At 35.4% G+C, this 68,528-nt stretch overlaps 2 protein-coding genes across 2 annotated transcripts; both read right to left on the reverse strand.

Moving 5' to 3' along the window:
* Positions 1-5,832: 5,832 nt before the first annotated feature.
* On the reverse strand, positions 5,833-22,606 carry LOC107863361. The gene is made up of 8 exons (XM_016709245.2): positions 21,981-22,606; positions 21,828-21,859; positions 21,023-21,120; positions 20,855-20,937; positions 14,134-14,211; positions 13,953-14,051; positions 12,166-12,476; positions 5,833-6,039 (listed from the first exon to the last, which is right to left on the reverse strand). The coding sequence occupies exons 1-7, from the start codon at positions 22,092-22,094 to the stop codon at positions 12,192-12,194; spliced, it is 789 nt and encodes a 262-aa protein (XP_016564731.2). The 5' UTR covers positions 22,095-22,606; the 3' UTR covers positions 5,833-6,039; positions 12,166-12,191.
* Positions 22,607-25,133: 2,527 nt separating this feature from the next.
* LOC107863362 (probable fructokinase-7) lies at positions 25,134-34,503 on the reverse strand. Its single transcript, XM_016709246.2, has 7 exons — positions 34,140-34,503; positions 28,718-28,935; positions 27,526-27,738; positions 27,235-27,432; positions 27,017-27,157; positions 26,566-26,682; positions 25,134-25,819 (listed from the first exon to the last, which is right to left on the reverse strand). Exons 1-7 carry the CDS (start codon positions 34,159-34,161, stop codon positions 25,685-25,687), a joined length of 1,044 nt encoding a protein of 347 aa, XP_016564732.1. The 5' UTR covers positions 34,162-34,503; the 3' UTR covers positions 25,134-25,684.
* Between the last annotated feature and the right edge of the window lie 34,025 nt (positions 34,504-68,528).

Genomic DNA, 68,528 nt, shown 5'->3' on the forward strand with positions numbered 1-68,528 from the left:
CTTTCTTCAAATCCCTTTTGACTTTTTGGGACCGGGACCATTGAAGTAACATCTCCAACCTTCATATACTTCATCGGAGCATATGGTCCATCACATATTACATCCCATAATTTGCTATCTTCAGCATAATAAAGTCGTGCATCGAGTCTTCCACCGCCCGTAATATTTTTCATTGAATCGGGGTGGTCTTGTAGTGGATTGACCTTCTTTTAGATTAGGTGGTGCAACTATTTGGGATGACCCTTCCTAGGTATTAACCGTTTAGGAAGCACCCGTTCTGCTACCAATTATTTAACTGTAACAATTGCCAACCAAAATAGAGACCGGGTCCTCAAACACCTTTTACAGAAAATAGCGTTAAGCAAAAATTAACAAGTCCAGAAAGTAAATAGCATAAGATGTTTACGTGAAAACCTCTTTACTTAAGGAAGTAAAATCATGACCTACCTCATAGTATTTCTTAACCACTTCACTATTTTCAAGCAATGTTGAATACAAACTTCATAGTTACAAAGATTAAACTCTTAATCACATCTTGCAACAACTTTATTACGAGACACTATCAACAATAGCTCTATTGCCATAAGCTAAAATGACTACTCTAGCCGACTCAATCCACACACCAACTCTATTCTTTAGAATTTCAACTAATTCTAGCTAACATCTCCATCAAGCATAAGAAAGAAAATTACAAAATACCAACAACAACTTTACTAGAAAGAGCAGGTTTACTTTTTTAAGAATAAGTTACAAAGAATCATACAACAAGGACTGAACACAAAACAAGTTGATCGAGTAGGTCCACGTTACCGATGAGACTTTGAATGTGAACAAACAACTACTTTTTGCTAGGAGAGATCGATGTTTTTTCAATGTAAAAACTAGTTTTTCATTTTTCATTTTTCATTCTTTTGCATATATATGATACATAAAAACCTAAACCATTCTCATTGGTCAAGGTAAAAAGGCTGCAACGCCTATGTCGTCGTGCCCCACCAACTTTCTGCAAAGTAGAAAATACTGTTGTAATGCTGTCTGCCAAGAAATGCACAAAATGAACCCGAAATCTAATCCCTGAAAAGGTTTGTACTCATCATAAATTCTATGTTGCATCTCCGTAGGGATCAGGTCCCTATGATAGGTTGTCCATTATCAATATCGAGAACTTAATAATGAGAATTACCCAAGACTTATAAGGTATTCGGTGATTTCATCTCTCCCGGTATTTCTTTTCAACAACCCCCCACGCCTAAATTGTCTTTTTAAATTGGAGTATGTCCATTCATGTATCGAGGATATTTTCATCCCTCTCAATTAATTAGGAGGTCAATATCAGATGAATTGACTCTAATACCATGTCAAATTAGCTTTAAGCCTAGAAAACCTAAAAGCTAACTCAAATGAAGGAGATTGCTCAAACCTTAAATATAGTTCAGGGATCTCATCTTTCACAGACCCCCTCTTCACGCACCAGATCGGACAGTGGAGTCCCAAACAAAGAATGTACAAATCTAAGCATGGGGATGAATGAAATGAATCCTATATCGATGAGGGATGAGATCTTTCGAACTCCTTAAAAGGCTTGAAAAATTATTCTCCCTATGAGCTAATTTTTGGAGTGTGAATTAGGCCAAAAACCTATTTGAAATATACAATTAGACCAAACTACTAACAGAGCACAAATATAGTGATTTTAGCATATTTAAGTAGCATTTTTTACCAATTCTATTTTTAAAAGACATAGTTGATAACACTCACAAACCAAGTATGTCCTTTAAAAAAATTGAGAACATGCATTTTATCTTTCAATAAAATTTCCCTAGAAAACTTTTTCGAAAAAATGTATAAACACCCTAGCAAAATTTAAGGTACTTAAATAGAGACAGATAGTAGCAAACAATGAAACAGCAAAATCTTTCACTAATTATGTCCTGAAGACCTGCTATTTTGACCCACACACATGACACACCGTCCTAGTCTAACCAAAAGGGAAAAAAAAAAGAAAAGAAAAAGCCTTTTGTTTTCCTCAACTATCTCTATCAAAAGTTTCTCTTTTTCATTTTGCTAATTCTGTCAAAAGTTTAAAAAAGAGTTTCTCATCACTCTTCAAGAAAATTTCTTGCTGAAACAGGTCCAATTCGGCAGTACACGCTTCTTTCTTTCAAAAAGAAATTTCCCTATACACCACTCGAAGCCAATTCTATAGATGGGGTATTCTTCAACAACCCACACCCCACATCAAATTCCCAGACCCTTTTCCGGACTGTGGACCGCGGTATTTCCACCACCTTAAATTGGTTTGTGGTCCACATGGACTTGACTTTAATACCCTGTCAAATTAGCTTTGGATTTAACTCACATTTCAAAAGTTAAGGAAGAAGATTCCCAAGTCTTATATGGAATTCATGGACTTAATGTGGGATTCATTCCATTCATCATAATCCACCTCCCCCTTCACTCACCAAATCGGAGAGTTAAACTTTGAATAAAGAATGTTCGCATTTGAGCGTGGGAGGCAGGGGTGATGAATCTCATATGGGTGAGAGGAGATTCTTGGACAATTCCACTCTGTATGAACTAATTTTTGAGATGTAAGTTAGTCCAAAATCTAATTTGACAGACATAATTAAGCCAAACAATTATCAAAGGACATACTTTAATAATATTTTTGATCAATTTACGATTTTTAATCGAGATACTTGGGAACACTCACAAACCAAGTAATATAGTCTTAAAAAAATTGAGAACATGCATTTTTCTTTCAATAAAATTTGCCCCGAAAACTTTTTCTAAAAAAGTACGAACACCCTAAGCAAACTTTAGGTTATACTTAAATAGAAATGCTAGCAAACAATGAAACAAAAGACTTTCCCAAATTGTCCTGAAAGACCTGCTACTTGGCCCCCACACATCGTCCTAGCCCTACTGAAAAGGAAAAAAGAAGAAGAAAAAAACTTTCTTTTCCTCAACTACTATCTCTGTCAAATTTTTAATTTTTTTTGGAGCTAATTCTGTCAAAAGATAAAAAGGAAGTTTCCCATCATAATCTACAAATTTCTTCCTGAATTAGGTCCAATTCAACAGTACACTCTTCTTTCTTTCGAAACGAAATTCCTCAATCAACCACTAGAAGCCAATTCCATATACCATCCTAGCTCGTACTCTACCTCTTCTGTCCTTATTCTAAAAGTTCCATCTTTCCTCTATTTATTATTTTAATTTCAGATAACTCTGTGTTTCCAGACTAAAACAGATAAAAATAATTCAACTAATTTTTTTCCTTCCCCTAAAATTTGAACCTTAAACTCATGATTTTCAAATACTTTATTGACTGCTAGGTCATACCTTAGATGCTAACTACTACGTCTTATTTTTTGCGGTTACTAATTTCATTTTCCATGCACAATTATATATAATTATCTTTAATTGACATGACATGAAATGTAAAATATTCTTTTAAGGGTAAAATTTCATTTTCCACCAAGATAAATGAAGCTCCCCCTCCCCCCTCCCCCCTCCCCCCTTCCACCCAACCCCACCTCACATTGATATAGAACCAACATGAAATTAGTTTGAACCTGCTATCATGAATAAGGACAGAACCGCCACGTTCATTGGACATTTTCGAGTTTTAATTTTGGTGAAGACTCCAAAGAGAGAATTTGAGCATTAAATTTGAGTTATCTATGGCCAATTTTTCCCGGTTTCAAATGAAGACAAATTCGAAGAGGGAATATGCATTTAGCATAAATGCGTAACTACAGCCAATCTAACTACATGTTTTAAAATTGTTATTTATGAAATGAGTACAACTGCACTAACCAGGTGTCAGTATGATGAAGGAGCTGATACAATATTAAATATTCATGTAAACAGTTTAGTCTAGCACCTCAACCTTTTAACACAAAACCAAATTTTAAATTTCTTAATTTTGAATCACAATTATTGAATGTAGAATTTATTATTTATACATATAAGTGAATTTTCTTAACACAAAGTTAGAGTTTGGTCGAACTAATTGAGTTGTACCAAACACGTAGCTTCAATCGATCTCATATGTATATTTACAATTTGAATGATAAAAAAGGAATGTTTACAAGGATCTCATATGTTTATTTTACAAATTATATAATCATAATAACATTTTATAGTGAATTATAAAGCCAGCTTTCATTAGACTTTAAAAACGCATGGTATCATTAAGATATCTTGCTTCCCACCTTACGTCTCCCTCTTTCTATAATTTAACAAAATGTTTCATCCAACCTGTACGCACTTCGAAGAAATAAATTAAGGATTCTGGAAAATTCATATACAATCAGATGAGGTAAGGTTACGATTCTAATCTGTTTGGCCAAACTTGTGTACTACCCTGGTAGTGACGTAGGTAAACTTCGTTTGCTCACGGGCCACTAGATCCTCAGTCAAATCAACAAATCTCTAATTCACAAAGCAATTAAAATGTCCGCTGTATTTGATCCTAATTCATTCTGATTGCTATTTTTTTAATTAAGGAGGTTTAGTCAAATAGTGGGATACATAAATCTCTGGGGTTGCAACCCTGTCAGTCAACAGAAGACACCTCTCTAAGTGAACGTTAGAGCACTTATGATTCCTCATTAAACAATTATTAATCAAATTTTGGATGGAGACGTTGGAGATTAGAGAAACCTTAAACAAATGTGCACTAAGCGTCTAATTAAATGCAAAATGCAGATGGCAGCAGAAGTGGCAGTGGGATGAAACCTCATTGAATTGGAGGCACATGGCAAATAACGATGGTTAATGGAGTAGGAGTACTCCCTCCCTCCATCTTCTCCTTCTTTTACTTGTCCGATATTGACTTGACACACACCTTAAGTTAAATTTGTCATTCTTTGAATATATATATAAATTTAATGCTTTATAAAATATGTTAGACAATGAATAATATTTAATAACAATGACAAAATAGATACAATTAAAGATAGACGGCAGGGAGTAACACAATAATGTACTGGTTCGAAACAGATACCCAAGGAGATGGATTGGTTGGCCAACACTCAAATTTAATGATAAGCTGGGGATTTGTGCGAGAGAAAAAGACTGTTATCCACAAGAAAGCCAAGTGTTGTCAATTCTTTTTCATGCCTATATCTATGGCTTTAGGGTGAATTTAATAACGTTGTTGGAATAGTAGTGGAGAAACATACGCAGTTGTAAGTTCCAGTAATGATGTTGAAACATTTGCAGTTGTAAGTTCCAGTAATGATGTTGAAATATTTGCAGAGCACCCAGGCACTACTGTTAGGGAGGCAAGAAAAGGTGAGTTGCGGGAGATTGGCAGCCACCATTATAATCGATCGGCAGGCAGCAGCAGAAGCTAAGATTGCAGGTGACAAGGACGATGTTATTTAAGTCTCCCAGTGCTACTTCCATACGAAAACTCTGATTTGATAGATCCTTATAAATGTGATTGGTAGATGCATTTGAATTTTGAAGGACCATCAGTGAAATTTTTATTAGTGAAAAATGGGTTGTTGTAACTGAATTTGATCGTGTCAAAATACAACAACAACAACAAACCCTTTGTATTCCCACGAAGTTGGGTCTGGAGGGTCAAAATACACCGAATTAATAAATAAGCAAGTCAATAATCAGCTCAAACTTGGACGGATTATGATTTCATGGGTAATTTTATCACTCTACGCGTAAACCCAAGCGACCTAGATCACCAAAATTATTTACTCATTAAGAAAGACATTAGTAAATAAGTAGTTATCTAAATTATCATTTATCTTTCTCTTTCACGTCTCACTAAATTAACAACTAATCGGAGTAGTAAACAGCATATATGAAAAAGGTAATTCCTTTTTAAAGAAACGTCAAATATTTTGGAACAAATACTGTTACAAAATGGAGGTAATACTTGACAGTTAACAAACAGTAAAAGATTTTTTCTTCCAAGCAGCCTTCTTCTCGCAAGTTCATTATTTGGAAGCTTAATCCTAATTTACCCTGCTAGTGAGAAATCCTAGTAGCCACCTGATGTGATACCGCCTTGCGACAAAGATCAACAAATATCAGCAAAAGCAATTCTCTCGCATTTTGCATTTCATCAAACTTATACTGATCTAATAGAATAAGTTCTACGTAAATTAATTGACGCGATCAAGTTCTAAACTGAAACTTGACATCAATTCATAAGAAATGAACCCTACTGTGTACCGTCACTGCAAGAAACTTGAAACAACTCTTCCAAATGCAACTTCAAACACACACCAAAATCAGAAGGTGATTTCATTCAGTTCAAACATTTAGTCGTACCATGGGCGGAGCTACAGCCAACCGAGGGTGTACAAGAGAATACCCTTTGTCAAAAAATTATACCATATGAATAGATCAAAATTTATAAAATATCTTTATATATTTTTGTTTGCACAACCATGTCATTGCTGGAGCCTTTGGCTCAGTGGTCCAAGGTTGTGCAAAAAGACGGCAAGCCCTCCACCCCCTTGCCTCACACCCCATGCCCCACACACACCAGACCCTTGAGTGTATTTGATTTTTTCAATACTTCCCTTTTTATTCTTCCAAGCTTTCTTTTTACCCATCTCCCTGCCCCCTGCCCCCTTCCAACCCATCGTCCACCCACACCAGACCCTCAATCAAAATCAAAGTATATAAATTATCTCCTCCTTAACCATTTATATGGTTTTAAAATATTTAATTATTTATAAATCATGTTATTTAAATTAAAAGAATAATTTTAAAGTTAAACTACTTTCGACTTCGAATAACATTTTTTCGAGATATGTTAAAAAAAAAGTGTCACATAAATTAAAATAGAATGAAAAATTATTAATAAATATTAAATTAAATTGAAACATTAATTTGGATATTTATTTGTATTAAATACTCCCTCTGTTCCAAAATAATCGAATTGTTAAAGTATCTTTTATTGTTCAAAATAATTGAATTGCTCATTATTCAAGATAGATGTTGAAGAAAAAAAAATCAATTTTACCCTTTATTAATTAAACTTTTTCAGGTTGAGTTCCGATGATCATTACTAATGTTTTGGAGTTTAAAAAGGGCAAAAATGAAAAAACACGACTAATTTATGTCTGTCTTTTTTTCTTAACATGGGTACCATATTCCAACAATTCAATTAATTTGAAACGGAGGAAGTATAAAATAACATTTCAAACACGTTTTTAATAACACGCTAATTTTTTTCATAGTTTTATAGGTGAATCAGGAAAACTAACTAAGATTTGAAAATATTTGTTATTCTTTTTACTTATTCTCTAGAAAAACACAAGAAATTTTAAATATTAAAATTAAGAAGTAGCAAAATCAAAGATAAAAAATAACTCTAAATTTTAAGTAAAATCAACAAATGAGTATTATGTTTTCTTGAATGTGTGATATGTATTAAGTAAAATTTTTGATCCATCTATTATAAAACTATGATTTTAGTTTATACTACTTATCGTGTATTTTTAATTTATAACTAAAAGCAATTCAAACTAAAGAAAAATTTAGACGATTTATATTTGGTGGAAAATAAATTTTTGACATTGTTCATAATAAAGCTCCTAGGTTGAGCAAGATGAATGTGAATCCACTCATTAAAATTTTTTGTTAGTTACTTCTTTAAATTTTGCACACCCTTTGTAAAATATCTGGCTCCGCCACTGAGTCGTACCACACGGATTTAGTAGTTTAGGTACTTACGCCAGCACCATGTAGATGAACAAACCAACCCAAATAAGACAAACTTTACTGTCACATCTGACTGGGATCACTAAATTGCTGACTGGAGAACTGCCTGAAACGTCATTAAGCATTACCGTGCAGTCTCCACTCTACATGAGTCATAACTAAGGCAAACCACTTGGATACCAGAAATCAGTGGGCTTGACTACAAGTTAACTAGAAAAAGCAATCAGTTTACTGAAGTTATGAGCTTCCACGATAACCAAGATTCATATTTAGCAATTATCTTGAAAATGCAACTCTTTACTAGGGTTCACCTACAGTCAGGTTACTGACTAGGAAGATAAAAGTTTGCTTACCAAGTCTTTTCCACCATGTCTGCATTTTTGGATGGAATACCAAACTAGGAATTCAATAACAAGCATACAGAAATAGCAACTAAATTGACGAGATTCTTCCTCACAAATTGCAGAACAGAAACCAAAATAATGCAATGTACTTGCATGTGACCACTATAATAAATGGGAAATGGACAGCGGCAAGAGAAGGTAGCAACAGACAGATCCTCGTCATGCAATGATATTCTTAAACTAAGAACAACACTATACTGTAATATTATAGTACCTCGTTTACACAACAACAAACCCAGTATAGTACCTCGTTTACCTAAGAACGAAAAAGAATCGATAGACCAAAATCAGCAGAAAACAAGAAGAGATTTGTTATGCCTTGAGAAAAAGCATATCTTATGACTTATCAATTATCATCTACTAACTGCATATTATAGTCTTTACTAGCACTCTTATTTGACACCTTCACATAACACAGCATCTATTAGCACAAACTAAGAAGTTCTAGCAGCTAATTTGATGTATGGGACCACATGATTTTTTTGAAAGTACAAGTGTATCCATAGATAATGAGCTATGAACAAGAGTCACGTCTAGAAGGCTATCTTATTCATCTTGAGAACCATATTCAACAAGGAAGACGTTCTGTACCACTTGACTCAACTGGTTTATTCCTTAAACAAACCGAACTCGAAATCACAATCTAGCTCTTAAACTAGTCCAATCGGCAAAGCTAGACTAGGCTCATTTAGTCACAATATGGCCTTCAATATTTTCTCGTTGCAACTTTGCAAGTATAAAAAGTGTCATGCACTCTCTACCAAATGTTTCCAATTCTCAATCCTTAAGGACCCATTTTTTCCTACAAGACTAAAGCATTTAAATTCTGGAATCAAGTATTTTCGTTTTGAAAACAAAAGCAGATTGTGTTGTGACAGTTTCTGGAAGCCAAAACATTGATTTCTTGAGACAAATGAAAATAGCCAAGGATCTTTTCTAAAGAAAATAAATAGTGGCAATATTGCTTGTGAGTAGAAGCGGATTCAAGATTTGAAAGTTCACTATTTATAAATTCAATACCTACCATTAGCCACAAAGACAGTAGAAAGGATGGGCATGGGCCAGTTAATTTAGGATCAATTTGATTAGGTCTTCTATTCGTACATAGACAGGTAAGTTTCGCTTGGTTTAGCTTTTATTTACACCTGATTTAAACATTTAAATTCTAATGTAGAAGAAAATTGCAAAAACCAATAAGGTAGATCCACCCCTGCCTGTGTCGGTTGGATATTCCAATTTGGCCCTCTTTTACTGCACTTCTCTTTTTTATTTTTCTTCAACTGATTATTTTTCTATTAATCAAAAGTACATTTTATTTCAAATGGCAAAATGATCTTCTAGATCTCTGTACTATATCGATTTTGTAAGTTGAACACTTTTATTAATATATTTGTCATTTGAATACTTGAACTCATTAAAAAGCAGCATTTTGCACCTTTTGACCATTAACCTTACCTATGTGGTATTGAAATGATAGGACAAAGAGAGTGTAGCCACTCGCCTGGGGTGCGAGTGGGGATCAATTTTTGACCAATTTTACATTAAAATAATAATAATAAAAAAAAATAAAAATAATATTAAAATTAAAAAAAGATCTTTTTTCCATCCATCTTTTTTAATTTAAAAATTTTTTAAAAATTAAAAAAAAATAAAAATATTTTTTTTCCTCCCCACCCCAGCTCGTCCCCACTCCCACACTCCACAGCCCCATCCCACCCAACCCCCAACCCCCCAGCCCCCCCACCCCACTCCAACACCCGTCCAACCCTTCCCTATCCCCACTCTACCCAGCCCCACCCCCAGCCCCTCCACCCCACCCTAGCCCCATCCCCACCCCCCACCTTACCAGCCCCTTCCTTTCCCACCCTCAGCCCCGCCCCACCCCCACCCCCAGCCCCTTCCAGCCCCCACCCCAACACTTTCCTTCCAGCCCCGCCCCCCCCCGCACCACCTTCACTTTTTAGTTTTTATTTTAATTTTTCCTCAATTCAATTCTTTTCATCTTTTTTTTTGAATAAAAATTTAAATTTGAAAACTTTTTTTTGGGGATTAAAATTTAAATTTGAATTGAAAGTGAGTGATAGTGAATATTGAAAAAAATTAAAGAATTTCGCTTGAAAAAAATTAAACTTTTTGTGAATTTTTTAATGATATTCAAATTTAAAAATCGAAAATTTATCATGTTTGTATATATGAATTTATAGTTAAAAAATTTAAATTAGTTGGAAAAGAATTTTAATTATTTGGAATGAATTTGACATTTAATTTGTAAGCAAAAATAAAAACATGATTATTCATATTTTTCTACAGTTATAAATTTTCTTATTTAATTAAATTAATTTTAATATTTAATTTGCTATTTAGCATTTAAAAATGACTTGAAATTTAATGTAATACTTTTTTTAATTTTTTTTTTATTTTTTTATTTTTTAAATGACGTGGCAGATGAGGTTGACGTGGCAACTGCGTGGGGAGAGTGTATTACACTCACCAAAAAAGGGTTAAAAATATTGTTTTTTAGTGAATTCAGGGGTTCAGATGACAAACCTGTAAGTAAAAGTATTCAACTTACAAAATCGATATAATACAAGGGCAGCTTCTTGTCAGTTTTGCCTTTTTAATTTTGAAGTTCCTAAAATTTTCGAGGAATATAGTGATCTTATCACACAACTGTTAGAAAAAAGCTTTGTTTCTAAAAACCAAATCCTTTAGTTATAGGTTCTAAACAACAAATCCGAATAAGCACATATGTTTGTTCTAAGGAAAACTCAACACCAAAACTATTCTGCAATCCAAACACCACCTCAATTATTTAATAGGAAAATTATTAGTTGTAGTTGCATCATTTATATTGAAAAGACTGGATTTAAAAGTGGAGCTTAAACAAATTCAAGAACAAGTTCATATATGAGCTCGATATTAACAGGCCTCATGCATGCTCTCAAACTCAATCGTCTTCGTACTAATTTATTTACCCGATTAGAATTAAACTCCTGCCTCGTGTAACAAATACCAATGTTTGTACCTCTAGAGCTCAGCTCATCTTGGCTCGATATTCAGCTCTAACTGTTTTCCAACTTTACTTGACCAGAAGATGCAATTATAAGTTGCATATATGATATCAGGGACGGCACGTAGTAATGATACAAATTAATAAAAAGAAAAAGGAGGAGATAAAAGTGACGAGCACACTCGTTAAAATAAAATAACTATCCATATACATTACTGCTTCTATGCTTTTGCACGCCATATAGGTGCATATGTCCTAATAACAGGACTTATTCACACATGTTATAAATATCCATGCGAGATATGTTTAACCAAAATGTATGCAATTATCAGACATATTTTACCATAATTTACTCAGATAGTCATGTCATGAATTTCTAGATGTGTTGTTTGCATACCTGCACAAATGTATTTGCTACATGATTATTACTTTATAAAATCATCTGCTTCTTTCATCTCTAAGTACACTTCAAATGGTGTTCTGTGGTGTATACTGCCTAACAATAATTGAGTACATTAAAAGCCTGAAGTATCAGCGACTAAGAGCTATATCCAGCAGTTAACTCTTTTCAAACCCAATATTAATGACATTTATCACCCATACCATGTGTGATCCTACTCTAGTAATCTAGATGGGGGAGTCAAGTTCTGTCACGTACACACTAACGAAGCAAAAGTAATCCCCCGAATGAGATTAAGTTGCAAAATTCTTCAAATCATTACCTCCTCTTCCTCTCCCGGCCTACTGTCGTGACTTACTATCCTAATCTTCTCTTTCTCTTTCCTATCCCCAAAGTTAGAGTTCCAAAATGGCTGAACGAGGTAGACAACAAACTAGAGAAGCCCCAAAACAAAAGGGATTTAGTCGTTACCTTTTCAGAAAGGGAGGGGGGAGATTCAAAGCATTAGCCATGAGATGTTGAGAAATGTTTCAGAATTAAATGTGTAACATCTTTTGACAAACAGTGGATAATAGAAGGGAGTAAAGATACTTTAATTCAAAGCTTGGACTTGAGACTATATCAATTAAGATCAGCAAGTGTACCTTTTTTTATCGAAGCACAACTGTGATCAACTTCTACCATCCACATCAAACCCAGCCCCTGTCCAATCAGGTGGTGCTGAGCCTCTACTTTTAGGTATTATGCCAATTCCCTTCCCTCTTCCTTGGGCATTAATTTTCTTCTTCGCTCTTGCTTCAGGTTTTTCGTTTTGTCCATTTTCTGCTGCAGCATTTCTAGCATTTTCTTCTTTCAATGTAGTTTCAGATGATCCATTTGATGGTTCTTGTGTACCTTGAACTGAGCAAACATCTCGAGTCGTACTACTCGGTGCAGGTCCCACGGAATTCAGATCCTAATAACATTCTGGGCCATCAGTTTTATGAAGCTTTGGTTAGGAAGCATTATTAAGCAGATGGCGCGAGAAGCATTATATCATATCAGATTCTCAGTGCCATTTTTAGTCTTGTAGCTCCAAAAACAAGATTATGGAATGAGCAAAAAAAAAAGCACAAGGAACTCCGCTAGTCTTATCTTGAAGGATAAAGGTTTCAATCAAACATTGGGGATCATTCAGCGTCTAGTTTTGGCTACATGTAGTAGTATGTTATCTGGCCTACATTGTGCTCATTCTCCCTCAACATTGCCGTCCCTCTCGCAAGGGAGCGTTGTGAAGGTTACTCACACTTACACATATTTTAAGTATCAAACAAAATCCTACATTTGACAAACAAGGGGATATTAGAGCTTTCTGTTAAAATGGCTTAAAGTAGGGAGCGTTCTTTATTTGTGTTGGAAGTTTCTTGTTAGTGGTGTTGAGTGATGTCTATGATTTCGGATAGATAGATTTTACTATTATCTTGTGGCTGTAGTATTATTTTGTGGATAGCGGTGTTAGTTTATTTTGCATACTGTACTAGTCTATACACATTTATGTTTTGTGATTGCTATACTGTTATCGGTCCTAAGCCGGGGGTCTATCGGAAACAACATCTCTACTTCACCTGAGGTAGTGGTATGGTCTGCGTACACTCTACCCTCCCCAAACCCCACTATGTGGGAGTACACTGGGTATGTTGTTGTTGTTAAAATGGCCTAAAGCATTGGCCAAATTGGGACATTCTGGGAACTTTATTTCTAGGCACAAGATCATCCAATCTTATCGTCCATCCAGTTTGGCCAGCTAGGAAATCTGTCCTTCAAGCCCAAATAAGTTGGGCTTGGTTCAATCTTCAGTGCTGCCAAATAGCTTTCTTCAGGTTTAAAAAATATTGCTTTCACAGAGTAACAACCTATGACAAGGTTCATCAAGCAACAAAGAAGTAGCAGAAGGTTTAACAAAAAACAAGAAGAAACAAACCACAATTCTCCACATTCAGTTGAAAGCACATCAGTATTAATAAGCAACAAGAAAATCAAGTACGAGAATTTGGCTCCAGCTCAAAACTTACTCAAGTTTTATGTGTTCAGTCTGAGATTACCAAATTGTTTAAAGAGAGAACCAAGTACCAAATGTTTCAAGAACTCCTCTTCCACCATTTTCATGTAGGAAATCTTATATTGGTTTAGCAGGTTGGCTACTGCATATACTACTTGTTTTTGCTTGTTACTGGACTCTAGAATTAGTCGAAGACTTGAGTACTAAGAGGATCATAGAAGGTCAAGACATCATCAACTCCTCAATTCACACACATCCAAAAGGAGACAAAATATAATAGCATAAAAAGAGACGTCACACAGCTAACAGGTCTAGTAGCCATCTAGGAAACAAGCAGAAAACATACAGAGCTAGTGAACATCTCATAAATATTCCCCAAAAGTCTTTTCTTACCAAGGCAGAGGATGTGGATGCTCTGCTCGGATTTAAAGCTTCCAGCTTCCTTTTCAGTTCCTCCAATCTAGCTAGCTGACAGTTACTACTTTCACGAACCTATAAGAGGTAATGACACTTGAAATGATTCACACAATCTGACACCATAAATGAAAACAAGAAATATACAAAAGCAAAATACCAGATTATTCAAGTCCTCACAAAGCTTTTGCTTGAAATCCACCTCATCCTTAACAGCTTTTGATGCTGCTTCCCATGCCTAGGTATATTTTCCGATGAGACGAAGCAAATCACATATCAAATTTTGAAGTCTGTTACAATTTTCTTTAAGTAACAAATCTAATGCTTTTCTTCCATGTCATCCTTTAATGTTTTTTCCTTTTTTATGTGTTGTTTGGTTTTTTTCCTTTTCTTTTTTTCTTTTTGATTGGTGAACATCACATTCAGGAGAAAGACTGCTCCTATGGAAGAAGAACCATTAGAAGAGATATGAAACAAACGTTCTCGTTAAGACTCACTGTACGCAGAAATGCAGGAAACTGAGAAAAGGATAACGCCTTCTCTAGGTCATTAAGACAGGAAAGTAAGTACAGGATACAAAGTAACCTGAGAATAGACTTAAGAAGAACCATTAGAAGAGATATGAAACAAACGTTCTCGTTAAGACTCACTGTACGCAGAAATGCAGGAAACTGAGAGAAGGATAACGCCTTCTCTAGGTCATTAAGACAGGAAAGTAAGTACAGGATACCAAGTAACCTGAGAATAGACTTCACTCACTATCCTACATCTAATTTTCTTGGGAATGAACAACTAGCTATTTATAGAAGTAGTTTCTTCCTCGGCAAACCCTCACGCAGTTCAAGGAAGGAACCAAGATTTGAGAAGGAACAAAAAGAAACAACATAATAGTGGTTGCCACCCTGACCTTGCAGACTGACCATAGATTTATATATGCACGAATTGGTAAAACAAAAACTATGCTAAACCAACAAAAAGTGGTACTTTATCTTAATGTTATTCCAAAATAATTGGCAAACCCATAGTCAACGGGTGATCAGCGATGGATGGAAGGATTTGGTAGTTGGTTAGGTGGTCACTGAAGGCTCTACCAAGCACGTTCTCTGAGGAGATAGGGAATGATGAGATAGGGAGCGAGGGATGTTGAAAGCTAAGTTGTTCGGAGTCTCCAAAAATGTTACCGTACCCGTGTCGGATCCTTCAAAAGTACACTATTTTTGGAGGATCCAACACACACACGTCGATATTTTTGAAGAGTCCAAGCAACATAGCTTGGAGGTGCAAAGTATGTGATCATCCCCAGAGTGGAAGTCAGGACAAAGAAGTAGAATCCCCAGTCATCATCATGGCACTTATTTAGAATATTAGATATGGAACTTTTTTATTATATTATTGCAATGAGTTCTAAGATGAAATCAAATGGAGCGCCATGGTCAATGAGAATTCATATAGTCGACCCCAACTTGCTTGAAATTGAGGAGAAGATGTTACTGTAGTATTCTTTCAAGGAGTTGGTGACTGGTCACCAAATTAACAGTGTTGGTGAGAGGTTCTTCTAAGATATGCAGTGAACAAGACGAAAAGCAGATCGATGGTATCATTATTTTTTTCTTTAATTTGAGTAAATATCTTGCAAAACATGAGCTCATTCCCATGAGGTCGGCATCATGCATAAATAGTACATCAATACTATATATGGTGGAGTTCATGTGGCAAGGGCTATCAACAAATTTTATTGCAAAAACTTCACTAGAAAGGAATGCATCTAGAAGAAGGCAAAGGATTACATAAGCAAGCTCCTATTAAGAACTTTAGGAGCAGTGTTATCAAAAGCGTAAAAAAGCTCTAAAGTCTGTTGTGGCTTAAAGGCAGATACAAGTGTGCGCTTCAATAGAAAAAGACACAAAGAGAGAAAAAATAAATATTTATGTTTAGTCCAAGACTAATAACTATAAGCATGAATGAAATATACATGAATAAAGAAACTGAAAAACAATAAAGATAAAGTGAATATCAACTGTTTAGTGTCGCCTCTTCAAAAGAGACTCGGTGGCAACGAAAAGTATGCCTTAGAAACATGATAACAACAATGACACGCACATAAAGTGAAGCGAAGCACTCAACACATTTTGAGCCGTGCTTCATAGCTTAAGTGCGCCTTTGATAACACTGCTAAGGAGTTGGTGGAATCAAAAAGTTCAACTAGATCATTACAGCTTTGAGATTACGCCGAAAAATAGATTCATCAATCATCTGGCCTTTAAGGAGGGAACATGTGTGATGACTCCAAAAAACGCATATGTGCTATTGGTAAGATTACGCAGATCTCTTAAGAAGAAGCATAGATCTTGCATGAATGTTACCAAAAAGAAACAAAGAAAGAAGAGGACAACTGACAACCTGCTCAAATCCTGTCATTTTACTATTTTTCCATCCAATGCAACAAGAATTGTAGGGTTTGAATTATGAGAGTCAAAACCATTTGGTTTCATGGTCTCAAATTGAACATTAATCCTTTTTAAAAAATATACACATTTAGAAACTCAGTATAAGTCATTACGAACTTTTCATAATTAAGGATATGTAAAGAAATGCATTAGAAAATTCGAGTCAGAAAGGGCTGTTTGCTTCCCCAATGATAATAGTATCATATAAAATGAAAAAAGGAGATAGTAGTTTATATTTCAAAGCTCGGGTGCCAAGTAAATTTCATCTATAGTCACTTAACTTTGTATCTATTACGCAAAAGTCACTTTTCTTTTATTCATTTCATCCATAGTCATTTAACTTTGTGTCTATTACACAAAAGTCACTTTTCTTTTATCCATTACACAAAAGTCACTTTACTTTACTCCGACCATCACAAAAGTCACTATGGCCGGATTTTATAATAATCCCACCGAAAAAATGATGTGGCAACCTTAATTAGCTCTTAATTTTTTTAAAAGAATATAATATATTACACATACCTTGATCTTTTTTATATGTGCCCAACCTGATTTTCCTTACGAATTATATAACGAAGATATCAATTTCTCAATAGATTAGGCTACCTAGTGAAGACTATTTTCATAAAAAAAATTGATTGATATTTTTATGAAATAAAATTATACTTATATATTCTTAAAATCCTCTAAAGTTGAGACATGTGTTGGTAAATTATTTTTTTCCTCTAATATTATGGCATGTAGTTGATAAAATTATTTCTCTCTCTAAAATTGTGACATGTAGTTAATAAAATTATTTTTTTCATACATTCTTTTCCTTGCCACTTGGGTCTTTGCATTCGGTAATATCATAATAATATGATAAACTACTCTATTTATTGAGTTTGTCTTTGCATTTTTAATTGTTTGACTAATCAATTAATTCTCTTAAAATTTTTTATTATAATATTCAATTTCTGATAAATGACATTGTTTAATTAATTTAATTGATAAATATAAAAATTAGATATCTAGAATTTCTTTATCTATTAAAGTACTTATATTTTATAACTTTTATTTACAAAACTGTTAATATAACATTATTTGTACAAATTTTGATAATACTTATTCAATGAAACAATTAAAAAGATTTTATTTTAAAACTATCTTTAGCATGTTGATTTATCTTCAAAGAATTAAAATAATTTTTTTAAAAAAATAATATCATACATGTATTTCTATTTTATGTGTTTTGAAAAATTTATCTTGTTTATCACTCTTTTTGGATGCACTTTTTTGGCAGATTAATGCAATATTATGAAATGTTTCATAAAAATATCAACCAAATTTTTTTTTTTATAAAAATAGTCTTCATTAGGTAATCTAATCTATAAAGAAATTGATATTCTTTCATTAAATAATTCATAAGAAAAATTGGGTCGTGCACATATAAAAAGGGTCAAGATATGAGTAATATATTATATATTCACTTAAATTATGATTTAAAACTAATTAAGGTTACCACATCATTTTTCCGATGAAATTATTATAAAATCCGGTTATAGTGACTTTGTGATGGTCGGAATAAAATTAAATGACTTTTGTGTAATGAATGAAAGAAAAGTGACTTTTGCGTAATAGATACAAAGTTAAGTGACCACGGATGAAATGAATGAAAGAAAAGTGACTTTTGCGTAATAGATACAAAGTTAAATGACCATGGATGAAAATTACCCCTCGGGTGCCTTACAATTTAACAAAAGATTTAAAAGCCATTATTAGAGAAACAATGTTTCTTTCACCTTCTCATTTCATGCTTTCAACAATCAAAAAACAGCTTGTTAAACAACTAAATATTTTCCCCTGTTGCACTGTTCACATCTGAGATAATAAGTAGAAGTGACTAATTAACCTCAATGGCCCTTCTTCGTTAGCACTCAAGCCACCAAGCAGATGTTCAAAGCTATGTACTATGCTTTAAAGCCCAACAACCTGCCTAAGCAAGGCTATTGGCAAAATCTTTATATTTAAGGAAATGAATTTTTTGAAGAAATCAACTCGGTTCTTAGTCAAAGGCCTTTTGGTCTCTTACTAGCAATCTATTAGAAACTTTAGTTAGTATAGTACTATAGCCTGTTTTAGAAGTTATCATTTCATTAAGTATTGCCAGAATGTGGAAGGAAGCACTCAAGGCAATGTCAGGTCTTGCAAGTTTATAAAGGAAAAGAGCGAAGGTGGAGATCATTAGCATGTGAATGCACCATCTTGCTCCCTCCCGGACCTTTTAGGAAAACGAATAGAAGAATCCAGCACTAATAAAGCTTCTAGAAACCAAAAGTCACTTTTGACTAAAATGCAAGCTTGAAAAGGAAAGGACTAAAATGCAAGTAATTTAAACATTTCAAGGAACCATTCTTTTGCTTCTTCCCATACTTCTCGTGAAAGGAACACGAAATTTCCACACTAGTAACGCTTTTCAAAATCAAAAAACACCTTTGATATAATCCAACATCGCACGTTTGGCAAAGTGTTCGGAATAGTAGTAATTTATGTTTTGCTAAAGCATTTAAGGAACACTTCTTTTAGTATTAGAGAAACAATTTGTGTTTGGTTAATATAGAAGAGGTTAGACAGGCAGTCCGCAGGATGCGTAGGGGTAGGGCGACGGGGCCGGATGAGATACCGGTGGAGTTTTGGAAGTTCGTTGGAGAGGCTGGTGTAAGGTGGTTGACTGGATTGTTTAATGAAATTTTCAGGACGGCAAAGATGCCCGAGGCGTGGAGGTGGAGTACCATGATCCCTCTCTATAAGAATAAGGGGGATATTCAGAGTTGTAATAACTATAGGGGGATTAAGTTATTGAGTCACTCTATGAAGATCTGGGAGAGAGTGGTCGAGGTGAGGCTGAGACGGATAGTGTCTATCTCGGAAAACCAGTTCGGATTTATGCCCGGCCGCTCGACGATGGAGGCAATCCACCTGGTACGGAGGTTGGTGGAGCAGTATAGGGAAAGGAAGAAGGATCTGCACATGGTGTTTATCGACCTGGAAAAGACTTACGACAAAGACCCCAGGGAAGTGCTTAGGAGGTGCTTGGAGGTGAGGGGAGTACCGCAGGCATATATCAGAGTAATTAAGGATATGTATGAGGGAGCGAAAACCCAGGTGAGGACGGCGGGAGGAGACTCAGAGCATTTCACTGTCCGGACAGGATTGCATCAGGGATCTACTCTTAGTCCCTTTTTGTTTGTGTTAGTAATGGATGTGTTGACGCGGCGTATTCAAGGGGAGGTGCCGTGGTGTATGCTCTTTGCAGACGATGTAGTTCTGATAGATGAGACTCGAGGGGGTGTAAATGACAAATTAGAGATGTGGAGGCAAACTCTTGAGTCTAAAGGGTTCAGGGTGAGCAGAAGCAAGAGAGAGTATGTGGAATGTAAGTTTAATGACGTGAGGCGGGAGAACGAGGTAGTAGTGAAGCTGGAAGCACAGGAGGTATGTAAGAGGGATAAGTTCAAGTATCTCGGGTCCGTGATCCAGAGTAACGGTGAGATTGACGAGGATGTCTCGCACCGTATTGGGGCGGGATGGATGAAGTGGAAACTCGCGTCGGGGGTGCTGTGTGATAAGAAGGTGCCGCCCAAGCTTAAAGGCAAATTCTATAGGGTGGTAGTCCGTCCGGCCTTGCTGTATGGAGCGGAGTGTTGGCCAGTTAAGAACTCCCACATCCAAAAAATGAAGGTGGCAGAAATGCGGATGTTGCGCTGGATGTGTGGACTGACTCGAGGGGATAGAGTTCGGAATGAGACTATCCGGGAGAAGGTTGGTGTGACTTCAGTGGAGTGTAAGATGCGGGAAGCACGATTGAGATGGTTCGGACACGTGAAGAGGAGGGGCATGGATGCCCCGGTCCGTAGGTGTGAGAGGCTAGCATTGGATGGTTTTAGGCGGGGTAGGGGTAGGGCGAAGAAGTACTGGGGTGAGGTGATTAGGCGGGACATGGAACAGTTACAGCTCACCGAGGACATGACCCTAGATAGGAAGGTCTGGAAGACGCGAATTACGGCAGAAGAGTAGGGCCAGATTGGGTCGCTAGTGTAGGGAATTACTTGATGGGGTTTTTTTTATTTTTTATTCCCGTTATGATTCCGTATTCAGTGTTCCATGCTTATTACGAATCTGTGTGCTTTCCTCTGCTTTCCTCTGTTTTATATTCCTTATGGGTGCCGTATTTATGTTATGTCATCTGCTTCTGTGCTTTACTATGTGTTTGTGTGATATCTTGTGCCTTGAGCCGGGGGTCTTTCGGAAACAGCCTTTCTACTTCATCAGAGGTAGAGGTATGGACTGCGTACATCTTACCCCCCAGACCCCACTAAGTGGGAATACACTGGGTTTGTTGTTGTTGTTGTAAATGATTATAAAACCAACATGTATAGAAAGGGGGAGACAAACCTTCCGTGCTTGTTCTTCCTTCAGCTTAGCAATACGGATTTTCTCTGTTGACATTTCTATTTTCTTTCTCATGTGTTCAAGTGCTGAAGGTTACAGCAAAGCTCATAAATCAGCTGTACAATTCTAAGATACTTATGCATAAATAAGTATCATAGATAAGGCACAGACCTGCTTTCTTAGGGCCAGCTGTAAGTTTCAACTCCATTGACAGATTTGCCAGTTCCTTCTCAACATCACGGATCTTGCAGTAATTTTCATCAATATATCTGACAGGACATACCAGAGAAGAGCAAAATCAGTATACATAGAAAACTTGATTTGAAACGAACTTTAATTTAGTGATAACATGATACAAGAAAATATATGCTTCCAGGACTTCCACAGAATCTCAGGTCCCTTTTCAGACAATTCTGCTCCAAATCAATTACTGTTCACAACGTGTTCACTGGATAGAAGCAACTAATATCATGGACTAAAAACAAGTAAAAACATTCAGAATCTGTAAAACAAGGATTTCCCAGGACGCAAGAGATTTCCTGTGCATGGAAACAATAATTTCCTGATCTTTCCATCCTATCCATACTAGTCTGGTCAATATAATTTGTCCATTTGTCTATATGTTTTCCTTTTTCATATTTTCCCACCATAATCACCTTCCAAATCTACATTTAACAGATATTTTGGTCATGAATTTAGTCGTGAAGAACCGCAAACTTCATTAGAGTAAAATTCAAGTTCAGAATCTTTACTATCCATGTATGTGTTAGATCACGCAATGTTCCACAATCATTTTCTGTTCCACCAATTCGATTGAGTGATACTTGTTGCTTCACATTTGTTAACCAACGATCCTCGATTAAGAAACTGCAGGAAATCATTCTGACCGAAGATAACTCGGTAAATTGAAACGCATCAACTAGTGAAATGGCACAAGGAACAAGCAATGGAGTATTGAAGTAAGAAGTCAACTCACTTTCTTAATTGAAGTTGCTCTTCCTCAATAATCTGGAAAACAACATTGCAACAATCATCAATGTGTATACAGAGTAACTTATTAGTATATTGAAAGCAAGCAAGCGCAGATTACTAAAGTATAGTGTAAATTAGAGAGAGAGAGAGGGGGGACCTTCTCGGTGTAAGCGATGACAGGTGATTCTCTAGCAATGCCATCTGGCCCAATCTCCGGTAGCGGCAAAGCTTTAGCTGTCCCATTCCGATCTGAATTGCCGTCGGTAGCCATTCATACAACACTCAATTTCAGTAACCCAAAAGAGGAAAGGAAAAAATAGTGATCGATATGGAGAGTGAAATTCTCAGAGGTGTTCACGTAGAAGGAATGCTAATTCCAGGAAAGTGCATTAACGACTTAACGTTTTGCTGAATCTAGGGACTAGTTAGTCGGAATTGCTTCAAATACAATTAGCAGCAAACGGCGTCTGCACGTTGTTGGCACTGGACTAAAAATGAAACTGGCACGCCAAACCGCCAAAGTAAAGCTGAACTTGGCCCAATGAACTAAAAATGAACGATATTGGATGCTATTATGAAAATGTCTGTTCAAGAACAAAGGAATAGTTACACAAAAATAGAGGGCATCTTGATACAAAACTAAATTAATGTCCGTAGTTTGTAAATTGATCATAAAACGGGAGTTCTCAAATTTTACTGGTATATAGGAAATAGGTTCTCCTCGATTTAAATTTTACTAGGTATATTAAAAATAGGTTCTCTTCAATTTTAAAAGAAAGAGTAATGTCTGCTTACGAGTATCGTCATTTTTTAATTGTAAGTTGCTGTTGTACACCTTGGTTGACTATTACAGCTTGTTTGGAAGTGGTTTTCCATGATATGGGATCGTTACTATGGAAATCATGTTTGTTTTAATTGTTTGCTAAAGAGTAGATATATAATTACCTTCGATCTTGTCCGAGTTTTGTAAAAAGATATCTAAACTTTAACTTTAATCTATTACCTCACGATTCTTTTTTATTTTGTTGCAAACACACTAATTTTTGTTGAATCTCAGTCACAACAAGGAGAGTAAAATACACGCGCCAATTAGGTGTTACCACGTGTCAAATACATTTAATTTCATATATTTTTATTTTTTAATGCAATTTTTCTTTTTATTTAATTTAACACCCCACACCACCCCACCCCACCCTACCCCCTCTTTCCCCTCACCCCTAATTCAGTACCTTCATCTCCCCATCCAGCACCTCCCCTCCCCACCCCTCGCGTACAACACCTCCCCCTCCCCCGCGTCCAGCACCTCCCCCTCCCCTCGCCGCCTCGAGTCCAGCACTTTCCCCGTTCAGTTTTTTTTTGGTTTAAATCAATTCAAAAATTACTTTTATGATTGAATTGAGTTTTAAGGATAGTTAAATGATTGAATTGAGTTTTAAAGATAGTTAAATGAGCTTTAATGGAGGAGCTTTAATGGAGCTTTAAAAAAAAAGCTTCAATGAAAGAGTTTTAATGGTGACATTGTGTTGAAGACTTTAATGGTGTTGAAGATGATATTGTGTTGAAGAAAAAATGGTGGGTAGTTAAATGATATAATTTTATTTTTTTTTTTTTAAAAAAGCTTCAATGGAGAAGCTTTAATGGTTGTATTGTGTTGAAGAAGAAAGGGTGGGGTTATGGTGATGAACGGATGATGATGATGTTGTTGTGGCGTAATTGATGTTGTTGTTGTTGTTGTAATTCATATTGTTGTAATTGATGTTGTTGAGTGATGGTGATGAAGAAGAAGTTGGGGGAGAAGACAATGGTGGATGGGTTGCGGGGGTGGGAGAGTATGAAATAATTTTTAAAAATAAATAAATATTATTTTAGAAAAAATATAAATTATATATTAAATTATTTTACATGTGACAGCTTGTAATTAATCAAAAAAGTCAAATTTGAGCCCTTTCACGCGCCTGTGAAGCGTGTGTACACGCAGGGGGTCAAAATGGTATGTTTGCAACGAAATAAAGAAGAATCGTGGGGTAATAGATCGAAGTTAAAGTTTAGGTATCTTTTTGCAAATCTCGGATAAAATCAGGGGGTAATTATGTATTTACTCTTTGCTAAAAGGAATGGTATGATATTTTTTCATGGTTTGATAACCATGGAATCCACCAATTTCTTGAACCACCAATTTGGTGGTATGCCATGGTTTTTCTTTTTTCCTTTTTCCAACTATGCCCATATATAATTTTTTTAATCCTATTTTACCTTATCAACAAAATACATGCTAACTCCTAACAGCTAATTTAAAAAACAAACTTTTGTCAACAAAATTCAAAAAAACCCCAATTCAAATAAAAAACAACTTACTAAAAAAATATTATCAAAAAAGAATCAGAAAAAATTATCCAATCTTTACCTGTAAAACAACATTCAAGAAATAATAATTTCCAAGATTTTGCAATCCGGGAATTACCAAATGATTTGTTGAACTACTACTAATTTAGTCCAAACTATTACAGTTTCGCTAGCAAACCTGTCATCTTGCTTGCAAGTTAACATGGAGTCTTAGACCAGCTATTGCAGATGTAACAAGAATGAAAGTGAGGAAAAGGTTGGGTTATTCTTTAACTCGTTTTGGGTTATTCTTCAAATCGTTTCTATGAATATATCATCCTTTAGCATCGTTTTTCGCTGTACTTGTTTTAAAAATCTGCATTGTTCACAGATTCTTTCAAGTGAAACTGCATGGATATCCAATTTATTAATAATTAGGGGCATTTTGGTAAAATTTATCTGTTATCATACAGTACCATACCATCAAACCAAACAAAAAAACTATTATTAAACCATAGTGAACGATACAGTCCATCCAAACATAATATTGTACCATACTGTGCTGTATTATACCATACCATACCATACTGTATCAAACATTATGAAACCATGGCAAACCACCATCCAAACAAAGGCAACAAAGGCCACATGGTGTGGGTAACATTTTTTTTGCACAAAATACAGTGTACTAATCTGATAAGTGATAAATTGATTCAACTTCTTTTGGAATTACACCGAGTGCTGAGAATTTATTGAACTAAAATAAGGTGAAACCGTCCAATATTTTGTTCGTACTCTTTATTTATTTAATTTTTTTCCTATGAAATCTCATTCTCCGAGAGTAAGAGATGTTCTTGCAAACTTTGGTTCCCAAGGTCCCCCCTCTCTCCCCCTCTCCCTCCCAAATTATGGGAACTTAAATGAAAAGATCAACAATTTCAGAGTTGAGAATAGTATATCAAACCACGTAATGTTTTGGCTCTGCTGATTCAAATTAAGATAAATTCCCCATTTACCTCTCACAATTCAATGAAGTTGCCCTCTCATGATGTCAGCTGCTGATACAGACACTTTTAAAGGAAACAAAAAATAGGCACTTGAAAAGGAAACATATGGCATTCTAGTACAGTGGTAACCACTAACCACGATTAAACAACAAACGCTGGAAAGTCGTCAAATGCATGTACACTTTGTTTTTCCGGCCTCTCTACACGCAGTTAATCTCAATATCCAATACTAACCTTCTCTTCTCTATCTTGGCTTCTGATGGGATCCATAACAAGGATCAGATATGTATAGCTTGTACAAATTCGACAAAGCAAACAAAGGCTTCCCAGCATTTACTTGTATGACTGACAGAAGACGGTACACTATTTTTCTTGCATCTCTTAAATGTCTCTTTGACTGTAACTTCTTTCCAAAGGGAGGAAAACTAACCACCAGATGCCAGAGACGTAAAGAAAATGAATCGACCAGTGTGAAAATAAATCTAGAATAATGCAGATACAACATGACGAGAACAAAACTTGTTCGGCTTTCTCATGTAGCGACCTCGGTGAGGGTTCTTTGAACTGCATCTTGTGTAGGAAGGGAAGGGATTCCACCTCTTCCAGTCACTGTCAGGGCAGCACAAACATTAGCGAAAAAGATAGCCTCCCTTAACCGCTTCTCATCCTGCAAAAAGTAATAAAAATGATTTCTAAAGTTAGGAGCTAGATGTTCACAATCAATGAAACGAACTAAAATGCTGGTGAAACAATAAATCAATCTCTGTGGCATTCCACGTCCTAGGACATATACGTGAAAATGCTGACATGATGAGATCTAAAAATGGAAATAAATAACGAGAAAAAGTGCCCACTAAAGGAAATGTAGAATCTTTCACAATGTTGTGAACACTGTGATTGAATATAATCAGAAAAGAACAATTACACCAGTGAAAGCAAAACAATCTTCAGAAAGACCAATTAAACCTGTATAAGCAAAAACAATCTTTACTTGCTGGCTGTACCATCACACTATGAGCGGAAAAATTACGCTTCAATCAAATTATTATACAGTCATGAAAGCAGTGAATTGACAAATTGGCTGACTCGGTAACCCTTATGTAAAACAAATTCAGCAGAGGACTGCTGGCAGGATTTTGCCCCCTCAGCCAGAGGGCACGGTTCAAATTGTATGAAACAGCTACTTGAAACTATCAAAATTCTGGGGTCCCCCCATTTTTTGAAACTTGTAAACAACTCTAGAATTAGGGGAAAAAAGAAAAAAGAATGGAATTGGTTCTATATTAGCATTGCCAAATGGTAAACCAAGGTTATCATGGGAAGAAAGTATGACAAGTGGAAAAAAAAAAGGATCCCGCATGAACAATGTGAAAACTATTATTGCCTTTTTTGCTCATATCCAAATTCATGCACCTGATAAAGATCAGTATCAGAAGCTAGACACTTGAGAATTCCACCGGTAAATGCATCACCAGCACCAGTTGTATCAACAGCTTTTACCTTAATGGAACTTACTCTTCCCTTGAATTCCTGCAATAATTGAGTCAGCATCCACAGGCAAAATAAAGTTACTAAGACGACAAAAGTTCAGAAATTTCATGCATTTAACTGCAAAAACAGTTACATATGAGTACAAAAATGTACTGTATACATAAAGCAAAATTCTTTCTTTATGATAAAATATACATAACATAAAATTCGACTTGTTTACTACTATTTGGCCAAAAATTTAATGCCTGGGAGGCTGAGACAGTTTCATCTTCAGAGTAAATAAAGATGTAAGCCGTATCTAGTAAAATTTCAGTTTTAAGAATTATAAGTTTATTTTCATGCAAAATTAAAGAAAATATATGGATAAGAATACCTTGGTGTAATATCTGCAACCAGCTGAACCTTCAGTTACAAGCAAAAGCTTCAAATTAGGATGGAAAAGCCTCTTCAATACCACCTCATCATCATTTGGATCATCAGCTCCAGTCAAGAATGAAATTTCATCCTCACTTATCTGTATGTAGAGATACAGATCTCATTGTCAAAAGAAATTGGCAGGCAATGCACATATGAGTTGAGAAAAAGTCATACCTTAATAATATCTGCTAGGTTCCATACACTCATTATTCCACTTCGAGCAGCATCTTCTGAAGGCCATAAAGGCAGTCTCAGGTTTGGATCATATGAGAGTATGCTACCTGATCTTTTGGCAATGTCCATTGCAGCAAGGTGTGTCGACCTACAGGGTTCATCGATCAAACTAATCGAACCATAATGGAAGATGGTTGCCTGGACATGATTAAAATGCCTTTATTGAAATTCTGCATTGAAGCTAAATGGAAAATGCTTCTATGTATTGAAGTAATAAGCAGGATTCTACACCTTTTTAATAAGATTTACGTCGAGTTCTGACTCCTGAAGAAGCATATCAGCACTAGGATTGCGGAAAAACACGAACTCCCTCTCACCTTCAGCTGTGAGTGTAACAAAGGCTAGTGCAGTCCTTGCATCATGGTCAAATCGCATGCCGGAGTTGTCAACATTATGTTGCTTCAAAATGTCAGCCAACATACGGCCGAACTCATCATCACCGACCTAATTAAAGATGCAAAGATCTTAAATCTGTCTATAGATCACATCTGAAGTCATCACCGATTAAGGCTTCGCAGAAAGGTTTCAAATAAGAATAATGCAAAAAGTTCAGAAGTAAGGACAAAAAGTTCAGTCTGCAAGATTAACAAGCAAAAAGAAAGTGTATAACATGACTAAGTGGATCCAGTGCAGGACCTTGAAGAAATAAATTTCCCCCTCCCATAGTCATTGTATTGATTGATGAAATTATAAAGGCACTCAACAAATATAAATAGTAATGCAAGCACTGTCCAACTTCTTCCCCTGAAAACTAGTTGGATGGCAATACATACGTAAAGCATGATGATACCAATATACCGCAAAATCAGTTCCCCATATCTATATAATGGATCCGACTGTACACTATCCAATAGTATGAAAGGTCATTCACAATTATCCACTCACAGAAGGTAGCATAAGGATTAAAAATCTTTTTAAAAGAATGGTAAGAATTCATAACATATGCACAATGGAAAATAGCGATTTAAGCTTTTTCTATTATGAATTCTTTGTTCTTTATAAAACACTAAAGAAAAAAGAAGAACTTGGCTTGCACAAAATTCTAACAAGGAATCTGTTTGCTATTTTCTATTTCAGGGAGAGCAAAACCTAAATTTTAGGCTGATCGCTGAAATTCAACAATCGAAAGACAACTACTGATTTGGACTATAGTTAAGTATCCATATGACACGGGTGCACGAAGAGGAACCAATGTTCTCATGCTATACATTAAAGGTACAATTGCGCTGCATGGTTCTTATACATATTTAGGCACCAGGAAAACAAAGAATTCTTGCTCCGTGTACACAAAGTGAAAAGTAGGTACACTCTGTTACAAGAAATTTGTATTCCATTATCAGTCATGAACATTATAAAGTTAGAGTAAACATTATACACACACACCAACCCCCCTCCCCTCAACCAATATGAAAAAAAATTGTACCTTTCCAATAAAAGCAGATGAACCCCCTAACTTCGAGACACACACAGCAACATTAGCAGGTGCACCACCTGGAGCTTTTTCGAAGGCAGGAGCTTCAGCAAGTGAAACTCCACCAACGGTTGGGATGAAGTCAATGAGCATCTCTCCAAAGCAAACAACTAAATGAGAATTATTTGATGCCACACCATTTCTATTCAAACAAAGGTCTTTCAAATTGCCTGCAAACATTCAAATTCTTCTGTCAATGGAGCACACAGCCAAATAACCAAGTTTTCTTGAAACAAATCAAATCATGGGAGCTTCTAAATTGAAAGCATCAAAATTTCTATTTTTAAATAGAAAGAACAGCCCTATAATTTACTTTCCGAGTCTGCTAAGCCCCACCAGCTAACAAGTATACGATTACTAGTAACTTAATTCAAGAAAGGAAGACAGGTGGCAACTTTCACTTTGGGCGTGCATTAACAAAATTGTAGCTAATAAATTCTTGTTTTCATAAACTAAAACACGAGTAGTTCAGAATTAGATCAACCATAAAGCATTTTTTCTTTCTTTTTTATCAGAAAGCTTCCAATCTTGTGAATATCTAAAGTAATTCCAAGATTACACAATAAAAGTTGATACAGAACACTTTAAAAAAACAGCAATATGACCCATTTGGCCAATTCTCATTCTCATGATTTCTTAGTAGTAAGACAGGGAACACAGTAAAGGGAAGGGGACTTTGGATTAAAAGGGACAAAAAAGTTGTCCAATTAAGTGAGGTCCTTCAAGTTTTTAAAATTAGGTGGGAGGAACAAATTTTTTTTGAGTTTTTTTTTTAAAGTTTTTTTTCGTTCCAACAACTTCTCCCAGTTGTCGAATAACTTCGATAGTTGGTCGACAACTTTGCGAAGTTGTTCAACAATTATCAAAGTTGTTCGACAACTATGCTAAGTTGTTCAACAACTACGACAACTGGGAGAAGTTGTTCAACAACTGTGTGAAGTTGTTGAGACAACTAATGTAGTTGTCAAACAACTTGTTATTTTTGGTGTTTCGGGTACAACAATCTGTATAAAATGCAACACCAACTTCAACATTAGTTCAAGTCTAAGACAAGAACACTTTTGAAGTTCCTTAACACCTTCCACACTAGATTATGAATAATCTATCTAAGAAGTGTGTTAATTTTTTTATTTTCAGAAAAGAGATGAAATAGAATTTTAAGACCAAGTCCCCCGACTTCACGGAGTGTCCTTAAGGAATAATTTCCCTCACTGTACCCGAGGTTATGGAATCTTCCTCCCAGGATAAAATGGCCTTCAATCCGAACAATAGCGGTACCTCAAATTGTTGGATTCAACGAACTTACTCAACGATTTGATTGATCACAAGGAATGTTTTGAAGACAAGAAGAGTTTTTATTTCAGAAATTTTTTCATTCATATCTAAACCTGTGGATGAAAGCAGGTTTATATAGCCATCAGATGCCTCTTCTGAAAGGTGGCAATGGTTCACTTAAAAGGTATATCCTTTGAAAGAGTCATATCTGTTCATTCGAAACATTGTGTCTTTTTCTGAACAGACACAACTATCTGAACAGTCACACCTTTCTCAAAACAATGTCTTTTGCTCAAAGTTTGTGTCCCTCCATTTTCCATTCACACCAATTAAATGTAGTAAAAAAGGATGAGTCTGATCTAAATGTAGTACAAGTTCTTTGACATGTACTACGTCTTGGATTCTCTTCATTATGGACATTCTCACTTGGTTCATCTCGAAGTCATATAGACCCTCCACTAGACTGTTCATGTCTAGTTTTATACAGGTAAATATTTTCAAAAAATTCAGCATTATCTGATTCAATTATCGTATTTTCATTTATATCCAGATGTTCGGATTTATGAACCAAAAAAGGGCATGCTTTACTGCTTTTAGCATATCCTATGAATACGCAGTCCACAGTCTTAGGTCGTATCTCAACTCTTTTAGGCATAGGAACTTGGACCTTTCCTAGACACCCCCACATTTTGAAATATTTCAAGTTGAGTTTCCTTCCTTTCCATTTTCCATAATGAATTGATTGTGTCTTACTATGGGGAACTCTATTGAGTATACGATTAGCTGTAAGGATAGCCTCCCCCCACAAGTTTAGCGGTAAACCGAAACTTATAAGCAAGGCATTCATCATTTCCTTCAAAGTTCGATTTTTTCTTTTCACAATTCCGTTAGATTGAGGTGAATAAGGGGCGTAGTTTGATGGACAGTTCCATTCTCTACACATATTTCGGCGAAGGGAGATTCATATTCTCCGCCCCTATCACTTCTTATCATTTTTATCTTTTTTTCTAATTGATTTTCTACTTCAGTTTTGTATTGCCTAAACGCATCTATTGCTTCATCCTTACTATTTAGCAAGTAGACATAACAATATCTAGCGCAATCGTTAATAAAAGTTATGAAATACTTTTTCCCACCACGTGATGGTGTTGACTTCATATCACAAATCTCAGTGTGTACTAAGTGTAAAGGATTGAAATTCCTTTCAACGGATTTATAAGGATTCTATGCATACTTTGATTCCAAAGTTTGGCAAAACCTCTAAGTTAATCAGTTTTCGTAACGTTTTGTAATTAACATGGCCTAAACGTTCATGCCACAAATTATAAGACTCAAGCAAGTAAGAAGAATTTGAATTTTTATTGATTTCAACATTTAATACATTCATCTTATAAAGACCCTCGATAAGATAGCCTTTCCTACATACACTTCTCCTTTGCTAATTACAATTTTTCCAGAAACAGTTACACATTTGAATCCGTTCTTGTCTAGAAGTGAAACAGAAATTAAGTTCCTACGTAACTCCGAAACATACAAGACATTTTTAAGTATCAAGACCTTTCTTGAAGTCATTTTCAAGCCCATTTTTCCTGTTTCTTCTACCTTAGCTGTAGCGGAGTTAGCCATGTAGATCATTTCTTCTACTTGAGTCTGAGCGAATGACGAAAACAACTCTTTGTTGGCACAAACATGGAGGGTGGCACCAAAATCTATCCACCACTCGCGAGGATTCCCCACCAAGTTGCATTCTGAGAACATAGCACACAGATCATCACATTCTTTATTGGACTCAACCATATTAGCTTGGTCCTTTTTCTTGCCTTTCTTAGGGGCACGACAATCCGTGAACTTATGGCCAATTTTGTCACAATTGAAGCACTTTCCCTTGAATTACTTCTTGGTTTGATTGCTTCCTTGTTCAACTTTCTTCCTTTTCTTAGAATTGTTTTGGTCATCTTCCACAATATGTGCTCCATTAATTGCAGAATTTCCTTTTGACCTTCTCTCGACAGTTTTATTATCCTCTTCAATACGTAGTCGGACGATAAGATCTTCGACAGTCATCTCCTTGCGTTTGTGCTTCAAGTAGTTTTTGAAGTCTTTCCACATAGATGGTAGCTTCTCAATGATCGCTGCTACTTGAAATGCATTATTCACAATCAAACCTAAAAAACAGTTTATGTTAAGAACATTTTCAATTTGTTCAACTAAGGTATTTTTCAAAGATATACCTTCTGCTAGGAGATCGTGAATGATTACTTGCAATTCCTGCACTTAAGAGACAACCGATTTGCTATCTATCATTTTAAAATCCAGGAACCTTGCAACAAAGAATTTCTTAATTCCTGCATCCACTGTCTTGTATTTTCGTTCTAGTGCCTCCCACAATTCCTTCGATGTCTTAGTTCCACTGTAAACATTGTAGAGGTCGTCTTGGAGACGACTCAATATATCATTCCTGCAAAAGAAGTCCGAGTGCTTCCAAGCCTCTACAATCATGAAATGCTATTTTTCCGAGGTTCCCTCGGGCACCTCAGGAGCATCCTCACTAGTGAACCTTTGAAGGCATAGAGTGGTGAGGTAAAAAAACATCTTTTGCTGTCATCGCTTAAAGTCAATGCCTGCAAATTTTTCAGGCTTCTCCGCAGGTACCATTGGTTGCGGAGCATTTGCTCGACTTGTTGAAGCAATACTAGTTGCCCCCACAGTCATAGCCGTATCTTGCATTTGACTTTCATTAGTCATTTTTCCTATCACTACAAGACAATAAATCTAATATTTTCAGAACACTATTTATAAAGCTAAGCAACTTTAAACTTTTGTTCTTGTTTCTAGTTAACAATGAAGTTTTTATGACTTCCAATCGTCAACCGAATGATCTTTAGCTTGTGATGAAGATTTTATGTCTTCAAATCACTAGTTAAGTTCAAACGTAGTAGAAAGCTTAAAGCTTTAATCTCCAAGAACAAGCAATACAGATTTTGCAAAAAATTATTCCTTAAGATTGTTATTTTATGGTGTTTCGGGTACACGAATCTGTATAAAATGCAACACCAACTTCAATACTAGTTCAAGTCTAAGACAAGAACACTTTTGAAGTTCCTTAACACCTTCAACACTAGATTATGAATAATCTATCTAAGAAATGTGTTAATTTTTTTTTTCCAGAAAAGAGATGAAATAGAATTTTAAGGCCAAGTCCCCCGACTTCACGGAGTGTCCTTAAGGAATAATTCCCCTCACTGTACCCAAGGTTATGGAATCTTCTTCCCAGGATAAAATGACCTTCAATCCGAACAATAGCGGTACCTCAAATTGTTGGATTCAACGAACTTACTCAACGATTTGATTGATCACAAGGAATGTTTTGAAGTTAAGAAAGTTTTTATTTCAGAAAATTTTTCATTCATATCTAAACCTGTGGATGAAAGCAGGTTTATATAGCCATCAGATGCCTCTTTTGAAAGGTGGCAATGATTCACTTAAAAGGTGTATCCTTGGAAGAGTCATATCTATTCATTCAAAATATTCTGTCTTTTTCTGAACAGACACAACTATCTGAACAGCTACACCTTTTCCAAAATAATATGTCTTTTGCTCAAAAGTCCCTCCATTTTCCATTCACACCAATTAAATCCAACACAACTGTTCCAGTTGTTCAAGGGACAACTTTTCTAGAAGGGACAAGTTGCGGGACCCACTTATCCTTTTTTTTTTAATTGAAGACTTGGAGTGTCTTTGGACTCATTTTTCTCAAAGGGAACACCTGTGCACTACAGCTCCTGCAATGCGCAAGATCCTCGGAAGGACCAGACCCGGACCACACGACAGTAAGCTCATTCAAATCCAAAATTTATTGTTGAAAAGAAAGCTAAGCGAGTACAAGCCACTCAAATCAACAACAATTACAGTGTATAGAAAGAAGCACTAATTAACTCTTGCGTGAAGTATGATGTACCCAATAAAGATTGACTATCTACACAAGATTCAAGATACTAAAAAAACCAAAATTCTGAAACAAAAAAAAAGAGTCAAATCATGCATTCATCATTTGTAAATATATGTACTATTCACAAAGAGCCACTACAAGATACAGAACCTGAAATGGATTCGTCAGCCATATTGTCAAAGATGAAATTACAAAGTGCTAAAAAGTGGGGTCTTTGGATTTATCACAAAGAGCTCACACTCGAGTTAAGAGAGAGAGAGAGAGCTAAGAAAGGGAATTATGATCTAATGGGAATAGGGGAATCTTGAAAGAGAGCCGACTTGGGAGAGGGGTTTATGAAGTTGACAAGAAAGTAAAATCAACAAATTGCTATAAATCTCCTCTTTTTTGCCACCCTTTTTACTACTTTTGCTGACATGACACGGCATGTAATGCATCTCAAATTTCTTGTACCGGGGCTCTGAATATTCTCAAATGTCTGCTTCTCAATATTGCGTCAAAAGGTTCGAAATTAAAAATGGTGGTAACTAAGATTAAAGTTTTATTTAAATTGTGGTTAATTTAATTGAAGTGCAAAATGTAATTTTTATTTTTTTAAAAAGTTCTTTAATTTCAAATTTCAAATTTTAGAATGTCTCTTTTTATTATCTTTCAATCTTTCTTCTTTTTTTTTCTTTCTCTCCATCTTTTTCTTATTTTTTTCTCTCTATGGATTTTCCTCTTCTTCGATCTTCTCTTTTTCTTTTTCTTTTTCTTTCTCTTTTCATTTTGTTCTTCTTTTTTTAATTAAATTTTTTAATTTCTTTTAAAAATGAATGAAGAAATAATTTAGCAAATTCAACAATTACGAGAGTTGCTTCAGCAACTACGATAATTGCTACAACAACTACTATTAGTTGTTGTGTTACAACAATTAGCGAAGTTGCTGTAGCAATTACCGTAGTTGCTGTAGCAACTATCGAAGTTGCTGCAACAATTATCGAAGTTATTGCAGCAACTTTGACTGTTGTTGCAGCAACTTCGACTGGTATTGCAGCAACTTTGACTGTTGTTGCAGCAACTTCAATAAATACTTAATTTCTGAAAAAAAATCTGATTGGAGGAGGAGCCCACAAAAAAATAATATTTATGGTAAAAATGAAGGTGGTGGTACTGGTGGTGACGCCGAATAAGAAGATGTCATTTGTTGTGGTGTTGATAGCGACGGCGGTAGAGGAGAAAAAAGAAAAATAGGCGATGGCTATGTAGAGGGAGAAAATAATGGTGAATCTGAAAAAGGTGCCAATGGTAGTGATAGTGATAGTGGAGGAGGTGGCAGCGGCGGGCGGCAATAAAAAGGGTGTGCAGGAGAAGTGGTGGTGATGGTGTAGGGATTTTTGTGTAAATAATAAAACTTGAGTTTAAAATTAGTGTCATTAACACTAATCTTAAAATTGTCATCTCTACTCAATTTTTAAGACTTGTGTCACTCTTTTTTAGTTTTGAAACTTTTTTGTCACCCTAAATTAATTTGCCCGAAATTATATGAGTCACTTAAATTGGAATAGAAGAAAAAATACTATAAATCACAATAATTAAAAATTTAAATTATTTTTAAAATATAATTGACTATCATTGCCACAAAAATTTGGACAAAGAGAATATTATAAATTACAATAACTAACAACTTAAAATACTGGGCCCGTGTTAGCACGAACCCTTCAATATTTAATACTCCCTCCATTAAAAAAAGAATGACCTACCTTGACTTGATACACAGTTTAAGAAAATAAAGAAGACTTTTGAATCTTGTGGCCTTAAATTAAAGTTGTGTCAAATGTATCAAAATGCCCTTTAATCTTGTGGTCCTAAACATGTCATGTGGAAAGTTAAAATTAAAGTATTATCAAAAAAGAAAAGGGGTCATTCTTTTTTAAACGGATTAAAAGGAAAAGTAGGGCAAATTAATTAAGGGTGACAAAAAAGTTTCAAAACCTAAAAAGAGTGACACAAGTCTTAAATATTGAGTAAAGGTGGTGATTTTAAGATTAGTGTTAATGACACTAATTTTAAAACCCTCAAGTTTTATTATTTATACAAAGATTTCTACCCCATATTTACACAAAGATCCCTACAGCAATTTAGACAGTTGCTTACAGAAACTTCGACAGTTGCTTGCAGCAACTTCGACAATTGTTGTAACACAACAACTAATAGTAGTTGTTGCAACAATTACTGTAGTTGCTGAACCAACTCTCGTAGTTGCTGAATTTGCTAAATTATTTCTTCATTGATTTTTTAAAAAAATCAAAAAATTTCTTCTTAAACTTTTCAATTTTTTTATAAAATATAGTCCATAAAAATTAAAAAAGGAAGAACGAAATGAAAAGAGAAAGAAAAAGAAGAAGAGAAGATAGAAGACGAAAAAAATAAGAAGAAGAAGATGGGGAGAAAGAAAAAGAAGAAGAAAGATTGAAAGATAAGAAAGGGGGGAAACTCTAAAATTTGAAATTGAGAGTTGGACTTTTTAAAAAATTAAAAAGTTTTTAAAAATTACACTTTACACCCCAATTAATTTAATCACAATTTAAATGAAGCTTTGACCTTAGTTGGTCAAAGTTGTCACCATTTTTAATTTAAAGACTTTTTTGTCACCTCCAACTTAATTTTCTCTATAATTTTGACAGTCAACCAAATATCACGATTGAAGTAGCGAAACAAACATGTATTAAATTACTCATAATAACCTATTAGAAGTGATATAGCAAAATTATTATAAAAAATAATTGTGAAAAAAATTTAAGTAGGTTTCATATAAGATGTCAAGTTAATTTAAAACATCAATAGTTAATTTATTATTTTTTAACCTATTTTACCTTTTTATTAAATATTATTAATTTTTTTAATTCTTAAATAACTTAAATAATTAACTAGGAGTGAAATAGTAAAATTACGGTTGAAGCAGACATGTCATAAATGTTTATTTTATTTTTTATTAAATATTATTAATTTTTTAATACGTATATGAAATATAATAATCAATTAGAGGTGATATAGTAAAATCACGGCACAAGCAAACACGTTGATGAAGAGGTGTCTATTTTATCACACTTCTATATAGTACTAACAATATATGTTATTTTTTGGTCTCAATTAATGTGACACAAATAAAATTTAGAATCAATTACATATAATTTTTAATATGTTTTTAAATATTTTAAGTTGTTAGCTATTGTAATTTATAATACTTTTTTGGCATTGTAATTTACTATTTTAAGTTATTATCTATTTTAATTAATAATACTCTCCTTGTCCAAACTTTTGTGGCATTGATAGTCAATTATATTTTAAAAATAATTTAAGTTTTGTCATAAAATAATAAATAATAAAGCAGAAGAATAGAAAGAGAAGAGAGAGTAATTCTTATTTCTCTCGAGGATTCTCTTGGTGTCTTTTACAATGAAAGAAATCCTTCTATTTATAAGGGAAACTACTCTTAGTTTCTCTCTAAAAGATAGATACTTGAGACTTCATATCCTAATAGATACAAAATAGATCTTATTTGTATTCTTGATAGATCTTCATTATAATGTAAATACATTTATAACACTTCCCGTTGAATGTTTAATTGATAGATAATGTATCTCGTTAAAACCTTACTAGAAAAAAAATAATGAAAAAAATTTAGTGAAGGAAAAAGAGTACACATTTCTAATAATACGCATATAGGCTGCCTCATTAAAAACCTTACAAGGAAAACTCAATGGGACAAAACCTTGTAAGGAAAAAAGAGTACAACGCGTATTAAATCCCCCTAATGAGAACATCCTTGAACGTTTGTATCCTGATCTTGTGAATCATCTTTGAAAGTTGCAGTTGAAAGAGATTTGGTGAATAAATCAGTCATATTGTCACTTGAAATCTATTGCACGTTAGTATCACCATTCTTTTGTAGTTCATGTGTATAGAAGAGCTTTAGCGAAATGTGCTTCGTTCTATCTCCTTTTATGAATCCTCCCTTAAGTTATGCTATGCATGCTGCATTATCATTATATAAAATCGTGGGTACTTTGTCACATTTCAAACCACATTTTTCTCGAATGAGATGTATTGTGGACCTCAACCACACATACTATCGTCTTACTTCATGAATAGCTATAATCTCAGCATAGTTTGATGAGATTACTATGATAGACTGCTTTATAGATCTTCAAGATATGACAGTACCCCCACATATGAACGCATAGCCTATTTAAGACCGAATTTTATGCGGATCAGATAAATACCTAGCATCAGCATAACCAACAACATTGAGACTACATGTTTTAGAATAGAATAAGCTCATATCGATAGACTCTTTTAGGTATCGTAATATATGTTTGATCCCATTTCAATGTCTCATAGTAGGAGCAGAACTATACATTGTTAACAAATTTACTAAAAAGGCTATATCAGGCCATGTAGTATTTGCAAGATATATTAGTGCATCAATTACACTAAGATATGATACTTCAGGACCAATCCAATTCGGTATGTTTCTCATTTTAGCAAATAATTTATTGCTTTTCAAAACTCTCCAAGAGTTTCAAGAATTATAAACATGTTCTTGGATTATAAATATGATTATTTGCTCTTTATCCTTTTCAAGGATAATTTTATTTGGAATCGATTGGTCTACCACGCTTGATGCACACATAGACTTTGTCATTCAGGGACATAAAATAAGAGCACTTGCAGCTTAAATATGAGATACTTTCGGCATTTGACTTGACCTATCTTTTGAATGAGGATCTGATGATAATTCTTAACATATTTCATAGCTGCTTACAATCCCCTCTTATGTTAGAAAAACGGACATACAACATCTACCTTCTTTGAGGAATCCATCTTTGTGCATCATGGGATATTCATTAATCGTATATCACACATCAAAAACTTTTAGATGAAATATTTGGTTCCTAACTATGAACCAATTTAGAGGAAGGAATTAATCATAATTTTTGGTCTAATGCAAACAAGTGTTATTGTATGCAATATATCATATTTTAGACCAACACATGAAGCTTTGTTCTCATTAGCAATGATTCAACTATTTATTGAAGGCATTCAATGTCAAACCAACATAATCAACATGAATTGTCTTAATTATATAATAAAATTATGCTCTTAACTCAGTTTATATTGAGCAAGTAAATATATGAATGTCAACCGCAGGTTGACAATAGACGTACAAGTGATCATCTTTTATCGATACATCTTAATAAATCACATGACAGGTGAACGGACCCATATTCACCTTTTATGATTTTCAGATTGAGGAATCAAATTCAAACATTAGTTGGTCTAACCAACTTATCATGAGAACAAGCAACATTAAAAGTAATGAAGAATTTTTATAATTCTTCAATATATGTTCAATACTCAGTATGCACATCTTTGGGATGTCACAATCGTTCATATCAATTTATGAACTTTTATTCTAGCAAACTCCAAGTTTACCATGACATGTATCTTTTACTTTAGTAAATTTCAGATTTATTATTACATGAATAAATTTCAGATTCACTACTTTAGAAGTAGATTTCAAAATAACTCTTTTCAATTATTCAGCCTCTTCCTAGGGTAAGTTGTGATACCATCACAATCAAGTGCAAGTTTGCATTAATAAACTTCTCATTTCCCAGGAATAGAATATAATCGTGCCTTAAGCCTATCATTATGATAGCTTATAAATTCTTTTAAGATATTGCTAATTCAGGAGCAAATCGAGACATACATATGGTTGTAGAGAAATTTTCTCTAACATATCTTATAATAATAATAAGTGTGTAAGAATATTATCACTTTTGATGATTATTATCATATTGTCCCTCTACGCTTATATCTGTGCATTCAATTACTTGGCTTCTTTCAGACATAGTATGCACTGCTATCACATACACTTAAAGAATAAAGTAAGTTGTCATATTTTAGACTTATTATATATTACTACCACTTTCACTTCATGGAATGAAGCATATTCAATTGGTCAAATTTCATGACTTTTCACTAAATACCCATTATTTTCCCTTAGCCATCATAATATCACCAGTATGATGCATTGAGATTCAAACTCGATGTCTTATCCATATAAAGGCGTCTTAGGCTAGAAATCGATGGGACTTAATGTCACAACCCAAAAAAGAGGGTCATAATGGCACTTGTCGCGGCATACCTTGACAAGTAAGCCTATCACCCAAACTGATATGAAAAGAATAAAAGACAGAAATATCCCATGGTAAGGCTTCTAGAATGAAGTCGAACCATATAAGTAATAATAACAATATGGAAAGAACTTATCCAAAACGCCAATCATGCCCAAAACTAAGTGTCAATAGTGTAAGAACTACTAATACAACCAAGAGTCAAATGTATAAAAAAAATAACCACAAAAGAATAATAACTGTCTCCGAATACTAATAAAGACATAACAACTATAGAAAGATAGAGGTGAGCTTCAAACGCATGAATGTCCAACCGCTACCTTAGAAGCACCAACAATCGCCTGAGTCAATCAAGTTGAGGCACACTCGAGCTAAATCCTGCATCGAAAGGGTGTAGCAGGCATGAGTACGGTCCACTTGTACTCAGTAGGTATCATAGGCTGACCAAGCAAAGTAGTAAATAAAGCATACAAAATATACACTAAGGGCACGTTATCTGCAATCAGAAAATGTCCCACAACGTTATCTGCAATCAGAATATACACTAAAACTTACAATGTTTTAAATAAAGAGTATTTTTTGTAAAGAATTGTTTTTTACCATTGTATTTTTGGATATAGAAGTAGGTGATATTTGACAATTGTACTAGGTTGATGGATAGGGTATGCAGATAGTATTTTAGTAATATTTTTGAGTAATAGAGGTTGTGTGAATGTTGAATATTTATGAAACAAGTAATATGGAGTAAGATTTAGAATATTTACTAAGGAAAATGACATTTGGCCTTAGGTAATAGAAGTCATTTACCCATTTTTGGTAAAAGATGCTCTGTTTCTGAGAGCATTTCTATACTTCAAGGTTAGTAAATTCTGAAAAATGATATCATCATGAGAATTAAAAATAATAACTTGTAGCCAATGATTTAGGGTTATTTGATACACGGGATGGGATAAGCAAGGATGTCCCCAAGGTAAGTTGTCGTTGGTATTTCCCAAAAAATGAATGCTTCCAAGATCTATTTTTGGATCTACTTTTGACAAGGATTTGACAAAGGAGGTTCAATAGGTCACTGAAAAGAATGACTTATCACCAAGAGGTCAGAAGAAGAAATAAAAAACCACCAAACAACCTACTTCTAATACATATGCTACTAGTTGTAGATTAGGTAGAACGAGGAAAGGTACATACTTTGTATTTGAGAATATTTGTAAATGCTTTAGGATTATCCAGTAACTGAAGCAGTACTAATTAGTCTACTCAAATCCATTTTTGTGATACTATTTTTGGCTTTAGGTCTTTTAAATCAGATTCAATCAAAATTAAACTTAGAGCTTCTTTCATGTTTGTCCTCCACCCTCTTTGTTTTGTAATACTGAACATTATAATGCATCCTGAGAGAGATGCTTTAGCTGATGTGGGTTCATTAGTCCCCCTGCATTGTAGGTTGAAAGCTATGCGTTGTGTGAGCTCTAGTTATTTTGTAAGACCCTTAGAAGGTTTATTCAATAAATTTAATCTTCCTTTTAAAGGATTGCTGTGTTGGTGCTGTGGCTATAGCACTGTACAGGAGAATCAATGTAACCCTGTGTTTCCCAATAAAAGTGGTGCTGATTGTTACATCTGGTGTCCTGAGTTTCTTCCCCCATAGTCTAGTACTCCGTTTGTTCTAATTTATGTGATGCACTTTGACAGAGTGTGCTGATTAAAAATAGAAAGAGACTTGAGAAACATGTGGTTAAAAATAAAACTTAGGTACTTGTATTATAATTTAGTTTATCTACTTCTAGTACAATGTCAATAATGAGGATACCAGGACCAAGATCAACTATTAAATCACATATATGATGCAACAGAGGAAAAAAAAGTCATTAATATTCTTTTTCTTCATTTTTTGGTTGTTATACAATGGGCGTGACTCAAATACAAAAGCTACTTGAGGTGGATAGGATTTCCCAAATCTATATAAAAAGAGTACAACTCATACATTCAATCTTTTCAGTTGAAAATTTTGATTGCTGTGGCATGTGAAATGAACCAGTAAATTAACCCCTAATGGTCAATAATGGCTGGTAGTTCTACCTGATTTGTATTAGTATTGACATTAGAAAATTCATAGTCAAGACCTGCCACTTAGCCAAGTGCAGAATAAAGGAATATGGTTAGATACGGTTAGTTGTCCGAGTAGGTATGGATATGCTTATGGCTTGTGCAATGAATCTTTCGTGAATTTCATTCGGAAATAGAAGGCCTCAGTAGTTCAAGATAATGAGTCAAGGAGATGATTTTGTCTTTGAAGCAGCAGATAGCTGAGCTATCTAACAAAGCTACGGCCTCGCAGGCGAGGAAAAGGCAAAGAGATATACAATATGCTGTAATGAAGGCTTAATTCGATGTCGTTCTCCCTCCTCAGTCCCTACCTATTGCATATGGAGTATATGGTCAATACAAATATGTGATTGAAGAGCTCGGGAGTGATGAAGATGATGAGGATTATTACATAGACAATGCACTGCCACATTGTTAAAGTTGAGTGTTGTGTTAGATAATCTAAATTATGTACTTATGATAGTTTATTTGAATTATTTAGTATTTTTTTTATGCATGAGAACTTTTAAGTAGTCTAATCAATAGTATTGCATAAATAACTTGACTTCAATATTCTTCTTTCATTGTCAAGGCACTTAAAAGTTAAATTTCATTTATAGTATTGGTGTTTGTTGTATTTTGGTTGATTGGTGGGAGCTCTTGGAGCTCGAGTTAGTTGATTTGATTTGTATATATTATTGAATTGAATTAAAATGGAAGATATCTATAAAAGTTGTTATTGCCATCAGTTTTTTCAAAAAAAGGACCTTCTAAGGTAGCTATTTTGCATTTTCATTTGTCTCAAAAATGCACAAAAGCAACCTCAAGAGGTTTCTTTTTTGACATTTCATTTTCTAGGCACTCAAACAAGAGACTGCAAGAGGTCGCTTATGTGTTAAATAAATGTTTATAATAAAAAGTAAAGAAATAATAGTCACCTCATGAGGTGTCTTTTAACTAAAAAAATAAAAATAAAAAAATAAAATCAAATAGAGACCTAATGAGATCTCCTTTAATAATATAATACTCCCTCCGCTCCAAATTGTGTCATTATTTTTCTTTTAGTCCGTCCCAAAATAAGTGTCGCCTTTCCTTATTAAGCAACTTTTTAAAGACACAATTACCCTACCCTTATTAGTCCCACTTAATTAAAAAAAAGATATTGGCATATTTTTTGATAAAGGATAATTTGGTAAACTTTACCAAGTCTTTCTTTTTTTCTTAAACTCCGTGCCCGATCAAATGACGACACATAAAATGGGACGGAGGGAGTAATAAATATAAAAAATAGTTTAGAGACCTCATGAGTTTAAAGTAAGTGCAATGTATATGATGATGATGATGATGATGACGACGACGACGACGATGATGATGATGCATGAGGTCGTCGCACAACCTCCGGGATCGTCGCACAATCTCCGTATACACCTACGGAGCTAAAGCTTCCCTATGTAGGACCAATGGGGGGTTCGTCAACCCGTATACAATCTACATATCTCATATCTCCTTTGCGACATATCCCTCAGAAAGGGTTTTATAAGGTGTTACAATATTTTTTTAAAAAGGTATTGCCAGTGTTTCTCAGATGTTGCCATGGTGGTATCAATGTTTCATGAATGAGTATGCTATGAAGATGTAATACTCACAACCAATCACAATGAGTATTTCCACAACCAATCACGTGATATATTTCCACAACCAACCACAGTGATATATTCCCACAACCACATGAGCCAATATCACTTATTATTTTCGTTTCACCCATGAATTTTCACGTGTCTTATATGCCAATAAAGTCTGAATATAATCAAAATACACCAATGGTACCACATTAAACAATACAATACAATTATCCACATGTATTCAAGGCTATCAATATCACATAGGACCCCACAAGGTCAAACATATCACATAATATCTTAATTTTGATAATTACATCACATATATGCCCCCACACGAGCACAACACATAGATAGACATTTTTCATGATTAGTTTTAACAAACGTGCATTTTGTATCATCATTTACTACCCAGCCCAGTCTGAAAGAGTTAAGCCATAACCTACCTCGAAAGCCGAAACCAGTCTGCTACACTTGAATCTGCGACCTTACTTTTCATGAACAATCCTGAACTCTACTAAAAATTTCAAATATGAAATCTACGAGTCAAAACAAAACCAACGACACCCATACTGACTACTTTTGGTTCGGGGTCAAAATGGACCCCTAAAATGGGTTTCCAAAAAAGAAGGGAAAAATCAAAATTTTACTTCAAAAATATATTTTCCATATTTTTAGGAACCTACAGCTAAAAACTCAAGTTAAATCGAGTAAAAAATGAGGTTCAAATCGAAGAAAAACCATTTTTGAGCTTTACCGGGTAAAATCTTTGAAATCTGGGTTAAAATCAAGAATCAAAGTTGTTTTGAAGTTTAAATTGATGAAAAACTAGTAATTATAAGATAAAAATATTATTCAAGTAAAAATGAGTGAAAATGATGTTTAAGATCAAGCCCTAAGGTTTTTGGGGTGTTGAGAAATTAACCAAGAAATTAATAAGAAATGGGTGAATTCTTACCTTAAATCCCTAATAAAACCAAGAAATGAGTGTTAATCTAGCTTCCCAAGGTCCCACAAACTTTACTTTTAAGTTCTCACACTATTTTAGGGTTTAGCTATCAAGATTCAAGATTAAAATAAGCAAAATGGGCCTAAAGGGTGAAAAAAACTGCTATTTGTTGGTTGATCGAACTTCGATGGGGTGCCCGAGATTCGTTCGGAGTCCGATATACACAAACAAACTATGCAACCGTACTTAATTCAACGTTTCGGACACGATGGAGATACCAGATTTTTCAGAAAATATCATTTTCACAAAATTGACCCCCGAAATCTGAAATCACAATTTTCCAAATCGAGGATCGAAATGAGATTTAAAAGTCGTAAAATTATACCAAATATGCTAACACCCTAAAATCGATATTTCGAATCTGCTGGAAAAGTTGGATTTTTAATCCGAGGTCGTTACTCAAATGTGAGTCCCACACCCATATTTCTAATTTTCTAACTTTCCGATCAATAGGTCGAAATGAGCTCGGGTGCATCGGGACCCGAACCAAAGGTCTATCTAGCCTAAAATTGATATTCCGGAGCTGCTGGCATAGTCCGTTCGGCCATCCTTCGTACGGATCAAAATATATCTATATAAGTCCAAAATAAGGCTCTCGAAGCCATAAAAAGCCACAATATTGCATAAATGATACCAAAATGCATCGAAAATTGTGTCAATCACTCCCACACCTCAGAAATATCATAATGAAACTATGGGGAGGGGTAAAATAGTCAAATCACATAAAATCATAAATTTCACACATTTCATCAAATTTTTAGATCGTTACATCATCCACCACTAAAAATCTAGTTCGTTCTCGAACTAAGGCAAGGAAATACCTGAATCAATGAAAAGCTGGGATAGGAACTACGCATATCAGACTCAACCTCTCAAGTAGCTTCATCTACAGGTCGATGTCGCCACAGGACCTTAACCACAGAGATCACTCTAGAGCGCAGCCGCCTAACATCCCTAGCTAAAAAAGAAATTGGCTTCTCCATAAAGGACAACCGCTCATCTAACTGAACGGACACCCAACGAATGACATGAGACTCATTAGGAATATAGAAACGAAGCATAGAAACATGAAAAACTGGATGAACAATTGATAGATCAAGGGGCAAAACCAACTCATAATCCACATCACCAACAGTTCAAAGAATCTCAAATGGACCAATATATCCGGAGCTAAGCTTGCCCCTCTTACCAAACCTCATCATACCCTTCATGAGTGAAACTAGAAGAAAAACATGATCAACTACACCAAATCTCAAGGCACGAAGTCTACGATCAGCACAACACTTCTGCCTACTCTGAACCGCTCTAAGTCTATCCTGAATGACCTAGACTCTATCCAATGACTCACGAAGCAAGTTCGTACCTCGAGGTCTCACCTCTAAAACATCAAACCAACCCACTGAGGAGAGACAACGCCTACCATACAACGTCTCAAAAAGAGCCATATCAATACTGGAGTAGTAGATATTACTATATGCAAACTCTGCTAAAGCCAAATGCTGCTCTCACTGGCCACCAAAATCCATTGCGTGCGCGTGAAACATATCCTTCAAAACCTGGATAGTCCGCTCTGACTGACCATTAATCTAGGGTGAAACGCTGTGCTAAGATCAACCTGAGTACCCAACTTATCCTAAAAATTCTTTCAAAAGTAAGATGTGAACACAAAACCTCAATATGAAATAATGGACACCGACGCACCATGCAGGCGCATAATCTCATGAATGAATATATGGGCTAACCTCTCAGCACTTAATGAGACTTGAACGGGAATAAAATGAGCTGACTTGGTCAATCGATCCATGATGATCCAAAACACTGTCAAAACAAAGAGAAGTACGAGGCAACCCAGTCACGAAGTCCATAGTGATCTGTTTCCACTTTCTCTCGGGAATGGGTAACTCTAAAGCAAACCACCAGGTCTCATATACCTGGCCCTCACCCGCTGAAAACATAGGCAACGAGCCACAAAATCCTCTATAGCACAACTCATACCACCCCACAAGCAGTGTTATGTCAAATCACCATACATCTTAGTCATACCTAGATGGATAGAATATTTGGAACAATGGGCTTTCTCCAAGATCAACCTAATCCAATCACCACTCTTGGCACATAAACTCAGCCCCAATGCTCAAAACTCCATATGAATCAAGTGAGGTTTCCTTAACTACTCCACTCAACATCTTTTCTCAAATCAACCTCAATCCAATATCGTCAAATTAATGAGCTCGAATCTGCTCCATCAAAGAAGATCTAACCTCCACTAATAATAAAATACGCCTAGGTGTTGAAATATCAAGCCTAACCATATGGTTAGCTAAAAATTAAATCTCTAAGGCCAAAAGTCTCTCCTGGGTCAAAAGATGCGCCAAGCTACCCATGCTAGTCGACTTTCAGCTCAAGTCATTCGTAACTTGTAACGACCCAAGATCTCATACCGAGATGTCATACGGTGCTTATGACCCTGAAGGACCACAAGCTAACTCTTTTCTGATATCTGTACCTGTACACTACTTAATATCTGAAATAAATGCGAAAACTAGCCATAAGGTTCAACACATCTATACATACTCAAAACTAAAAACTGAATACTAATACATCTTGTCTGAAAAGCCTCTAAACTATCTGAACTATGGAGTTGATGGGACATGTCCCCAACTAACTCCATCTACTGAAAATATAAACAAAGTCTGATGCCATATTAGTAAACTGAAATTCGTCCTCGAAAGAAGAGGACTCATTGCTATGACTACTGCTGCTGACTGGGACTGAACTGCTGAGGAAACTCTGGGTCCTATGCCTTTGAACCTGTGGTGCCAAATAAAATACCATAGCATAAATGCGTCAGTAAAAGAATGTATTGAGTGTGTAGAATAGGTAAGGCTAAATGCAAAGGCTCATGCATGCAGAATATCTAAACTGAATAATCATGAAAATATCGCACGAGAACATATACATAAATGCACAGACCATAATCACAATCATCGCAAATCTAAATACTGAAACTCGGGTACCACTTTACTGCAGACTGAACTCACTACTGACACTGAGATACTGAATCACTGACTCATCTGATACTGATAACTAAGGATCTGGATGCATTTACATCAAGGATGGAATTCTGAGCTTACTGTTTTCGACTGACAGGATTAGAGATCAACCTCTCTAACAGATGATTTTAGAAACTATTATTAATGATAAGAAATATGAATATATCTGAATCTGACAACAAGGATACGCAATAGAATCTGAGACTGTGAATCAAGCCTGTCTAGCGTCATATCTCTGAATATAATATCAAATAACTGTATATGAGACCAAGCCTATCTGACGGGATGGTCCATGAATCAATAGAACTATCTTAGTTCCTCATAACGATAGATGACTGTATCTGACAATCCTAATTTCTGAAGATTAATACTGAAACTGGAACTGTAACTGAAACTGTGGGAAGTAGTTAACCGACATGCCCCAACCTACCACAGGTGGGGTCCAACCTGTAACCCCAGCTAGAAGGGTGTCAATACCGTGCCACGGGTAAAGACCTCTCTCTGGCCAATCTTCTCTGACGGATGACCCTTACCAGGTAGTCGACCTAAGGCAATATAATAGTCAAATTCTCTCTCTCTAGAGGTGACAACCTTTTTCCTGATGGAGACTCTTGTATTTTGCGCTGACTATGCAGTTTTGGAGGTCAGGGATTGCTACTAATGACTCTGGCCTCTCTCACTGACGGAAGGAGCCTCCATCCCCCCCTCGCTCGATGCTAGTTTCTACTTTCAACTGAAAGACTCTGACTAAATTCTTAACTGAAATAATTGAACTGAATCTGATACTGATCATGTTTCTCAAAAGATCTGACTGAGTTACACTGAGATCACTTGGTTCTATATCTGATAGAAAGCTATTAGATCACAGCATCTGACTGATGATACAGAGCTTGAATAGATTATTCGAATCGCTACTGAGATTAGAATTGAACATTTGAGTACTATTAGATCTGAGCTGATTTCAGGACTGAGGCTAGATTACTAGCGATATGGAGATTACAAAGATAGCTAAGATTACTGAGCTTTTATAAGTTCTGTAGCTGTCTGAGGATACAACGTTCTATAATTCACTGAGTTCTGAGAGTCATGGCTCGATTGGAATTATCGTGAAACTGACATGGGCTCTAGACAACAGCTAAATTATTGGGTATAAATACCCCCAAAAATCGATCACATAAAATAAAGCATAATCATTCTTAGCTAGTCATCACCACAATCATTTACGTATCATCATAATCATTCATGCATCATCACAATCATTAAAACATCTCTTCAAGTAATTAGGAATCATAACATATACTCACCCTCACAATCACTAAGACATTACATCAAGCATTTAAGGATCACAAACATCTATTCATCATCACAGTCACCAAGGGGTTACTTTAAGCATTTCGGAACCATAATCATACAATAACGTAGGGGAAACATGTTACTAGATCCTACTCCATTCAACAAGGTTTTACCTCAACTATTTCATACCTACATCAGTCTTGACATGGGTTTGGATATCACTTGATTTGGGGAAAACTTCATACTATCATGTCTCAACTTACTTGCTAACCACTTGGCATGAAGTAAAAGGTTAGCACATATCAAAGAGCACATAATTGGGGAATTTACTATTATCACTTCTCCACTTGTTCACTAAAGTCCGTCAACAAACACTAGACATGCACGGGTTCACACTTATTTGGGGATTTCCTACCATCATGGAATAATTCATTCACTGAGGCATTTTATCAAACACTAGGCATGGATGGACTAACTCACAACTTGGGGTTTCATCTTCAACATACTACACTAGTCCTTATACTTCACCTAAGTTTTTATCAATCCTATGGGGGACATGCTTCGCTTATTCAACCATTTCTACACCCAAATGACATGAACACATCACATAGAAAACAACTTCAAGAGGGTTTATCACCAACATCACATGAATTCCACATACTAGGGTCAAAGCTCATAAATCTTGTAGACAAACATGAATCAAAACTCAACAACACATGGAACATCAATTTTAACTCACATGAATCATTAACAACTCATAAACATAAAATCTTTGAATTTTTAGAAAAGGGTACTTGAGCTTCTTGGATGAAAGGGACCCAAGAATCAACGTCTACATACCTTGGAGAATCTCTTTTCTTGAAAGCCTACGGAAGATTTCTCTAGATCTTTTCTTGATTTTTTTGTTGAAGAAGAAGGAGAGGATTTTGATTTTGGAAACCCTAATTTTTTGGAAGTGGAAGAGAAAATGAGGCTAAAGACCCTTGGCCGGGTATTTATAAAGGCTAGGGAAAAAGGAAAAAAGACCCAAAAGCCCTTGGAATTAAGCTGAAAAATCCCCAATTTTACATGCTGGCGCAACGCGCCATAATTACGCCAGTTCACTGGAATTTCGACAATTGGAAAACTGCATGACGGCGTAATGCAGTGGAAATCGCGTTGCCATCTTGATTACGAACTGAAACTATACCGCAACGCGGTAGAATCGTGGAGGTTCACTGGATTTTGACCATTGCCTTTTTGGCTGGCTCCGCGACTCGCTAAGGTGCCAGGTGGCACACTATCTCACTAAAATGGCTCTAACTCTTTACCCGAGTGTCCGATTTGGGCGAATTTGGTATCGATGGAAAGCTTATTCGATGCTCTATATAGTAAAAAATAGAAATTTAGGAAATTCCACACGATTCAAAGTATTTTATACTTAGGAAGATATTTCTGAAACTTTGAGACTCGAATTTCAGCTTTACTGAATACGCTCTAAGGCTCAGACTGGAAGAGAACTTTGCGGGTATCACATAACCACATTAGCCTTGCCCTGATGGTAGAGAATAGTCAAGTCATAATCCTTAAGAAAATCAAGCCAACAGTGCTACCTTATATGAAAATCTCACTGGTAAAGAAGTACTAAAGGATACGATGATATGAGAAGACCTCACAACAAACTCCATACAAGTAGTGCCTCTACAACTCAAGGCAAACACAACTGCACACAACTCCAAATCATGGGTAGGATAATTTCTCTCATGAGGCTCCAATATTGACGAGCCGCATACACAATTACCTTTCCTTCTTGCATCACCACAATACCTAACCCAACACTTGAAGCATTTCAAAAGACAATAAAGCCCACGCCCTCCTAGGGCAAAGCCAATATAGGAGACAAAGTCAATAAATCCTTGAGCTTTTGAAAGCTCGCCTCACAATATCAGACCACTAGATGGAAATCTTTTTCTGAGTTAACTTGGTCAACAAAGCTGCAATGGAAGAGAAACCCTCAACAAAACACTAATAATACCCGGCCAAGCCAATAAAACTCTGAATATTGGTGGGTGAAGTAGGTCTATCCCAATCACGAACCGTTTTAACCTTAACTGGATCAACCATAATTCCTCCCTTAGTCATCACATGATCCAAGAAAGAAACTAACTCCAACCAAAACTCACACTTAGACAACTTAGCATACAACTTTTTATCCCTCAATCTCTAAAGCATAATCCACAAATGCTCCTCATGCTCAACCTCACTCTTGGAATAAATTGAGATATCATCTATAAATACAATAACAAAGGAGTCGAGATACGGTTGTAACACCCAGTTCATCAACTCCATGAATGCGGCAGGGGAATTGGTCAACCCAAAAGACATGACCAAGAGCTCATAATGATAATATCGAGTTTGAAAAGCAGTTTTGGAATATCCAAAACTCTAATCCTCAAATGGTGATAACTGAACCTCAAATCAATCTTCGAAAACACTGCAGTACTCTGAAGATGATCCAACGAATCATCGATGCGAGAAAGAGGATACTTATTCTTAACCATCACCTTGTTCAACTATCGATAATCAATACACATCCGTATAGACCCATCCTTTCTCTTCACAAACAAGACAGGCACACCCCAAGGTGAAATACTAAGTCGAATAAATCTATTATCCAATGACTCCTGCAACTGATCCTCAGTTCCTTTAGCTCTGCTGGGTCCATCCTATGAGGAGGAATAAAAATAGGCTTGGTGCCTGACTCAACATCAATAATAAAATCAATATCTCGATCCTAAGACATACTAGGCAAGTTCGTAGAGAACACCTCCATAAGCTCACGAACAAGATGGACAGAATCTAAGGAAGGAGGTGAAACAACACTTGTGTCACGAATATGGTTCAAGTAATACAAACATTCCCTCTCAACCAATTTATGAGCCTGAACATAAGATATGACCCTCTTAGGACCCGAATGAAGTGTACCCTTCCAAGCTATTCTTGGTACATTCGACGAAGCTAAAGTCACAATCTTGGCATAACAATTTAGGATGGCATGAGAAGGAGCCAACCAATCTATACCCAAAATAGCATCAAAATCGACCATGTCTAATACAAGCAAGTCTATCAAAGTCACAGGCCCAACAAAAGTCACAACACAAGATCGATGCACCTGATCCACCACTAAAGAATCACCTACCGAGGTAGATAGACAAATAGGCATGGAAAGAAGCTTAGTAACAAAATCAAAATGCGACGTAAAATACACAGATGCATAAGAGAAAGTTGATCCAGGATCAAATAATAATATGCAGGTCTAAAATAAATAGAGCGGTCCCTATGATCACAGCATCTAAAGCCTCCGCCTAGAATCTGACTGATATAGCGTAACACTATCCACGACTACCAACTGGCTGAGTATCCTCACGAACACCAATACGACTCTACCATTTTTACCTATTGAATATTTGGTAGAACCCCTACCTCTTACAGCTAAAATAAGAGTAGCTCTAAACATATGACAAGAATAGTCCTTAGCCATATGGCCAATCTCATCACACACATAGCAACCTCTATGACCAGTCTCAACAAGAGAAAGTACAACTGAGACTGAACAGTCATCCTGAACTGCTGACCTAGAAGATTCATGATACGCCCAAATTATAACTCTCTTACAAGAGTGTAAGCAGTCGTTGTCAAATATATAACCCAACTAGGTTGGGGTCAAATCCCACAGGGAATATGGTGCTAATTAAGTTGTATGCAGATTGGTTGACTTTTAATCGTTCATTTCCGTTAAATAAATAAGGGGATTTGATTCAGTTCACAAATTAATAGTTTCAGTTTAACAAGATGAAATATGTGTAGTAGTATTCAAATCCAGAGAAATAGCAAGCTAGGGTTATGTCCACCTTGTAGTTTTCACTACTTTCTAACTATGGGCTTTACGAATTCATACATGCATTGTACTTACAGAGAAACGTATTGTATTTAATAACATAATCCTAGTGTTTCTCAACCATCAAGGACTAACTCACTTTAGTTCTCTCGAATCAAAAGTGTTTACAAAAACAAAATGAAATCTCCAAGTAGTTAATCCTATTAAGGCATTAACATATAAAATAGGGGTTGGAAATCCTATTTTCTTGTCACTTCTCTCTTTTCCAAACCTCAACCTTTCTATCGAACAAGTTGAGTTTTAAGGCACATCCCCTATGTTTGTAAGCATGAGAATTCAAGATAAACTAAGAGAGTATGATATAAACAGATTAATACATGATGAATTCAAAAACCCAAAGTAATAGATTGTATGCTACAAGGCTTCCATAACCCTAACTAATAAACTTAGCTACTCATGAATAAAACAGGAATCACAATAGAAATATTCATCATACCAAAAACTAGAAGACGATCTTGGTGTGCAAATAGTGAAAACAAGAGAGAAATATTTTCTCTCTCTACCCTAAACCGCTATTCCCTTGTTCAAAATACTACAGAATATTGAATAATGATAAAAATTCACCATCAAGTTTTTTTAATAATCTTTTCTCTCATATTTGCCTCTTAAGTCACTGAACTAATTATAAATGACAAATTAGTCTTGGACATAGTTTCTAGGTGCCATATTTGGTCCAACAAGCTACTTTTCTCTTGTGTCATATGCCGTCCGTATTCCATAGTCCCATTATGTCTCCATCTACCTCAATAATACCTAAAATCATGCTAATCACATCGGTTAGCACAATTACATATAAGTAGAGTAAAAGCATAAGAAACTAGGAACTTTGTTCTCCAAACTTAGCTAAAATATGGGTAAGCTATGATGCTTAGGCGTATAAATACACCCAAGATCACACCCTACACTTAAAGCTTTGTTCGTCTTCGAACAACTTATCCATTTATGCATACTACACAAGTCTTAACATCCACGAAGGAAAAACAAGATGCTCAAATAGGCTCATACCACAATTATGAACAAGAAGTATATTCATGAATCATTACTACAGACAACCTACTCTCAAGAATAGACTCATTAAGTTGGCAAATTCATGCATACCGTTTAAGCAAAAAAATCATATAAATTACCCAACATTCATCAATTATGTGCCCTCACAATAAGAATGTTACCCATAATCACTCACAATCATGTAATTTCTAATAATATGGATATAAGAATCAAGTTGCGCTCACTCTCACAGAGACTTCTGAAATTGTAACTGATGACCATATGCTTGCCCTTAGTGTAATGCTCCACTAATATCAGAATGCTAAGATTAGGATCAAATAGGTCTTTTACGGGTTGTAATACAGGCTAAAGAATGGGTAGGAACTATTTTGGCCAGAAATAGTGACTATCTTTCCTAAGCGCTTTAATACACTACATTATGAAACTAAGACCAATTTCTAACAACCAATTTACACCACTTTCATCTATCCATATCTTTTGTTTTCACCCCATCCCATTAAACTCAATTAACAACACTATGGTGGGAGTATGCAACCCTATCAAATATTTTTTTTTGCACCCATTTCACACTACGCACCCCTATGATAACCACCCCCAACTTAAGCAATTTTTCTTAGTTAAGGTGCATAATGTCCAAGAAGGACCAGGGCCAAAACAGGTTCATTGTAACACATCCGAAATAAAATTTAGAACTTTTTAAACAATTTTTGCTACTCCCAACCACATCAAGTTCACACGCCAATAACTAGATTTTGGGGGCATCAATTTCACTTTTTTCATCTTATTGTCAAACTGCTAACTCAAATTGATTTTATATTAAAGAGCTTAGGAACTTTTGGATCAAATTACGGTCTATTAAAGAATGGGTTAGGGTACATATAAGGCTAGCAAAAGAACAAGCTAAAGGCTCAATGGGGCTAGCTAAGATAATGTGCAAAGGTAGGTCAAAAGAAGGCATGAACAATGGCTATCAAAGAAATGCCTAAATCATCTCCTAAACTCATAATCTTTATTTCACTTTGCATACACACCAGACAAGTTCTAGCACCAGTTGCAATAAGGAATATACAACAGTCTTACACACTCATGGCACATGGTCAACTTAATTAGGAGCATTATAGATTCTCGACCCATCAATTAAATGAATTCAACTAAAACCAACAATCACAACAAGAGTCACAACTAGAGCCTAGGTATTTCAAACGTAATGATCCATCGCATACTCATGCTATAATGCCATGTGATCCACAAGAACATTTACATGCAACAAATGACTAATTTTTTCTTAATACGGTCGTCATCCATACATCATCGAGAAAAACACCTAACTATGACTAAATCAAACAAACATTTAACAAGAAACAAAATAAACAAAATAAATAATCCTATCACAAAAGTATACTAAGGAGAAGGTACTAATTTCTTACAAAACAAGCAGCAAAATAACCATCCACCCCACACTTAATCTAGGCACTGTCCCCAGTGCAAATAACAAGCTAAAGAACCTGGCTAGTAGTACTCTTCATCCACATTAGGAGTCATGCTACCTGCATGGAGATCATCATTAGAGCTATTTTTCCTGTATTCATCACATCACCCATGTCAGCCATACATAATAAAACTAACTACAATTAAGATTAAGGTGGTGAAGTCACCACCCCACACTTAATTTGTTAGTATAAACTAATTAAGTGTTATTGTCAGGTACTCAGACTTCGTCGACATACACTTTGATATGGTGCACCAACATTTGTCGCAACCTAATTCACTCACTTTAATTTCCCCAATTCTATTTCAATGAAGCACTTTTTGAACAAAATCCTGCCCTACACCTTCAACTATATAAAGATATATAGAACACCATCACTTTTACATGATTTCTCAACATTATGTTCAACACAATAAGATGGAAACTAATGGTTACACAACTACCATGTTGGTTGTGAATAATTCACTCACATGTACAAGCTCAAGTACTACAACAATGGTGCTTATCTTCCCAAGATATTCAAAATCTTTCTTTGACATAGACATAGTAAGAATTTAATTTATAATCCTCACGAAATCAATTAACTATAACAAAAGGTCACAATAACTAAGGGTTAAAAAAGTAAAACTTACCTTGAAGATGGAAGATTGAGGAAGGAAGGGGGAAATTCTTGAGATTGTTAAGCAAAGAGTAATCTTAAAGGACAAAGAGAATGGTGAGGGAGAAATATTGTATGGATTGGGGGTGAAATAAGGATGAATTTAGGCATTTAGGGTGTGGAGTCTATTAAAAGAATAAAATTCGGGTTGGGTTGACCCAATGCAAAGACGGATATATATTGAAATTGGAAGGGTGTGCGACGCACAAGTTATCGCACAAGTTTAAGTGTGCGCCGCATTGGTCATTGCATACATGAAACAGTGAGCCTATGTGGTATGGTGTGTGACGCACATGTTATCGCACAAAGGTAAGTGTGCGGCACATATTTTATCGTACAAGTTTAATTATGCACCACCCAAGGTATCTCACAAGTGAAACAGTGAGGGTGTGCGGTTGGGTGTAAGAAGCACAAGCTATTGCCAACATTAAGGTGTGCATCGCATAAGGTGTTGCACAAGTTAAGGTGTGCGCCACCCATTGTAACCCCTACTTGAGGCAGTAGGCTTAGGCTATGTCTTAGGTGACACCTTTGCCATGGACTATGTAAACTTGGACACCACACACCCTATAGTACACTTAAAATTGGATGCCATGCACTCCATTCTTCATATAAAGCATTGAGAAAGGTCCATACCATGGGGGATTTACCCCCGTACTCCCATCGAGGTCAGTGGTGGGCTTCGGGATCGGGCCGATCCAATCCCTATGCTACCACCACAGACCTCCTTGAAAATCATAAAATAAAGTCGCATCGTGAAACTTTAAGGGGCGGATTAACATAATTTGGGTCACAACTCTAACACGAGTCATGACTCGAGCCTTAACATTTGACCACTCCAACTTACCTGTAATGTCACTGTTACTCCTAACTTACCACCATTAATATGACTCAATTCCAAACCAAATTTGGTACCAATTACCTCCTTAGTACTTTAAGCACCTACACTTAATAAAAACAACTAAAATGATTAGAAGGATGGGTTGCCTCCCACCAAGCGCCGCAGTTTTGGTCGTGGTTAGACTCTTATTTTTGTATTTTTATTTAACATGATAAAATGAAAATAAAATCATGGGTTGCCTCCCATGCAACGCCTGATTTAACGTCGTGGCATGACTCGATTATCTTGACTAGTCATACTTTGTCAAGATACATCGATGATACCATTTGTAACTTATTTGTTGGATCAAGAAAATGCTTTATTCTAAGTCCAGCCACTTTGAAGTCACTCACATCCTTGCTTGAAAGTTCAACCAAACCAGCTAGGGTCTCCACAGCAGGTCTATCCTTAACTGGTACATCTCGCTCATCTTCATAGAATAAATCAACAATTGAAAAGACACTCATCTCCTTTTGTTGTTTCGTGGATTTACATACTTTAAAACTAACCTCTTTCCTGTTGAGCCTAAATTTCAGCTCATTCAACTCCAGGTCAACTAATACTCTCCCGGTTACTAAGAATGGCCTGATTATGGGTACTTCAAAGTCCACTTCGCAGTCAAGAATTACAAAGTCGACAGAAAATATAAAATTGGCCACCTTTACAAGTACATCATGTAGAATACCAATCGGTATTTTCACCGATATATCCACCATTACAAGTCGCATATTTGTGGGTGTGGGGTCTCTCAAACCTAACTTCTTATAAATAACTAGCGGCATCAGATTGATGCTAGCTCCCAGATCACATAAGGCCTTAGCAAAATCCAGAGACCCAATTGTATAAGGGATGGTGAATGCTCCTAGGTCTGCCTTCTTCTACACCAGTGACCTTGTGGAAATAACACTACAATGATGGAGATTATCCACCGATTCATAGCTTACCGCTCTTTTCTTCGTCATAAGATCTTTCATAAATTTAGCATATCCTGGCATCTGCTCAAGTACTTCAACTAAGGGCACATTCACTGTCAATTGCTTCAACATAGCCATGAATTTGTTAAACTTTCCTTCATATTCTTTCTTCTTTAATCATTGTGGAAATGGGGTGGTGGCCTTGGGATTTCAACTGGAGCAACTTTTACCTCCTTTGTTATGCCTTGCTCCAAATTACTAAAATATTTCAGCTTAGGTGGTTCCACTTCTGCACTCTTCTTTTCTAAACTTCCCAACTCCACAGGCATCACTGAAGATTTATCAACCATCTCCCAATCCATTTTGACCGCATCAGTATAAGAGGATGCTCCCAATCCTGGACTAGATAATATCTTACCGCTCCTAGTGGTAATAGCTATACATGATCCATCAGTCCTCGGATTCAGAACTGTATCACTTGGTAGAGTCCCATTCTGTCTTTGGTTGAATGTTGCAGATAATTGGCTCATCTGCTGCTCCAATTGTTTAATAGCAGTTGAGTGCGAATTTACTAGTTGACTCATGGAAGATATGTCACTCTTCATCGTAGTCCCCTAGAATTGGTCACTTCAACTCCCTTTAATAGTTTCTGCATCATGTCCTCCATGGATATTTTGCCTAAATTGGTGGCAACATTATCACAGCTTCCAGGAGGTACATATAGTCCACTCTTATCAGTTTTATTCTTCCAATTTCCTTGATGGTTCCAACCTTGGTTTTCTTGACCACTGGTCCGAAAGCCCCCTGGTTATATAAGTAGTTATCCTCTTCCTCAGTGTTTGATTCATCTCCCTTACCATGGAACCCCACAACTTTTACCTTTTCTATATTCCCTGATAGCAAATGTTTTGCGAGTAGATCTATATGGGTTTTCATGTGAGCCATATCCTGATCACACTCTTTTCTCTCCTACACTGCTCTACTGATATGACACTAGACCCAGTATTGCTTGCTACCACAGAATCTCTAGTATGCCAAGCTCTACTTGTCTTAGTCATTCTTTCTAACATGTCCGCAGCCTCAGTAAATGTGAGCTCTATAAAAGCTCCTCCTGTAACATTATCCATTATTGGCTTTGTAAGTGAGTTCAAAGCTTTGTAGAATATTTCCATCAGGTATTCATCAGTCATCTTATGGTTTGGGCATTGAGTCAACTTTTTTTCAAACCTCGCCCAAGTATCATGTAAAACTTTAGTAGCCAATTGCCGAAAGTTGCTAATCTTATCCCTCAACTGTAATATTCTGGAGGGTTGAAAGAACCTTTCTAGGAAAGCTTCTTTCAATTGCCTCTAGTTTGTTATAAAATTAGGAGTCAGCTTATTTAACCACATAGTTGCCTCTTCAGACAGAGATAGTGGGAATAATCTTAAACGAATAGCATTTTGTCCCACTCCAGGACTATCAAATGACTTACAGATACTGATGAAATTCACCAAATATAGATTTGGATCATCACCAGGTAATCCACTAAAGAGTCTTTTCAGATTCAGTAGTTGGATCATAGTACTGGTGATATTGAATTTTACCCCAAGAGCTAGTGGTGGTAGAATAATTACCCCTATAGATCCAGTTCCATCTAAATCGTGTTCATCGTTGTCAATATCAAACTGCACAGCTTGACGGTCTAGTCTTCCTCTGAATAGACAATTTTGATTTACAGGTGCAACTACCCCTGCTACACGCCTCCTATTAGTCGGGTCAATTAAATCATCATCTCCCAGGTCCTCTTCATCTAGATTAGGTACCCGACCTATTTTATCTGTATTCTGTTGATTTAATTAAGCATTAGCCAAAGTGGCTAATCTTTCAGCTTCCTGTTGGTTAGCCATTCTTTTAATGAGATGAGGTTTAGGATTGAAGGGTAATAATGGTTCTCCTATACTTCTGGTTCGTGGCATAAACAACAATGAGCCTTTAATGAACAAAAACAACAAATAAACGTAAAATAAGAAAACTTGACTAACAATCAATTAACACACATAAACTCAATCGACAACCGTATTCCCCGACAACTGTGCCAAAATTTGATATGCCCAAATTACAACTCTCTTACAAGAGTGTAAGTAGTCGTTGTCAAATATATAACCCAACTAGATTGGGGTCGAATCCCATAGGGAATATGGTGCTAATTAAGTTGTATGCAGATTAGTTGACTTTTAATCATTCGTTTTCGTAAAATAAATAGGAGGGATTTGATTCAGTTCACAAATTAATGGTTTCAGGTTAACAAGATGAAATATGTGTAGTAGTATTCAAATTCAGAGAAATAGCAAGCTAGGGTTATGCCCACCTTGTAGTTTTCAATACTTTCTAACTATGGGCTTTACGAATTCATACATGCGTCGTGTTTATAGAGAAATGTATTGTATTTAATAACATAATCTAGCGTTTCTCAACCATCAAGAGCTAACTCACTTTAGTTCTCTCGAATCAAAAGTATTTACAAAAATAATACAAAATCTCCAAGTAGTTAATCCTGTTAAGGAATTAACATATGAAATAGGGGTTGAGAATCCTATTTTCTTGCCACTACTCTCTTTTCCAAACCTCAACCTTTCTATCGAACAAGTTGAGTTTTAAGGCATATCCTCTATGTTTGCAACCACGAGAATTCAAGATAAACAAAGAGAGTATGATATAAGCAGATCAATACATGATGAATTCAAAAACCCAAAGTAATAGATTGTATGCTACAAGGTTTCCATAACCCTAACTAATAAACTTAGCTACTCATGAATAAAACGGGAATCACAATAGAAATATTCATCATACCAAAAACTAGAAGACGATCTTGGTGTACAAATAGTGAAAACAAGAGAGAAACATTTTCTCTCTCCACCCTAAGCCGCTATTCCCTTGTTCAAAATACTACAGAATATTGAATAATGATAAAAATTCTGCATCAAGTCTTTTTAATAATCTTTTCTCTCATATTTTCCTTCTAAGTCCGTGAACTAATTATAAATGATAAATTAGTCTTGGACATAGTTTCTAGGCGCCACATTTGGTCCAACAAGCTACTTTTCTCTTGTGTCATATACCATCCGTATTCCATAGTCCCATTATGTCTCCATCTACCTCATTAATACCTGAAATCATGATAAACACATTGGTTAGCTCAATTACATAGAAGTAGAGTAAAAATATAAGAAACTAGGCACTTTATTCTCCAAACTTAGCTAAAATATGGGTAAGGTATGATGCTTAGGCGTATAAATACACCGAAGATCAATTTACCAGCTGAACTCTATAAAGTCACCTGCACTGGCTTACCACGATATCCATGAGAACCTCTAATCTCTACCTCAAGAGGTTCGACTCCTAAACTTACCAAAACGACGTACCCTCTTGGCACCTCCCTGAGATGAACTAAGAATACCCTCTGTCATCTTAGCATAATCCACAATACTCTAAAAACAATCCCTAATCACAATCATCTGAGACGTAGCCAACTAAAGAGAGATATCCAAACCCTTTACAAACTTCGTATCTACTCAAACTCAGTGGAAATACTATCATAGGAATATCTGGACAGGGTATGGAAGCATGAATCGTACTCAACAACTTTCATGGATCCCTGCTCCAAATGATCAAACTCATCCCGCATACGATCTCTCAAACTGAAAGGCATAAATCTCTCAAGAAAGGCATCAACAAACTGATCCCATAATAACTCAGGAGCATTAATAAGCCTACAACAAACAAATGATATCCACTAATTTCTCACCGTATCTACCAATTGATAGTAGCATAATCAACTCCATTTGTGTAGAAAGAGTGAAACACAACTCAGACCACAAGGTATGAAAGAACTTCGCACGATAAAGAATGAAATGAGGGACGTTTCCTAAAGACGTCCTATAGACTATCAAAGATAGATACGAACGTCTACGTACTGATCTGCGAGACTCTATTAGACATCCCGTTCTTATACCATTGAGATCAATGAAACCTGGCTGCTTTAATACCAATTTGTCACAACCTAAAAATGAGGGTTATGATGATACTTGTCGCGGCGTACCTTGACAAGTAAGTCTATCACCCAAACTGATATGAAAAGAATAAAAGACAGAAATATCCCATGGTAAGGCTTCTAGAATAAAGCCGAACCATATAACTAATCATAACAATGCAGAAAGAACTTATCCAAAACGCCCATCATGCCCAAAACCAGGTGTCAATAGTGTAAGAACTACTAATACAATCCAAGAGTCAAATGCATCAAACAAAAATAACCACAAAAGAATAATAACTGTCTCCGAATACTAATAATGACATAACAACTATAGAAAGATAGAGGTGAACTTCGGACGCATGAATGTCCAATCGCTGCCTTGGAAGCTCCAACAATTGCTCGAGTCAATCAAGCTGTGGCGTACTCGAGCTAAGACCTACGCTGAAAGGGTGCAATAGGCATTAGTACTGTCCACTTGTACTTAGTAGGTATCATAGGCCGACCAAGCAAAGTACTAAATAAAGAATACAAAATATACACTAAGGGCACGCCACCTGCAATCAAAAAATATCCCACAACGGTAGCCCACACCGCTTGTACTAATAGTTCTAATATATCTCACATATATTACAATAACACACCAAGGTATAGAACACAAGTATACATTATGTCACATATAAATAGAACAAGAGAGAACATGTAGATACAAGATCATCAAATATAAGTAAATGAAGGTAAGACACATACATAGATGACAAGTCAATAAGGCAATACAACACAACATAAACACAATAAATTAAGAGCAATGTATAAGATGATGATGATGCACGAGGTCGTGGCACAACCTCTGGGATCGTGGCACAACCTCTGGGATCGTTGCACAATCACCGTATATACCTACGGAGCTAAACCTTCCCTACATAGGACCCATGAGTGGGTTCATCAATTCGTATACAATTCACATATCTCATATCTCCTTTGTGACATATCCCTCGGAAAGGTTTTATAAGGTGTTACAATATTTTTTTAAAAAGGTGTTGCCAGTGTTTCTCAGATGTTGCCACGGTGGTATCAATGTTTCATGAATACGTATGATATGAAGATGTAATGATCATAACAAATCACAATGAGTATTTCCACAACCAATCATATGATATATTTCCACAACCAACCACAATGATACATTCCCATAACCACATGAGCCAATATCACTTATTATTTTTGTTTCACCCATGAATTTCCACGTGTCTCATATGCCAATAAAATTTGAATATAATCATAATACACCAATGGTATCACATTAAACCATACAATACAATTATTCACATGTATTCAAGGCTATCAATATCATATAGGACCCCACACAGTTAAACATATCACATAATATCTTAATTTCTATAATTACATCACATATACGCCTCCACATGAGAATAACACATAGATAGATATTTTTCATGATTAGTTTCCACCCTTAACATGCATTTTATATCATCATTTACTATCCAACCCAGTCTGAAAGAGTTAAACAATAACCTACCTCGAAAGTCGAAACCAATACGCTACACTTGAACTCATGACCTTAATTTTTACAAACAATCTCAAACTCTACTAAAAACATCAAATATGAAATCTACACGTAAAAAAAAACCAACAACACCCATACTGACTACTTTTAGTTCGAGGTCAAAATGACCCCCCAAAATGGGTTTCTAAAAAAAGAAGGGAAAAATCGGAACTTTACTTCAAAAATATGTTCCCCATATTTTTAGGAACCTACAACTGAAAATTCAAGTTAAATCGAGTAAAAAATGGGGTTCAAATCAAAGAAAAACCATTTTTGAGCTTTACCGGGTAAAATCTTTGAAATCTGGGTTAAAATCAAGAATCGGAGTTGTTTTGAAGGTTAAATTGATGAAAAATAGTAATTATAAGATAAAAATATTATTCAAGTGAAAATGAGTGAAAATGGGGTTTAAAATCAAGCCCTAAGACTTTTGGGATTTTGAAAAATTAGTCAAAAATTACTAAGAAATTGGTGAATTCCTACCTTAAATTCATAATAAAACCAAGAAATGCGTGTTAATCTAACTTCCCAAGGTCCCGCAAACTTTACTTTTAAACTCTCACACTATTTTAAGGTTTAGCTCTCAAGAGTCAAGATGAAAATGAGCAAAATGGGCCAAAAGGGTGAAAAAAACTGCTATTTATTGCAAAAATTTGCAATAGTATTTTTTCGTTGGTTGATCGGACTTCGACGGGGTGCCCGGGATTTGTTCAGAGTTCGATATACACAAAAAAACTAAGTAACCATACTAAATTTGATGTTCCAGACGTGATGGCGATACCATATTTTCCAGAAAATGTCATTTTCACAAAATTGACCCCCGAAACCCGAAATCACAATTTTTCAAATTGAGGATCAAAATGAGATTTAAAAGCCGTAAAATCATACCAAACATGCTAACACCCTAAAATCGATATTCCGAATTTGCTGGAAAATTCGGATTTTCCATTTGAGGTCATTTTGCTCAAATATGGATCCTACACCCATATTTCTAATTTTCCAACTTTCCTACCAATAGGTCGAAATGAGCTCAGGTGCATCGGGACCCAAACTAAAGGTCTATCTAGCCTAAAATCAATATTCTGGAGCTTCTGGCGCAGTCCATTCAGCTATCCATCGCACGGATCAAAAGATATCCACATAAGTCCAAAATAAGGCTCTCGAAGCCATCAAAAACTACAATATTGCATAAATGATACCAAATGCATCCAAAATCATGCCAATCACTCCCAAACCCCAGAAATATCATAATGCAACTATGGAGAGGGGTAAAACAGTCAAATCACACAAAGTCATAAATTTCACATATTTCATCAAATTTTTAGGTCGTTACACTTAAACCCAATATTTTTTCATCACGGTGCATCAGGACTCTAACCCGAATCCGATGTCTTACCCCTTGTGCGATAAAATTAAATTCACTATCTTATCATTAGTAGCAAAAGACAAATAACATAAGGAATTACTAACCTTGAAATTACCTTAAGATTTATAATCTCGCCTTATTTGGCAGAGTCTCGTATTGATAACGTGTTATAAAATAATAAAGAAGAAAGAAGAAGAGAAGACAAAGTTATTCTTATTTCTCTTGAGGATTCTTTTGATGTCTTTTACAATGAAGGAAACCCTTCTATTTATAAGGAAAACTACTCCTAATTTCTCTATAAAAGATAGATACTTCATATCCTAATAGATACCAAATAGATCTTATCTATATTCTTGATAGACATTCATTATAATGTAAATACATTTATAAAAAGTTTTTAGTTATTGTAATTTATAATACTTTTTATTCTATTCAAATTTAAGTGACACATATAATTTCGACAGTCAACCAAATATCACGATTGAAGTAGTGAAACAAATATATCTTAAATTACTCACAATAACTTATTAGAAGTGATATAGCAAAATTACTATAAAAATAGTTGTGACAAAAATTTAAGTGGGCCTCATATAAGATGTCAAGTTAATTTAAAACATCAATAGTAAATTTATCATTTTTTGTCTATTTTTTATTAAATATTATTAATTTTTTTAAATATTTAAATGACTTAAATAATTAATTAAGGGTGAAATAGTAAAATAACAGTTGAAGCAACGAAATTAGACATATCATAAATGTCTTTTTTTAATTAATTATCATTAATTTTTTAATACATAAATGATATATAATAATTAATTAGAGATGACACAGTAAAATCACGGAGGAAGCAGGTGAAACGCAGCAAGTGGGTAGGACGACCCTGACTAGCTTACCTTCGCGCTTCTATATATTAGAATTCAAAATTTATATATATTTTTGTTAAAAATATAAAATATTATTTGAATAAGGAATATAATTTAAATAGTTATTTTATAAAATAATAAATTTAAGATTTTTCTGAAAAATAATAAATTAAAAAGTGAAAAAATTGGAAATAAGGTTTTGGTTGTTTTCAAAGTTTCAATACAACTTTAAGTTGTATTTGGAATTTTTATGGCTAACACTATTTTTCAAATAAAGTAAAATAATTTTTTTAAAAAATAAATTATATTTATGGCCAAACAGGCCCAACAACCGCTGGATTATTACAAATTTATTAATTATGAGTAATTTAGCGAATGAAATACAGGAAATTACACGCTATAGCCTGAATAGTGGGTGACTTGAGAAAATTGAAGAAAAGATGTATTTTAAGTCTTGAATGAAGGATTGATGATATTGACCAACAGATAGGGTCAAACATTATTAGGAAACTAGATCAAGTTAATTGTGGACTTGATTAATATTTTCAAAACTTTCTAATCTTTTCAAAAATACAAATCAACCCAACCCACACCTTCTTCAATCTAAATCAACCATTCTCTCCTCTCTCTCGACAGCTTCTCTCAACTCTCTCCCAACCAACAGTTCTGCAAAATTTCTCCTTTCAACCCCCGATGACTTCTACCTCCGATGATAAATAGTAAGGCTTCGAGTTTCCCTCTTCAATTCAATCAACTTGTCTCCCATCTTTCTCTCGACAGCTTCTCTAAACTCTCTCCTAACCAACTGTTCTGCAAATTTCTCATTTCAAACCTCGGCGAATTCAACATCCGACTATAAATAGTTGGGCTTCAAGTTTCTTTTTGACTTCAATCGACGTGACAGCCTTGCTCTTCAGCCACAACAGCTTCGAATTCTTTATCGGTCCTTTTTTTCTTTCACAGGTAAAAATTTATGGCCTTTTTAGTTTTGAAGAAAATGAGGAACTTGATCCAACTTATCTTATAGTATTGGTTAACAATTTCAATATTTGTTGTACTAATTTAAAATGCGGTCTGAATAAAACCCTAATTTCTGGTATTTTCTCTCTTCTCTTTTCGAAGTGAATTATGATATTTTGTTGTTTGTTGTATTTTTTTAAAGGTTGATTTTTATTGTTTGTGTTTATAAAAATAAAAGGACAATTTAGTTTGATTTGTTCTGTTCTTGTTCTTGGTAAAAATATTGAAATTGCTGTTTTTTGTTTAACAAAATCGTGCTACTGTTTCCTCCGACAGATTACCCATCTGGTGTAACATATTAACCATCTGATGGAACAGATTTATCATACGATGCAACTGATCAACCATCTGATGCACCAGAGAAACCATCAGATTATAATTCTGATGCAACAGATTAAATATCTGATGCAACAGCTTTACCATATGCTGCAACAGATTAAGCATCGGATAAAAAATCTGATGTAACTAATTAACCATTTGGTGCAATGTAAGAACCATCAGATTAATGATCTGATGCAATAGATGAACCTCCTGTTGGATAAAATCCTACCAACTCTTCCTACAGGAAAAGTCCAAGACTTGATTTTTTCAACTGATCATTCATCTGCCGCGATAGACGACCCTATGTTGGAAGAAATCTAAACAATATTGACCGTTGATAACTGTTCCAATAGATCATCTTGTGTTGCAATAGATGTGTGACCTATTGCACAAACCATTCATCTTTCTCAACAGATGAATGATATATTTTGTAATGTCGCAATAGATTACTCAGCTGTTGCCACAGATTATTTTACTGTTCCAATAGATCACTCATATGTTGCAACAGATGATGTCACGACAGTTGTGTGATCTGTTGAACAAACCATTTATCTCTCTTAAAAGATGATTGATATATTTTGTATTATTTTAATAGATTACTTATCTGCTGCAATAGTTTGGTTATATGCTGCAATAGATATACTACCTGGTGCAATAAATCGGTGATCTATTGCAACTATTATTTTACTATTTTACTTGTTTGATTTACTGTTATCCCTTTTTAATAATACATTAATTAACAATAATATTTTTTTTTGTTCTTGTTAATTTTAGATAATATGGTTCCCAAAAGAGTAGAAATCAAATCAAGTTTAAGTAAAGGAACAAGTGAAGCAGCTAGGAGACATTCACCACTCTATGAGCTTTCTTTACAAAAGTTATCTCAATCGGGAGCAGAATATGATGAACACGGGGAGGAGGAATGTTTTAAAAGAGATGATGCAGATGCTAATAGCCCATCTACCAAAGAGCTGGTCAAAGCCTTCAGCATTGATCATTATCCTGTGAGAATGTAGTGCGATGGTACAACAGATTTAACGAGTGATTTCATGGTTAAGTCACCCATGGGAAAATCTTTTGATGCCTTCAGAAAAATACTTCGAGAACAAAAATTTGATGCTTATTTCAGGGACAGTTGCTTTGGGAAATATCTTGATTTGCCGGAGGACAACAATGCTCGTTTCCAAATGAAAATGGTATATGAACTTCTCAAGCGTAGGTTTATGTATGAAAACAAAGATAAGATGGATGAGGTGTGGATCA

The sequence above is a fragment of the Capsicum annuum genome, chromosome 3 (assembly GCF_002878395.1).
Source record: "Capsicum annuum cultivar UCD-10X-F1 chromosome 3, UCD10Xv1.1, whole genome shotgun sequence".
Classification (NCBI taxonomy): Eukaryota; Viridiplantae; Streptophyta; class Magnoliopsida; order Solanales; family Solanaceae; genus Capsicum; species Capsicum annuum.

Excerpts from the sequence above, each read along its gene's own strand:
- LOC107863362 (XM_016709246.2), bottom strand. The coding sequence starts at position 34,161 with ATGGCTGACGAATCCATTTCAG. Across the intron at positions 27,739-28,717 it reads CATCTGCTTTTATTGGAAAG|GTCGGTGATGATGAGTTCGG; the intron begins GTACAATTTTTT and ends ATCTTTAATTAG. Across the intron at positions 25,820-26,565 it reads CTGATACTGATCTTTATCAG|GATGAGAAGCGGTTAAGGGA; the intron begins GTGCATGAATTT and ends TACTTTTTGCAG.
- LOC107863361 (XM_016709245.2), bottom strand. The coding sequence starts at position 22,094 with ATGGCTACCGACGGCAATTCAGATCGGAATGGGACAGCTAAAGCTTTG. Across the intron at positions 21,860-21,980 it reads TCATCGCTTACACCGAGAAG|ATTATTGAGGAAGAGCAACT; the intron begins GTCCCCCCTCTC and ends GTTGTTTTCCAG. Across the intron at positions 14,052-14,133 it reads GTGAGGACTTGAATAATCTG|GTTCGTGAAAGTAGTAACTG; the intron begins GTATTTTGCTTT and ends TACCTCTTATAG.